The sequence below is a fragment of the Diadema setosum genome, chromosome 10 (genome assembly GCF_964275005.1).
Source record: "Diadema setosum chromosome 10, eeDiaSeto1, whole genome shotgun sequence".
Classification (NCBI taxonomy): Eukaryota; Metazoa; Echinodermata; class Echinoidea; order Diadematoida; family Diadematidae; genus Diadema; species Diadema setosum.
In genome coordinates, this window is record NC_092694.1 from 7,389,934 (window position 1) to 7,462,022 (window position 72,089).

Sequence of the window (72,089 nt, forward strand, 5' to 3'; positions counted from 1 at the left end):
CATTTTTGCCTTTATTGTGTAGTGTCGGTCTAGTGGGCTTACTTTCCGTACGGTTGTGTCGGTCTCGTGAACCTTTTGTGGGTAGTGTCGAACTCATGGGCTGTATGACTCTTGAGTCGTATAACTCATGGGCTGTATGACTCACGGACCTATTTTTTTATGTCGGTCTCGTGGGATGACCCCGTATTAACTAAGACATGAGAACGAACTTGCATATTCCGATGCACAAAAGCTACTTGAAAAAAAAAAAAAAAAAAAAAAAAAAAAAAAAGGTCTACTGTTTTGCGGAGCGAAGCAGTTTCTAGTGTTCAGTAAAATGTGTTTTTTGGTTTTTTTTTTCATTTTTATTTTGTAAAGTGAGAATACAATAGGTGACATGCGTGATGACAGAACGCTTGTGATTTGCTATGTTTTGTAGATGTGACATTTGGTCAGTTAGCTGCTGACCACCGACAAGACTGGTCGCGTCATGGGATGCGACCACCGACCGGCCCTTCTTTCTCCAGACATACAAGAAGGCTCATTGCAAGTCAAGCCCTAGTCCCGCCACAAAATTAAGTCTCATATAGTAACGGATATTTTGAGATGAACATATTCTGCTCAACAAACAAAGCCGCCAAAACCGATCGATAAATCGCTAATCCCGCGGTACAATCAAAGCGTTTCTCGCGCTTTTGTTCCTCTTACATACGGCTTGCATTCTATTTGGTGATTGACTATCAAGTGGTGTTCCCAACTAGATTTGCGTGTACATTCTAAGTTTCTGCCACTATTTTATGTGCAAAAGTCATGCCTTTACAATAATGTAGCAACTGGTAATGCAAAATTATTGGAAATATAACTGTTATACATTGCATATGGAAGCAGAGTTTGGCATTCCTCTTTAACTTTGCTCACTATAATGTCCAGCTTGATAGAATTTTGTAGAAGTTATACAAATTGGAAAAACAGAATTCTTTCTCAAAGCATGACTATACCTTCGTGACTCAGAATGACGTGGCACACAGGGGGTTTTCACCATGGCACATAAAGCGTTAACTAGTTTTAAGAAAGGAGGAAATGAGAGTATGCTCGAGTAAACTAATGAACTCATTTGAACTCTGTTGGATTTGGTTGCCTAAGTTGCAACGTGTTTCGTGGCTGCATGTTATGGCGGGAATATACTTTACTGAACCATGCTCAATCATAGTCAAGTTGGCGTGATCGTTGTGTAGATCCCAAACATGGATTTAGTGTGTTAGATGCCAGTATGGGTTCAAAGTGATACAATTGCAATTATATTGGTGAACACAGTGGTCACTGGAAAGAAGTCGCGAGACTTCAATAATGTTCTAAGTGTACTATTTACATATCGACATACATCAGTGTGGATGCGTTGTTTTGTATTGTGGGACAAATTGCAAGGAAATTTACTGAACCGCGGCTTAAAGACTTCAGTTTGTTTGTAGCTTCCGAAGCGGTATCTGATATTGGAGAATCTACACAATGATGTGCTGTTCAGGGTCGATTGCATTTCTGGATAAGAATCACATGGACAGAGGTAACGACGTTGATTATATAAGTAGTGAATATAGGGGTGGTGTCCGTTATTCCGAAGGTTCGTTAATCCGAAACACACAAATTCCCTATACCTAGAGGTTCGTTAATCCGATATTGAAAAAGGGTTCGTTAATCCGAACATTTGTGGCGTTATTCTGAAGGTTCGTCATTCCGAAGATTTGTTAATCCGAAAAAGAAATTCGGAAAAACGAACCTTTGGAATAACAAATCTTCGGAACTGTAACCGAATATAGAACTGCTGATTGTCATGATTGTATTGTGAGATGTTTGGTCCATTTAAGAATCGTTTACGACGTAACTGTATACAGAGAGATTGCAAATGCACATGTTGTTTGAATAATGAATACAGATATTTTGTTGAAATGTAAGCATTAAAAGTACTGTACAGTACTGGTTGGGGTGGGGATTCATGTTTTGAACATTCTTAAGTGAGGTAATGAGAAACCTCATATGAAATATGAAAGAGCATGTAATTTTAAGAAGGATTCAACGTTTATTTGATGAAAATTGGTTTTCAAATCGCTGAGATATCCAAAAGAGTGATGATAATAATAAAAGGCGACATGCCACAACGTTATAAGAATCTCTTTGTTTCACCTTGTTTTTGGATATCTTAGCCATTTCAAAACTGATTTCCATCAATAATAAACTTTTGATACCCCTTAGAATTGCATGCTCCTTGACATCTCCTAGGGTGGTTTCTGAATATCTCGCAAAACGTTAAAAGCTAAATCCTCATCTCGACCAGAACTGTACACATCCTTTAAGCTAGATCACTAAGAGTAAAGGAGTGATTACACGTGTTGTAGTTGTACAAAATTTGATGTTTGTGCACAAGTTTGAGGATATGCACAATAAAGCTGAGTAAGAATGATGAATGAAGCGCTCAGATTCATTTGCGTATGTAAATGAGCACGGTATAAATCATTGTATTAGTATAGGCCGATAAAACTACAAAAGGGATGGAGAGAATTTATAATACATGTATATCAATTCACTTTATAGTTATAGTAGCTCATTAATACGTGACAGCGACGCAAACCAAGTATAGTTTTATGTTGAGACACGCTATAAAAGGCAATGAGAGACAACAAGAGATGTTGAATTCTGCATGCATGACATTGTCAGGATATATATATATATATATATATATATATATATATATATATATATATATATATATACATAATGGGTCAGAATTTTGAACGATGTACAATTGAGCCAAAACAAGGCAAATTTTAAAAAGTAGGAAATTCTCCAAATCATTTATCTTACCTGAAAGAGTATAACTCAAGCTTTAATAATTATGAACCCAATTATACTAGGATTTTCCCACAGGAACAAGTTTTTATTCACCGAGGAAGTTAACCATGTCCAGAGCAGCGAACGTCCTTGGGGAATAGTACTGCACTTACATTTGAATACCATTTAACATTGTTTGCAACAATCTGATTCAGTTCAAAATTGTAACGAAATATCTTAAGGGACAGGTGGACATGTAGGCAGAATATCAAGCTTGTACTCTTAACCTGTACGTAATGGTAGACAACTGATGATTTAACCGAATTCGTCATTTCTGTTGAAATATTGCTCTTCTGCTAAACACTTTCTCCACTTTACGCGCATTTTACAGAAACTCAATATTTCCACCTCTTATTTCACTATCCCATACTTTAATCCTCACTCCCAAATAATAACATGCCCTTCTATTATGTGTCTGATCTAGGCAGTCTCTATAACCCAACAAACATAGCATAGTTTTCATCACGGAGGTTCGCATATAGCTCACGGGCGTTCGAAACAAACAAGATATTGAACAATGCAGCTCTCTTGAGTTGGAAACGCATTCTACTCACAACCAAACGCAATTCATGTCAAGAACAAACTCCTCCGCAAAATCCTGAATAGATATTACCAATTCTGAATTATAAAAGCTTGTTTATCTTCTCATACAGAGGAATCAACGAAAACAATTTTTCCATATCTCGTAAATGAAAGTTGAATCGTTCGTGTAATCTCAGTGACGTAGTCCATCCTTGAGAACGAATATATTTATCGAAATTTCGTTATCACGAAGTAAAGATTCAGGTCCTAAATTGTTATCTAAAGTCTACATTGCAAAATTCGCTTTTAACGAACATGGTCACAGCTAATTATGACATAGAATTAACATAGAAAAACAAAAGAAATGAGCTCCGTTATAGAAATACGAAGTTTAGCTGGGGAGGGCAAACGAATACGTTCGGAATAAATCCCTCTGCGTTTGCTTCTTGTGGTACACAGTATAACCGAGGAGAATTTGTGTTATTATATTTAAGAGAAATTATAATTAGGTTCGATACTGCGAAGTTTCGTCATAACAAGACACAGTAAGTCCGTGTAACTTGGATGGATGTTTGTGACTTCTATAATTATACAATACGGTTTGTTATAACAAACATTTTGTAGCGCGTCATTTCGGAGGCTCGTTATTCATACAGTTTGTCAATCCGAAAATTGATGGTATAATCATGAAGCTTTTTTTATTCGGTAAATGATAGGAATCTCCGAAGGTTAATCGAAAGGCTTATTAATTGGAACTTGAACAATCAGTTTCGCTTATCCCAATGTGGAGAAACAAGTTAACAACCAAATTCTCCAAATTTCGAAACCTCATGATAACCGTTTTCACCTAAGTGAATGTCAGGCCAATTCCACTTTTAGAAGAACGGACCTAAAAGTAATGAACCTTAATATTTAATTTTCGGACTAACAAACTTTCGGAATAAGAACATTTTTAATAAGTAACCTTCTGAATTAACTACGATTTTTTTTTTTTTTCGGAATAGCAAACCTTTGGACATTCGGATTAACTAATCTTTGGAAGAGCGAACGTATCAAAGTGCAACCTTTAACCTATTCTTAATTACTGCTCTTTTAGCATGTGTTTTTAAAGTAAGCACAAAAGCACAAACAAATTGACGATCTCCCTGTCTCTTAAATGTAAAATGAAAAAAAAAATCTTGGAAAGAATTAAAGATTAACATTGCTTTTCATTGATGAGTATAAAAAAAACACTGTGTCATGATAAGCGGAGGATTTGCGTGTTTTCATCAGATAATAATTATATACTGCATTATGTTTGTTCGCTTGTGACCGCATTTCGATGAATAAAAAAGAATAAACAAAGAAACAAAAAAACCCTTCTCCAGAGGAATTTGGTATACATGTAACGGGAGTGCACTGGCAATTCTTTTCTCTGTTTGTAGGAGCCCGATTTCTTCTCTGTTTCTTCTCATTTTCATTCAACTGCTTCCACGTCCTTTTGAAACTTTTCCGTTTCTTCTTCAACACATGCCCATTACAGACTTCATCCGTCATTATCCTGTATGTGATTGCGTAGCACTTTTCGGATTTGTTTTGCTTTGTTTGGTTTGGTTTTTGTTTTCTGCTTGGTCGCAGCATGTTCAGGCTACTCAGGGAATGAGAGAAAAATCGTCGAGAACGGAAAAATAAGAATGAATGAAGACATTGAATATCATGACAATTAAAGCGAACGTCCGTTATGGAGACCAAAACTGGATGTGTTCTGTTTTGGACGGCAGCTACCATACTCAAAAGATAAACACTTGGGGCATCTGTCACTAAAAAGTGGCACTGTTCTTCTGTCTCCTACTATGTAATCCATTGACTTATTCTACCAACGAACATCCGTGACCAAAACGTTTTCCGTTTGTTATTACAGGTAAATTGAGAGGTGAATGTTATTTACTTTTGGGTATGAGAGACTCGGTGATTTGGTAATATTTTCAAGTAACATAACTTAATGTGCAGTGATATATTTGTAATTATCAGAAATTTCCTTTCTCAAACACAAACATAATAATTATCTTGTGGCTAGATTCTAGTTAATTACGACTCAGAACAATATCGCAAATAACGTTTCATGGGCTACGATCTTTATTAGAAAATAGCGGAAGCACGTCCATGACGAAAACTGAGTATAATTTTGTATAAAAGAATGTAACGTCCCATGTACAGCCAGCAGACGTACAATTTTTGCAGGAAATGTTCATTAGGTAGAACACCAAATTTTCATATACATTACAATTGGGACAACAAAGTAGAATTTGCAGCAGCGACATAATTAAGAGCATCACGGACGTTCGTCTTTTTAGGGCTTTGATATTTCAATTGTTCTCTGTAATTCTATACGTGTTCATAAAGTTCTTACAATTTTGTGATACATACCCATGATATGTCAGATCCAGAACATGGTGAAAAATTAGATGCCACGTACCATAAAAAAGGCACATTATTAGTTTCAAAAACAAAAATTATTGTGAAAATAGCGTTTTTACCGTATTTTTACGCTTTAAGTCCTTGTCAAATGAAAAATATCAGGCAAAAGTCAACCAAACCATACATTTCCTGAAAGGAAATATACCAATCTTTGAGATGACATGAAAAATCAGTTTAGCTCATAGATAGCAGAACCAGACATTAGACTCACACATCTCGATAAATGTCGACGAACCATTAGCCAATTAGTGTCGGCATTTCTACTGAGAATTATCGAAAATTGACCAATAGCACGACCGCATGCTATTGAAATATGAGCAATTTTCGATAGCGCAAGAGAGACTTATGTGTGTGTGTGTGTGTGTGTGTGTGTGTGTGTGTGTGTGTGTGTGTGTGTGGTTTGTTTTACAATTGATACATAATGTATCACCCAAATATGTACCGAGCGTGTATTTGAAAAGGTATTCAGTTCTAGCAGTTATCATTGACTAACGATCGGAGAAAGGTGTCAAGAAGCTTCTCAGGTTTTTGTTCTTGTTTGAAGTGTACAAACCCCACTAAAAGGAAAAGGAAAGACTTACGGGGGAGCCATTTCACATCCAACGTTATCAACTGCATTGTAGTCATCTCATTCAGCGATGACAGCACCACAATTGTCAAAAATCTGAACTTCTGAGTCACTTATCCGATGTGTTTTACAAATTCACAACTATCTACATCTATATTTGGGCAGGAGGAAGTTGCTTTATATTGCTTCAAAAGCTGGCATTATAATTGTAAGCATTTTGCTACAATGCCCGCAATTCTCCTCTGTCCCATACAATTTCAACTAAACATTATTTGTTATCCTTTGTAATCATGAAATAATTGAATCTTCCTATAGCTGCAATATTGGTCAGTGAAGCCTGCACACTAATATCAACTCAACCCCAATCTCAGTCTGTCAAAGCTCGCCATCTTCAGAACTGGTAGGCCTATCTCCATGCTCAGAATATGTTGCGCACCGATAGAGCGACATATGGGAACTCAAATGAATAATAACAATTAGATCAAGGCTACAAGGATTTCTAATTTTTGAATAGTGCACTTGGCCTCTAAAAGTGGACGGTCAAGGCTCTACGGAGCCGCCAAGATGCAGCACTGAGGTTCAGTTACAGACATACGATAGGTGGTGAACCGGGGACTAATCGAAACAAATTAAGTATTCAAAACCTTGATCCACTTCTGATTCCCCTCCCATTTGAATAATCACAACAACCCCGAACATAGCGGAGAATGGTGATTGGTTGCGGCTTATGCCGACAACATGGACACCAAGACTTGATTGGCTGAAAAGCAGGCACCTATTGTTCGGTTTCTCTCATGCAAACCCATGCAGGGACAAGTTATAGTTTTATGCTGACGTGTTTTAGCAAAACGATGGTCCTGTATTTGAATAAAGTCTATCAGTTAATCGTGCTCTAAACTCCAGTGCATCAGAATAAATGAAATAATCAATGAAGAAATTAATTGTAGATGGAAAGAAAAATTGGAAGAATTGGTAGAATTCTTATTTGAGTAATGCTGACCTCCATAATCATTGTGTGATTCCTATCACAAAATGCATGATATGTGTGGAATAGATTTGAATGTCTGGACAGAAGTATGATAATTAAAAACTCTACATTTTCAGGTGCGATAGAGGGTTGCTATCATCATAAGAATCATAAGAATATAACGATTTGAACGAAATGTCACGCCCCCCCCAAAAAAAACAAACAAACAAACAAACAAACAAACAAATAACAACAACAACAACAACAACAACAACAACCCGAAACACAAATCATTATGTTGATTTTGGCAAGTGTTATTTCTACAGTCTGCACAATAATATAGAAATCAAGTCATTATATGAATGCACACTGGCTAGCTGTAATCACATTATGAAATCTCGGACAATATACTCTGTCCTTGCTAATCATAGTATGATTAGCAAGGACAGAGTATATTGTCCGAGATTTGATAATGTGATTACAGCTAGCCAGTGTGCATTCATATAATGACTTAATTTCTATTAAGAGAAATAATTGTATATCTAATGCCGGATGTTAGCCTATCCAGCTTTGCTGGTAGCGGCGCAGTACAAGTAGCGCAATTATAGACGGAGATGGGGGTTCGATGAACTTGATATGCTATGACAGAATTTGATTTAGGATTGACAGACCCTTTTTCCTTAACATTTCACATGGACGTCTTGATTTTGCAAGTGAAATATGTTTTCTTTTAAATTTTTCTTTTCTTTTTGTAATTTATGTTATATAATTTGTGCCAAATCGACTGTCCACATTGAGAGCTTTAGAAGCATGCAGGCGTCACGTGGTGCAGTATTGAAAGTCATGCTGAATACTAACTGCAGTCGTATCAGTTTGTCTTCTAGAGTTACTATATTAACCCTAATACGCCATGGTATTAGGGCATAAGGATTTTAACGAAAAAAAAAATGACACGCCCCCCCCCCCCCCCCCCTCGAAAAAAATCATTATGCTGATTTTGGGGAGTGTTATTTCTACAGTCTGCACAACTCGAAATCAAGTCATTATATGAATGCAAACTGGCCACCATTAGGCCTAATCACATAATCAAATCTCGGACAAGTAAAGTATTGCCAATCATTTTGAGAGAAATAATGTGATAGGTAATTCTGGATGTTAGCCTACTCAGCTTTACTGGTATCGGCGCAGTACACATTCGCAATTGTAGACGGAGATAGGGGTTTGATGAACTTAATATGCTATGACAGTATTTGATTTAGTATTGGCAGACCCTGCATGTTTGCTTCACATTTCACATGATTCACATTTTCACGGTTTTACCGGTGGAGTAGAATTTATTTCTTTCTTTTTGAGACTTATGTTATCTAATTTGTGGCAAATCGAATGACCACATCAAGAGCTTTAGAAGATTGCAGGCGTCACGTTGTGCAGTATCGAATGTCATGCTGAATACTACCAATTGACTACTGCCGTCGTGTCAGTTTGCTTCCTGTAGAGTAACTAGTAACCCTAATATGCCATGGTGTAAACCTACTGCGTGCTATATATTCAGAGACTGCAACGCAGGCATGCTTTGGGAAAACATTCTGTTTTTCACCTGCATGTAACTGTGTGTAGATTTTTGTTATGCTGGATATGTAATAAGCAGATTTGTAGAGAAAATTGCAAGCGATGCCTTCAAGTAAATACTTGAAGGGGCCCACATTCTACAAGCTCTACAAGGGGCCCACATTCTACAAGCTCTGTCTTTTTAGTGGGTCTCTCCATTTTTTCGCACTTTAAGCAAAGTTATACATGTACTATATTTCGATCACTTCTTTTTTTTTTTTTTTTTACTACAATGTATAATTACTATGTGGTCCTCCTCAATTGTTTTATATTCTTTTCGATACATAATGTTCTGTTTACCTTATTCTCTGTTGTCAAAAGAAGTGTAACTTATATGTTTTGTCGAAAAATGAAATAAACTTTGAATTGAATTGAATTGAATTGAATTGAACTTGGGACAAGTCTTTCCTTGTCTATAATTATATTGCCTTAAAATGAGTAAGAACCTGCACCATTGTTTAGGTATGATTTTCTGCACACAAAATAGTAACAGAAACTTTAAATTCACTCAAAATCCAATAGCGAATTAACACCACTTTTCATTCTACACAAGTGCAAAATACAGTGCCTCTGAAAGGAGTGGAATCGCGAGGAAAGCTTTTATTATAGTGCGGCATTTGGCGATATATCGATCGGTTTGGGCGGGTTCTTGCGTTTGAGCAAAACTATGCAAACTTGGCACGCCATCGACTGCAATGCGAACGTGGCGTATAATAAATGAAGAATTGAATACGAAGCTGATGAGGAATATAATATTCTTAACAAAACAATCAACGTTGTACTAACCTTTGTTTTTCAGTACATCGCTCGTAAGACCGCACATACTATGAGTTGTGATACACATTTTATCTATTAGCCCATGATTAGCCTATTACAGACGTATATATCCAATGCCTATACAAACTTTGCGATTAGATTTAATAGTAAACGTTTTATATTCAGCTTCCCCTTTCTGTTGCCTGTTGGACGCAGCAGAGCAAAATTACATTAAGTCCTGTAAAAACAACTTATTTTCTTCATGTTTTCAGTCAACAATGTTATTGGTCTTCCTTGTCTCTCACTTTCCCTTTAATAGATTTCTTTTTTCTGTGAGCTATACATTATTCAGAGACTGCAACACAGGCATGCTTTTGGGAAAACATTCTACTTTTCACCTCCATGTAATTGTGTGTAGATTTTTCCTATGCTGGACATTTACGTAATGAGCAAAGACATGAGTTGGACATTTAATGAGCAAAGTTGTAGAGCAAATCCCAAGCGTTGTTTTGAAGTAAATACTTGCGACAAGTCTGTCACTGTCTATGATTATATTATTGCCTTAAAAATAATGAGTAAGAACCTGCACCATTGTTTAGGCATGATTTTCTGCACATAAAACAGTAACAGAAACTTTAAATGTACTCAAAATCCAACAGCGAATTAACGCCGCTTGATATTCATTCAACACACAATGCAAGATACCGTAGCTCTGAGAGGAGTGCAATCGCGAGGAAAGCTTTCGTTGTACTGTGGCATTTGGCGATTTATCGATCGTTTTGGGCGGGTTTGTGCGTTTGAGCAAAATGTGCAGACTTGGAGCCCTATCGATTGCATGCGAATGTGGCATACATAAGGAGTTAAGAGTGGTAAGATAGTCGACAACACTTGTCGAGTTAAAATTCATAGAAAAACCCGTTCCTTAGTCCATGTTCATTATCGAGCGAAACATGTCACATTCCAAGGCACCTCAGAGAGCTCAACATTCTTTCCATTATTGACAATTTTTCACCAAATATACTCTCTCTAGAGAGAAACAGTTCTTTTTCAATTGAATTATTTGAAATATTGATATTATTATGATCACGGAGCATTATTGATAAATACATCTTAAATACGAGTCAAATGAAAAGTAACAAATAACGTCTAAAGGAGTGAAGAAATGAAGAAATCTATTCCACATGGACAGAAATAATTGGAAGAATTGATTAGACAAGTGATGCTGACCTCCGTAATCATTGTGTGATTCATATTACAAACTGCATGATATATGGAAGAGATTTAAATGTCTGAACAGAAGCATGATGATGAAAAAAAAAACATTTTCAGATGCGATAGAGGGTTGCTATTTTTTTATCAGAGTAAGGATTTGAACAAAAATGTCACCCCCCCTTAAAAATAAATCATTATGTTGATTTTGGCAAGTGTTATTTCTGCAGTCTGCACAACTAGAAATCAAGTCATTATAAATGCAAACTGGCCACCAGTAGGCCCAATCACATATATCTCGGACAAGTAAATACTCTGTTTTTGCCAATCATTTTGAAAGAAATAATTTGATCGGTAATTCTTGATGTTAGGCTACTCAGCTTAATTTGCTAGTATTGGCGCAGTACAAATACGGCAATTGTAGACGGAGATAGGGGTTTGATGAACTCAATATGCTATGACAGTATTTGATTAAGTATTGGCAGACCCTCCATGTTTGCTTCACATTTCACATGATTTACATGATTTTACCGGTGAAATAGAATTTCCTTCTTTCTTTTTGTAATTTATGTTATCTAATTTATGGCAAATCCAATGCCCACATCAAGAGCTTTAGAAGCATGCAGGCGTCACGTGGTGCAGTATCGAATGCCATGTTGAATGTTACTGCACTTGTGTCAGTTTACCTCCTAGAGTAACTAGTAACCCTAATATGCCATGGTGTAAACCTCCTGCGTGCTATATATTCAGAGACTGCAACGCAGGCATGCTTCGAGAAAACATTCTGCTTTTCACCTGCATGTAATTGTGTACAGATTTTTGTTATGCTGGATATGTAATGAGCAGATTTGTAGAGAAAATTGCAAGCGTTACTTTCAAGTAAAAACTTGTGACAGGTCTTTCACTGTCTATGATTATATTGCCTTAAAATGAGTAAGAACCTGCACCATTGTTTAGGCATGATTTTCTGCACTCAAAATAGTAACAGAAACTTTAAATTCACTCAAAATCGAATAGCGAATTAAGACCACTTTTCATTTTACACAAGTGCAAGATACAGTGCCTCTGAAAGGAGTGGAATCGCGAGGGCAGCTTTCATTATACTGCGGCATTTGGCGATGTATCGATCGGTTTGGGCGGGTTTGTGCGTTTGAGCAAAATATGCAGACTTGGCGCGCTATCGATTGCGTGCGAATGTGGCATATACAAAGAGTTAAGAGTCGTAAGATAGTCGACAACACTTGTCGAGTTGAAATTCATAGAAAAACCCGTTTTTACTTTATTTCCATGTTCCTTATCGAGCGAAACATGTCACATTCCAAGGCACCTCATAGAGCTCAATATTCTTTCCACTCTTGACACTTTTTCACCGAACATAATCTCTCTCTAGAGAGAAGCAGATCTTTTACAACTTAATGATTTATAATATTGATATATGATCACATATCACTATTGTTAAATACATCTCAAATACGAGTCAAATGAAAAGTAACAGATAACGTTTAAAGGAGTGAAGGAATGAAGAAATCTATTCCAGATGGACAGAAATGATTGGAAGAATTGATTAGACAAGTGATGCTGACCTCCGTAATCATTTTGTGATTCATATCACAAACTGCATGATATATGGAAGAGACATTATTCAGAGACTGCAACACAGGCATGATTTTGGGAAAACATTTTACTTTTCACCCCCATGTAATTGTGTGTAGATTTTTCTTATGCTGGACATTCTTAATGAGCAAAGTTGTAGAGCAAATCCCAAGCGTTGTTTTGAAGTAAATACTTGCGACAAGTCTGTCACTGTCTATGATTATATTATTGCCTTAAAAATAATGAGTAAGAACCTGCACCATTGTTTAGGCATGATTTTCTGCACATTAAACAGTAACAGAAACTTTAAATTTACTCAAAATCCAACAGCGAATTAACACCGCTTGATATCAAATCAACGCACAATGCAAGATGCAGTAGCTCTGGGAGGAGTGGAATCGCGAGTAAAGCTTTCATTGCACTGTGACATTTGGCGATTTATCGATCGTTTTGGGCGGGTTTGTGCGTTTGAGCGAAATACATTCTATGTTAACTTGGCACGCCATCGACTGTATGCGAACGTGGCGTATAAAGAATGAAGAATTGAATACGAAGCTGATGAGGAGTATAACATTTTTAACAAAGCAATCGACATTGTACTAACCTGTATTTTTCAGTACATCGATCTTAAAATCGCACATACTTTGAATTGTGATACATATTTTATCTATTAGCAGATGATTAGCCTATTGCAGACGTATATCCAGTGCCTAAAACGTTACGCTTAGATTTAGTAAATCTTTTATATTCAGCTTCCCCTTTCTGTTGCCTGTTGGACGCAGCAGAGCAAAATTACATTAAGTCCTGTAAAAACAACTTATTTTCTTCATGTTTTCAGTCAACAATGTTATTGGTCTTCCTTGTCTCTCACTTTCCCTTCAATAGATTTTTTTTTTTCATAATGTTATTCTCATGATGATTGTAAAGAGTGGGAGCTCTGGCATACTATCCCTTTACGTATGACTTGGCATACGTGAATTAGTCTTCTCTAGCTCTTCATGTGCCACGGTGGAAACCCCCTTTGTGCCACGTTATTCTGAGACACAAACGAAGTCATGCTTTGAGAAAGCATCCTGTTTTTCAAGTCCATGTAACTTTTTTTAGATTTCTGTTGATCTGGACAAACAGTGAGTAGAGTTGTAGAGAAAATGCCAAGCTTTGCTTTGATGTATAATGGTATGACAAAGCTATGATTGTTTTTCTTTCACATGACCAGCAGCTATATTGCTGCAGAGGCATGACTTTTGCACACATTACAGTGACAGAAACTTAGAAATTACTCTCAAATCCAGTAGAGAACACGTCTTGATAATCAATCGCTACATTAAATGCAGTGGCGTATCTAGGGGGGGGGGGGGCAAGGGGGGCACGTGCCCCGGGCGCCACTCCTTTGGGGCGCAAAAAAACGAGAAAAAAAACGAAGAAAAAGAAGGAAAAAAAGGGAAAAAACGAAGAAGAAGAAGAAAAAAAAAAGAGAAAAGAAGAAGAAGAAGAAGGGGAAAAAAACTCACCCGGAAAGGGGGGGGGGGAGAATTGTGGGGGGGGGGCAGAAAACCAAATCAAACAAGATAAAAACAAAACATGATGATGACGCGGACAAAAGGACAATGTTTATTGTGTTCACACAAAAATTCCATGTTTTGTGAGCTAAAATACTAAAATTTTCGGCTCGCTCGCTGACAAAATGACAGTGTCTATTGTGTTCATACATGTCATTTTATATTTAGCAGGCAAAATGTTACACGGAGCAGCGGCTGCAATTTCTTTCGTTCTGAAGCGATCGCCGATTGGATCAAAAGAAGGCGCCAACTGTTTCGAACATACGGGGGGGGGGGGGGTGCGCAAAAAACCGAATCAAACAAGATGATAGCAAAACGTAATGATGTCGCGGAAATATACAAATTTCGGCTCACTCGCTTGTACTAATTTAGAGTATTTTTTCAAGTCCTCAGTTTGTTGGTATAAATCGTTATCTATAAGGCCGTCACTATATCTTGATTAGAATTGTAAGATTTAATAAGCAAAAAATGACAAGAGTTTATTTTGTAAGCTGAAATAGAAACATTTTCGGCTGGCTCGCTGCGCTCGCTCGTCAAAATTTGTATAAAAAAAGAGAAGAAGATAAAAACAAAACGTGATGATGACGCGGACAAAATGATAATGTCTATTGTGTTCACTCGTGTCATTTTATATTTAGCAGGAAAAATGCTACACGGAGCAGCGACTGCAATTTCATTCGTTCTGAAGCGATCGCCGATTGGATCAAAAGACGACGCCAACGGTTTCGAACATACTGGGGATGGGGGCGCAAAAAAAATCAAAAAAGATAAGAAAAAAACGTAATGATGACGCAGAAATATACAAATTTCGGCTCACTCGCTCGTACTAGTTCAGAGTATTTTTTCAAGTCCTCACTTTGTTGGTATAAATACGCCACTGATTAAATGCAAGCTATATGTAACAGGAACGGAAGAGCGAGAAACGCTTTAATTGTACCGCGGCATTTGGCGATTTGTCGAACGGAATGGGCGGATTGGTGCGTTTGAGCAGAATATGCGAAGTTCGCACGCAATCGACTAAGTCGGACGTTCGAACGTGGCACATAAAGGGCTCACACCGGTAAATAATTCTCCATAGAGACGTGTGTTAACATTCAAATTTCAAAAAATTCTGAGAAATAACTGGGAGAAATGAGGTGTTTCATCTTCACTAACCTGGATAAGTGAGCTATACCCTGTCATCTATCAATTTGCAAGGCAGCTTCTTCGGCTCAAACTCTGTCCAAGGGTCCGCAAAGCCAGACTACGAGTTCTTGTCACTCAAAAAATCACATATTTTCCGTACACGCACCAATGAATAAATTATAGTCCCTTCAAATTCCATAAGAAAAGCTTTCATCTGCAAACCAAAATGCAGTTTGTAGAGGAATTCATACTCAACATCTGCAGGTATTCAGTTTTATGCCAAACCGCATTAATGATTTTTAATTACTTTTTTTTCTTTATTTATTTTGGTATCTTTGGTACGAATTTGTGATGGGGTCTGGGACATTCCATTAAGATTTGCAGGTGTGAGCCCTAAAGAGCTGGAAAGCCCTGTCCAGTCATGTCTTGTATGCATTCTGTGTGATTTTTACCGCTCTGCGGTAAAGCATCACATTTCAGTAGCATCAAGCTTCTTACAATTAGTCTGTTTCATTAGCTTGGTCAAAGATCTATATTTTAGTTGCAATGGAAAATGCAATGGACCGTATAAATTACACTTTTTGCATTTTCCTACAATTTACTACCCTACATTTCTTGCTATGATAGCTACCCTTCCCGGATATCCAAACTGGTGGTACTTTTATGTTCACCTTTGACCACATTTCTTTTTTTTTCCCCTACCAATAGAATGGAATCATTTTTGGTAACTCCTCTTCTTGTCAATTTAGTATCATATCTTTTTATATTTCTCATCTTCAAGAGTATATTGTACTTCGTGCTAGTTTAAGTGACTCTCTTGAAAAACTTTGGTAAAGATTTGCGTGATCCCCACATGTGAGGGCATTGCCAACAAAAATTAATACTGGTAGAAAAAATATAGCTCAAGGTAAAGTGAGGAATGGGAAACCCACTCAATTGCAGCAGCTACTGCTCAAGTGTTTATCTGCGGAAGATCCGGGATACCTAAATATTCAAAGTAGGAAAATGTAAAGTAGAATTCAAACTATTGCCACGCCTCTCCTGTGTCTTATACGGGATACTGGCAATGGTTAAATATTACTGTTTTTGCCGATTTTGATCCAGTCTTCAGTGGACAAGCACAGAGGTAAGGAGAAGAGCCGGGAGAGAAAATGCATCCCATCGACTTTTGAGACTTGCAACAACGTACTTAGCCTTGTCACCTCCCTGGTCTTGCTCGAAATTGTGCTATTATAATTTCATTCCGCGTATTGACAGTAACAGTAACAGAAGGAATGACACGATAAAGAAATGCATCAATTGCCAGTTGGTATTTGTTCAAATTATTTTTATTGATTTGCTTTACGATATTAATTCCATTATTCCTGACGAAGGGAGGTCCACCACCACCACCACCAAAAAAAAAAAAAAAAAAAAAAAAAAAAAATGAATGTAATAGATATCAATTCGCAATTAAAGCATTTCTCTATCCTGTCATTCGTTCTGTATAATACATGAATAATGACATATATTTATTATGTGTGTTTTCTCGCAATATTTAACCAAATAGGACTAGACACACTCCGAATCTTTCGAAATGCTTCCCTTCTCTTAACTCTAGGTAGGAAGCCACCATGGATGTGCTGAAAGGTTTAGGGATCCTTCTTCTTGTGACGTTTGCAAGGGGTGAGTTAAACACTTTAAAATGTGCGTAGAGACGAATGTGTGCTCGAATGCATGCTCGTGTGCATGTGTTTTATCAAAATGGGTGAGTGCCTTTTCTTCGATATAACGGCAGAAAATAGGAAGATTTCAATTCAAGTTCTTACACGGTGCTGTTTACACTTTTTTAAAAACAGTGTCAAGCTTTGTCAGAAATTATTCATGCGTCTTTTTGCCACTAAGGAATTATAACGATATAGTGCTTTGCATTATCATTATGTGACCGTGCATCACAAAATGAACAAAAAGTGGCACCCCTTGATTTTATTTGATATTACGTGAGGACTCAAAATTGAAATTGGTCAACCAAGTCAATCTTGAGTTTTCCTATTTTCTGAAAGAGCTATCCTTCTTTTACATTATTCATCAATTTGGGATCATAACATGAAAGGGAAAGTGTGTTTTCAGCAGTTTTTCTACAACCATTTTTTTTTTTTTATTTGGGGGGGGGGGAGAATAGAATGATCAGGTATGTCTTAGAGTCCCCTTTTCATTTCGTGAAATCATGTACACACTTTTCAATTTTAAGTCTAATAACTTTTGAAAGAATAAATCTACTGCTTTGAAAGTTGGAATTAATCATGGACAGAATGTGCTAATAGAACATGCTCAATTTCAGCTTAATCTGATAATCCCTTCATTGTTGTTGCTCCAGTAATTTATTTCCTGTGTTTTGTCCCTTTCATTGCACAGCTAGCACGGCTTGGTAGACATTATGCTCTTGAATAGACCCTGTACTTCAGAGCCTCTTTTCTCAGTTCACACTTTTCTAGAGTGCCAGAGTGTATGCTTTCTTTCTAGTATTTAGATAGGTTAGGGGAGTATATTTGCATTGTGTTATAGATAATTTTAAAGCTTAGAGTCTGCTCTTTTAAGATTCTGTCCTCAACTAAAAATCCATATCTGGAGACTTTTTTATTGTTTTTTGATGCAGGGATGCATATGCAAAATTCTTATCATTTTATATGGTGCAATAGAAGTTGGAAGCACGATTTGGACAGATGTAGGCCTTAGGACCTTGCGGACATAGGAGTATGATTTATGTTAAGTTTGTTAATTCTTTAATAATGATGTGTACATGTTTAACACCTAAGTCTAGATATACAGACATTTTGTCGCTCTTCGAAAAGCCACTAAGGTTGTTTTTTTTTTGTGTGTGTGTGTATGTGTTTCATTGCAGATTTTTTTTTTATTCCAAATATTCATTCGATGTGTTCATGAACCTAAGCCAATTGATAATGATAAGCATGAAGAGTCATGCCGAAGACCACTGAAACTTTAATGAAAATAAGTTTTACACAGATTGCCCGATTTTCTTCCAACTTTGCTGATGTGTTCTCCTAATTCCTGCATTTCCTCAATGCACACAATATACTTTGATTTTATGTTCACTTAATAAATTGGAAAGTGGGGGGGGGGGCTGAATATTTAATTCGTTATACTTGTTTTATGTTATTTGGACTAGGTGAAGCATTCACAGAATGCAAAAAAAAAAAAAGAAAAAGAAAAACGATTTATGCAGGTAACTTTTGTTAGCACAACGAACATAGGTCAAATAATGTCATGAATCTTTCCAGATTTTTTTGATGACTTTAAAAGGTGGTTCTTCTGTTATGCTCTGAAAAAAAAAACAAAACAAACAAACAAACAAACAGGTCAACTATTCCCCCGTCTCGGAATGGAAGACGGTCGTCTGACCGATGCCCAGATCACCGCATCAAGCTGTTGGGCCGCCAATCATTGCACGGATCGTGCACGTCTGAATCAACCCCAAGGTAAGCCATGCTGCAGTCAAAATTGTCTTGCTCCTATAACATAAGTTTAGAGAAAATCCACCTCAAGAATGAATAAACTTCAAAGAAAGAGAAAAAAAAAATCAGGGCAGAACGATACAAATGTGACGAAAAATTGGAAGAGAAATAAGAAAGATATTGTTATGACACTTTGATTTTTTTTTCAAACATTTCTTGACCAGTCCTTATGAATATGAAAATGAGCGAATTAATGATGTAACTTCACAATTTTTCATTTACGTATTATGTAATTCGGAGAAAATAGTTATTTTTAACCAATACAAGTTTCCCATAGCCAGACCTATCACAGTTAACATTTTGTTCTTTTTTATTTGGGGTGATTTTGTCATTTCTGCGTAAGAAATGAAAAAGGAATTCCGAGAGTATGACGTTGTCAACTTGCAGATTTGAATATCTATAAGTACTGGTAGAGAAATGTTTTCCGAAAAAAGAAAATATGATTTCTTTTAATCTGATTTTTTTGTCATTTGTGTATTATTTTATAGAGAATATTCTCCTCCTCTTGAAGTTTATTCATTTAGTATTATTATCATTATTATTATTTTTTTTTTTTGGTGGGGGGATGAATTTTCTCTTTAAGAGACTCGAAACCTGCGTCACTCCATTTCTGAGGTGGCTCGAGAATCAGAAAAATACAAAGGAAAATGATAATGAGTGAAATTTGCTTCGTTCATCCTTCTGTGATTTGAAATGTTTGATATGCTACTATGTGGCAGCTACATTGTACGGCATGCAGAGTGTAGAGTTCTTGTTGCTCTTTATGTTACTCCTTGTCTATCCCTTATTAGTAGTCCGGCGGGATCCTAACCATGAACACTATTTTTGATCAGTCTGCCTGTTGCCCTCTTCATGCACCTTGTTGCGACACGGATTGTCGCCCCTACACGGATTGTCGCCTCCTGCTCGGGGCGACAATCCGTGACGGGCGTTGGCGGCACGGATTGTCGCCCGCCCTCGAAGCACATTTTGCTGGGTAATATCGTTCTGGACATAATCATTGAAATACTAACACATAACTTACATGGCTACATCCATGCAAACATGCCATGTAAAAAGTCATGGTGAGGTTTCAAGGAAGTGTGTATGTGCGCGTGCACATGATAATTCAGTGTCCGTTTGTGCGTGTGTGTGTGTGTGTGTGTGTGATGGAAGAATGTGTTTATTATGCCAGTTTTTTTTTTTTTTTTGCGTATGTGTTTTTTAGCTGCGCATGGGGAGGGATACCTAGTAAGCTGTTGCTGGCATGAACGTTGATATTGATTTTATCAGCAGCTTTGAATTTGATGAGTTTGTTTGGCAGATTTGTATAATTATGAATTCGGAGTGGAGCTTGCGTGCGGGCAGATGCTGCCTTTCTGCATACGGTCCATTATGTCTTATTTATCAATATTGGGAAATCGTTTCATCAGGAAGGAATGTGGTATCGGTTCGGGTGTGCGTCGGTATGTGGGAAGGGGGTTACATTTCGTTATTGCAAAAGTGTGTTACTCTGAAGGCTCATTCGTCCGAAGGCTCATTGGTCCGAAGGCTCATTATTCCGAAGGTTCGTTATTCCGAATTTCATTTTTGGATCAACGAACCTCTAGGTATAGGGAATTGTGTGTTTCGGATATTAAAATGAAGCCTCGGAAAAAACGAAACTTCGGAATAACGGAACCTTCGTGTGTGTGTGTGTGTGTGTGTGTGTGTGTGTGTATGTATTTGGGTTGGTGAATGTGGGTGTGGGATGATTTAGGTTTTGTTTAATCAGGGGTTGGTGGGTTGGGGATTGGATTTGAAGAAGGATAGTTATAAATGGTATGACAGATGTTGGTAGGATTTAATATTTAGGATAGATGTAGGCCCTAGATTTGTTTCGGATGGGGAGGGGAGGGGGTGGTCGGGTTTTTTATGACTGATTTCATTCTAGATTCGTGTAATGTATTTGTGTGTTTTTTTATGTATATGCCCTTGTAAGTAAGAAGGTGTTACATGATCCAAACCAATGTATTCAAGGAATATAGGTTTGGTAGGGCCCTACATGTCAAAACTTTCTCGTGAAGAAATTGTAAGTAGGGTTGGTCTATAATCGAGTTATCTATGTTGAAGTGAGATTATTTGTGGTACAAATTGACAAATGGATTTGTTTCTGTTTCGAATTGCCATTTGTAACTTTTTTTCATGTTACACCCAGAATGAGTCGATTTATGAATGATTTGAATGAAATCAATGAATATCAAGGAAAAAAGTGTTGAGTTGGTTTATTTGCATTATGAGGATTTGTTTGAGTGTTTGTTGGTGTTTGTTTGTATTACGTATGTATTAGCGGTGTGCAATGGCAGTTCGTTTGTGCTAAAATCAACTAACGATTGACAAATTTTCTTACGGCGTGTGGAAATTATTCGCTCATGCATAAAGCATGCCAAACCTATTCTGGGACAAAGAATAGTGGTATGGACGTTCTAGTTTATAAGACTGATGGAAGAAAATGACTGCAGTGAAAAATGAACAAAGACAAATAACATTTGGGGAGGGTACCTCCCTCGTATGCATTTTCTCTCGGTCTCTCTCTCGCCTAGCCTGCCTCACCGCTGATATTGGTTCACACACCCATACTATTTTTAGGTCAACGCTGGTGTGAATTTTTTAAACGCGTGCTCATACACTCTGAAGGCGTTTGTATTGCCACAGTAGCGCCGCTATATTCCACATACACACGTAAGCATACAGGCACACGTATACACACAGACAAACAAACCACTACCACTTTGACCACCACACATACACAGTTTCTACATATTGTATTATTATACTCCAAACACACACAAATACACACATTTACACACACACACACACACAGACACACACACAACAAATCATACACATCACATATCATGCAGCTCACAATACACACACACACACACAAACACACACACAAACACACACCCACACACACACACACACACACATACGCATAACTTACCAGTCATACCCATCCCACCAAAGCTTAACACCGGAGGAACCACTCCGAGCCCGGGGCGACAATCTGTGACGGGGCGACAATCCGTGTCGCAACATTTTTTTTGCCAACACGGATTGTCGCCTTCGAGGTCAAAAACTGGGAACTGCACAAGCGTCACGGATTGTCGCCAGGCGACAATCCGTGTAGGGGGCGACAATCCGTGCCGCCAGCGCCCGTCACGGATTGTCGCCCCGAACAGGAGGCGACAATCCGTGTAGGGGCGACAATCTGTGTCGCAACACACCTATTGTTCCACTTGGTTATCGAAATTCTCGCGCGTGACAGCTGTCGGTTACTATGGTCACACGGAATGCTTGGTTTTAGGACCCATGCTGGAATGTTACTCCTTAGCTTTATTTCCCTAGTACACGGAATTGTTTACATTCACGACAAATCTCATCATTTTTCCACCTTCTACTTATGTATTTATGTCATACAGTTACGCCATTTTCTATACTCTGCAACACACCCCTTGAATCTCTGCAATCACAGTTGTTGTTCTACCAATGTCCTTACTAAGTAGTAGGTAATACTGCTGCAACATGTGACCTTTCTGTATTTTTTATTTAGTGCCATACATTTAATTGGATTTTTTCCCCCAGTTATAGTTGGTCTTAAAAAAAATCCGCATTTTAAACTTCCCGTAATCTGATTACCCACGGGACCTGCGGCTGTACAAGCTAATGCTTTTACGCAGGCCCCATCATATTTTTTTTTTCGCATCATGACCACAGTTTAATTCGCATGCATGCAGACCTTGCGTTTATTCCAAATCAAACTTCTGTACATTCCGATGAAGACTCATCAAAATTATGTTTTGTATAATTTTCGTATTTTATACTTTATAGTGATATATTATGTGAGAAATATGAAAATAAATTGAAATGAAAAAAAAAAATGAAATGTAACCCTCTCCTCTCAAATGTTGACGAGAAGTTGTGGCACTGCTGAAACCTTCATAAAGAAGAAATCCACCCCAAAAGTGTATCAATTTCTTAAATAGGAAAAAAAGCCTCTGCTGAACAGTAAAAAAACTGTCAAAAATAAGACAAAATATAAAAAAAAGTTAGGACATACTAACATTTTCCAACATATTCGGAATACATTTCTTGACCAGCTGTTATGAATATTCAAATCAGCAAGTTGACGATGTCACAGTTCCTGTCTATTGATTTCATAATTATGAAGATTTTTATTTTAATTGATATCTAGCTGCACAACTATCAAACGTGATCTCAACCACCCAAAAGAAAAAAATGTTAAGTCTGATATATTTGGTATGGGAATATGCCTTATCCTGTACTTTGCTAGAAATAACGATTTTCAGAATCTCATGTATAAAATACATGAAAAATTGTGAGGGCATGACACCATGTATCATCACACTCAGTTGAGCATTCATTATTACTGATCAGAAAAATGTTTTCCAAAGAAAATAATTACATGAAATGTCAAAATGTCATGTCTTAACCATGACGGAAAGAACACAGTGTCCAAAAGTGTGTTCACATTGTCGACTACATGTATGTGAAAACGCTCGAAATTAACAGTGTGAAGAATATTTCACAATGTGGTGTGGTTTTTCATGGGGTATTCACATAATAATGTTCTGTTTCACACTGTTAAAATGCTCGAATTTAACAGTGTGAAGAGATTTCATACTATGTTCCATATTCTGTTTCACAATGTCGGACATTGTGTGCTTTCCAGCAGAGTTCCTCATTTCTTATCCGATTTATATATATATATATATTTTTTAGAATGTTTGGTATAGCGACTTTCCTTTAGAGTTTATTCATTTTGGAGATGTATTTCCTCTTGAATTAGCAGTAGTGCCACCTAAAAAAACAAAACAAAAACAAAGCCGTGTCTTAATTTTCACCGACATTGTCATTGTGATTTCTATTGCAATTGCTGTTATTATTAGGCTCATATCTAATATCTAATGCGCCACTATTACCATAATTTAAATTATCTTGTCAACTCATGCGATATGTGGTGATGTCTCTGATAAGATAATTAAATTACGCGATGTCTAACCCCATTTCAAATACGACAAGGCTCGTCTGGCACACACGGGAAAGGGGTATCATATCTTTTTCTTCTTCTTTTTTTCTCCCGAAATTGTTGTCAAGGGGGAGGATACACCGGGGCCTGGAGTGCTAAGACCAATGATCAGAACCAGTTCATCCAGGTCGACCTGAGAACCTTGCATCTCGTCGGTGGGGTGCAGACTCAGGGAAGAAACGGCTACGATCAGTGGGTTACGAGTTTTGCCGTTCAGTACAGTCTCGATGGCCTAACTTGGACTTCGGCATTAAATGGCATACAGATCACGTCCCAGGTGACATTGCATTCACACATGATAACGATGATTTTAAACCATGTTAAAGGAAAAGATGTTTTGTTTCATTTTGCATGCGATAAAATAACTGAATAGTTCATTTCAATGGGTATAGTTAGAGGTGAGACAGAATACTTCACTAGGCCTACTACTGAAAAGTAACAGTCGGGTTTTTTTTTTTGTATATTATTGGAAGACTGTGGGAGGGTCATTTTAATGAGCGAATAAAGTCTCGTTATCATTAACCCTTATCATTAAGTGTTACTTCAACCAAGACATTATCTGCATAAAATATTGTATGTAATTGTGTTCAATGCAAACATTTTACTAGATGTTTTATTCCGTCATTGGGAATGTAGAAACGCAGGGAAATCGCACGTTTCAAGCAACAATGCGTCTCGTTTCTACTTGCGGGAATACACAACTTGACATTTATTACATTACAGCCCTGATGTGCTTGCGTATGTCTGTTTTATTTTGGTTCCACTTGCATGTATTTTGATATCTCGCATTAAGCCTATATACAATGATGTCCTCCAAACAAGTGTGGGATTATTTTCTTCTCCTGTTCTCCTTGATTTTATTATTTCAGACAATCTTTGATTTGTTGTTGTTGTTGTTGTTTGTGTCTACAATGCTCATGCATATCTGATTTTAGATCGGCTAAGTTATTGTAATCACAGTAATGTATTCTTGCAGACGTTCACAGGAAATTCAAACCGTGACACGGTGGTAACCAATGACTTTGCAGAGCCAGTCATTGCTAGATTTGTTCGTTTCCTACCAATGACTTGGTCTGGTCACATCAGCATGCGGTTCGAGGTCTTGGGTGAACCGTATTCGAGTAAGCACATTTGATACTTTTCATCATACTCCAATCAAGGAAAAATCATAATATATTGATTATCGGATCATTATTGTTGCTGTTGTCGACAGCGGGTTGACGAAATATTGAGTGCTACCATTCCTGGACCATTGAAGACATGAAAGGTTATCAGTATGACCTCATTTATAAAACGATCGAAAGATTATACTTGAAAGGGACATTCCAGACAACTTTCTAAAATAATATATATATATATATGAAGAGTTTGTTTGCAAAAACCGATAAGTCCATATTTGCCAAATGGAGATATTTGCGATTAAAGGTCAAGAAAAATAAAGAGAATAATAAGAAATTTTTTGTTTCTTTTGACCATAACTTCAAAAATGTTTCTTTATATGTAGTGACCAATACATCATTTTAAAGGTCTTATTTTGTACTTTATGACAGGAACCGTACTTCAAAATCTTCAAAAATGGACTTATCGGTTTTTGCAAACAAACTCTTCATATATATATATATATATATATATATATATATATATGTCACAGGGCTCGACACTAACTTTTTTGTTTGGTGGCCCGATGGGGCCACCAAAATCCTCAATTTCAAATTTTTGGTGGCCCGAGAGAAAAATTTGGTGGCCCCGAAAAAAAAAACAATAAAAAAACATTAAAAGTCCTGTTTTTTTTTTTTTTTAATGAGTCAAATATCTAAGTTTTTTCCAGTCATAGTAAGAATTGGAAGTTAGACATACATCTACTCATAAATAAACCTCAAGAAAGTAGCAACACTCACTCCCAGGCACTCATTCAGTCCTTTTCATCCATCCTTTAAACAAATATAACTGCTAATTTCCGGCGCAAAAAGTTACGAATTAATTGACGTACTTTTCAAAAAAAAAAAAAATGGTGGCCCGAGGCGGGCCACCAAATTTGCCCTTTTTCTGAAATTTGGTGGCCCGACTTTCAATTTTGGTGGCCCCGGGCCACCGGGCCACCGTTAGTGTCGAGCCCTGATAATATATATATATATATATATATATATACACATATGATATACATACTTTTCATAACATTTTATTTATAAATTTTATAACATACGTTTTATTATATCATATTATTACCCGTATCAGGCATCTAAGCTGTGGTTCTTCAAAGTTGTATTCCCCTCGTCTTACGCGCGAGGTTACGCGCCAGCAGGGAGTTGAGGAGCAAATGTTCCATATTCCCCGCTTTTTACAAACGCGTATGGGATTTGCGTTTTGAAAAGAGGGGAATATAGCATCCTGGCACTTGAGCTCCCAGTGAGGAAAATTTGCTGTTGATGGCAGTCTCTCGTGGAGTAGTTTCGCGACGAAGGGCAAATTCCCATAGGTTAACACGTAAAACTAAACGACGGTCGCTGCTACTGTCTGAGCCTTGCTGTTTTCTACGCACGCAGCATACCCAAATTTCGCGACAGCGGGCAAATTGACATAGGTTAACATGTAAAAATAAGGGACGATCCCTGCGCCTGTGTGAATTACTTATACGCGCGCCGCGTACCTGAGCTGTGTATAGGCCTATTGGGATGCAGCGCGCAGTGTGGTGTAGAGCTCGAGCTGGCGTCGAGGGGAAAATTGTTAAAATTTACATTAATGATTTATTTTGCTGCTCAAGATGCCTGAAATGAGTAAGTATGGACTGTCTGCTTTCGGGGGATACGACATTAATTGCCCTAACTAGAATTATTACTGTTTTGCCCTCGTCTTCGACTCGGGCAATACAATTTAAGTTCAGGCAATAAATTTCATATCCCCCTCAAGGTCAGTCCATATCATAATGAAATTTTACCACTTGCCCCGTGGACAGCTTCACCTGTGTAGAATTTATGCTTCTTCTTCTTTCTTTCTTGTTTGTCCTGCTTCCCTGGGCATCCAGTCATGCATTTTGATTTGAAACTGCTATGATATTGCCCTCGTTTAATATGATTCTGTAATGATTTTTACAATAATTGTTCTTATCTTTTTCCTAACTACTGTAAATTCTGAAACAGACGTCCAAGTATGGACACAAATACGGGCGTCAATAGGCGCATGTCATGCATGTCATAGACATACCTACAGTGTATTTCACGCACATTTTAGTTCATGGTTTAAATTTGAACCACTTCGTGACTATGGGCCTATTGTTTCGATATTTCGTCTGTATGCCTAAACTCCTTTGCCATTAAATTCTTGCAGAGGTCGAAGGTCCTGAGAAAGCCCTGGGTATGGCAGATGGTGAAATTCCCGACAGCGCCATCACTGCTTCGAGTGAATTCAACGCGAATCATGGACCAGCACGAGCTCGTGTGGACACTGTTGCTGGTAGCCTCACTTACGTCTTCCTTTCAATTTTTGATTATTCTCCCACTATTTATATCAGCCCTACCCATCTCCACTGACGGATCGGGGATGGGGGAATTTCATATAATTAAGGTTACCAAGAGAACCGACGTGATAATCTATGAAGACTAGAGTACTTTCAGAATGTTGATAATATTGGTGGTGATGGTGATGACTGTGGTAGCTAATTTATCATATCACGAATTGCAGTAAGGGCAACTACTGTGATTATGTCATGTAAAAAAAAAAAAAATAACGGTAATGATGATCAGTATAAATGTTGATTGTTCAAAGTATTAGCAGAGAATTAACTACTCAAAGATGACCGATGCCGCTAAAGGTATACTACAGATATCGTGTCTTGAAGGGACTGTACAGTACTGGTTTAGGAGGGGATTCATGTTTTGAACATTCCTAAGTGAAATAATGAAATGCCTCTTATGAAATATCAGAGAGCACGAAGAAGAATTCAACGTTTATTTGATGAAAATTGGTTTTCAAATGACAGAGATATCCAAAAAATCGATGATAATAAAAGACCACAGGCCACGCCTTTTTATTAGGATCTCTTTGTTTCACCTTATTTTTGGATATCTCAGCCATTTCAAATCCGATTTTCATAAGACAAACTTTTGATTCCCCTTAGAATTGCATGCTCTTTGACATCTCATAAGTGGTTTCTGAATTTCTTCCAAAATGTTAAAAGCTAAATCCTCACCTCGACCAGAACTGTACACTCCCTTTAATTATAGCAAAATGAAAAGATGGATTCCATTTGTCTCTGTTGATAAGCCGGCGTTGTTTCCTGATCTGATGTTTGAAAGTCGCTGTACTCGCAGTTCGGATTCGTGAAACCCTAATGCCCCAGTCACACAGTGCTTTACGATGGATTACGTCCGCCGCGGACAGATACGAATGAGCGGACGCAGGGGGACGCAGCGTGGACGCAGGCATCCGTACGTATGTAGACGTAACTGTCCGTAACTCATCCGTAAATAAACGCAAAATGACGTCGCAAAACCTGCGAAATTTTGAAATGTTCAAAATTTCGCAGCGGGACGCCACGGACGCAAACTTACGCAAGTAACCGTAACCAAACGTAACTATCCGTAACTGAACGTAACTACCCATGGCTTGGACGCAGACCATCCGCAAAAAAATTTACCTCCCGTCCGTTTGCGTTCGCTTACGTCCACCGTAAGTATCCGAAATTAACCGCAAGTTAACGTATCACAACAGTTTCGTCTGCTTACGGATATTTACGGACAGCTACGGATGCTGCGTACAATTACGTCCTTCGACGTTTTCCGTTTTCCACTCGCATGGGAACACAGAGACTCGTGGGAAGGCACACTACTCCTGCTGCCAAGCTGCAGCGCCATTACCTGAAGGAATGCAACAACACAGTCGGAGCGGTAGAGAGGCAGAACTGCATGGTCAAATTATGAAATTTCTCCCACAATTAATGGTCATTATAAGTGGCACCCATATACCATGTATACTCATGACATCGGTTGACTCTTGGTGCTGAACTTGTTTCTTGTACTCTTCGAATGTATATTTTTCGAAAAAAGCAATATTTTGGGTAGGGGATGGGGTGACAGCATTTTATTCACTCTTCTGGCCGGGGAAGGTGTGGGACAGGGGCAACTAGGCCTGTATAAAATCAGAACGAATTTAGTATTTCTCTATAGTCTTTATACCCATTTTACGCTCCATCGAATGTGTATTCCTTTTTTATAATAATAATAATAATAATAATAACAATAATAATAATAATGATAACAATAATAAAGGACATTTATATTGCGCAGCTACTATAACATTATACTCTACTGCACATTACAAAATGACATGCATACATGAAATTCAAACAGAAAATTAATTACTTCAAGAGATGACTTAAATTATTGTACTTGGGTGTGGGAGGGGTGTTTGAAAGTTTTGATGTCTTTTTTTTCCTGTAAATTTAATGAGCATTGCTTTATCATAGATATCTCCTTAACATAATCCAGTAAGTCATGAATATCACTGAACAACGACAGCGTAACCACAGTTTGTCTATTCCATGACTGCAAGTAATATTCGATCTATATTGTGTTTTATTTGTGGTATAGTGATGTTAAATATGTGACCCTGCACCACAAAACACACAAAAAGTCGCAACACATGAAATTTTAGTTGAGAGCATATTCTGAAAGAGCAGACTTTAGGCTTTAAAATGATGTATTACTCATATCAAATTGACTCTCCTAACCTATCTAAATATTGGAAAGAATGCACACACTTAGAAAAAGTGTAAACTGAGAAAAGAGGCTCTGAAGTACAGTGTCTATTCAAGCGCTTTTCAAGCCGTGCAGGTTGTGCGATGACTGGGACAAAAAACAGGATGGAAACCACCAGAGTAACAACAATGAGGGAATCATCAGATTAAAATGAAATTAATAATGATAACAACAATAATAATAATAATAATAATAATAATAATAATAATAATAATAATAGTAATTATAATAATAATAATGATAATAATAATAATGATGATGATAATAATAATAATAATAATGATAATGATAAGGCCTTAATTACCCAGGGTAGACAAGTCAAGATCGGCTCGGTTGACCCATTTCACCTATTTTCAGTCCTCACACAAAATCAGTGTGTGCGACTTTTTGTTCGTTTTGCGATGCACGGTCACATTATTCTTTACATTTATGACGTTTATTTATATTTGAGTTGCACAAACAAAATTCAAACTTCAAGTTCAAAATTTCATATATCTTTTATTACTGTAAAGCAAATTAAAGGATTACGATTTTTTCCACAACTTGTACGTAATTCAATTTCAGTTTTCCCCAGTGTATAATGTAAGACAGTCCAAAATGTGATAACCTTGCTGTCATAATACACTGACTTAGCAGGGATCGTAAGAGAAAACCAAATTGTCCATAATTATTCATAACAATCTGTAACTATCCGTAACTATCCGAAAATATCCGCAAATCTTCGCAAGTGTTCATGTGTTCAAGTGTTCTATTATGTGCCAATTCGTAATAATATCCGCAAGTTGACGCAAATATTCGCATCTGGTCGTATCTGTCCGTATCGCCCGCATTTTTTGGCTCGCATGTTTTGTACAAATTTCTGGTGACGGCAAAGGATCCGCGGGGGTCCGCGGAAAAAATGACTTTTTTGGACGTAACGCCAGACGCAGAGCATTATGTGACTGGGGCTTAAGATTTGTTTTCCGTGCATTTTGTGGCGATAGATTTGGGGGATATCTGCCCTGTCAGTCGTCACGGCGTGCGAATCTTGCACAGAGCGCGGAGGACGTATGCACGCTCTGAGCGGTCATGAATACATAATTAGCTGCGCAGTGTTCTTTTTAAGCTATCGTTGTGCAGCCCCAGCATAACATTTACAGCTCATTTTTACATTAAATGAAAGTAAAAAGCTCAAGATCTAATTTAATGACAATGATTTGATAATACTGGAAAGGGAATTAGGGTAAAAATACGAGTAATTTCACGCGTTGAAAATATGAAATTTAAACCCGAAAGAAGTGGGTCAAATACGTTCTTAACCACCTTCCATCTCTTTCAAACTAAATAAGTAGGATACTTGATTATCTTATTTTCAAAATATGGAAAAATCAAGTCACTCTATATTTTATACCTCATGGGATCCAGCAAAGTTACAACAGTATGTCACACCTTCGTACAATGCTGGATCGTGATTGGTCAGAAACGACGGTCGCATGACGTCATCACATCGTCTACTATACTGTGGTTTTTTTACTTCCTGTGTCGGGTCTCGAAGACTGAAACTCGGCTTAAACGTGTATTTTATAATAGGTTTATTCTGTCATGTTCTGTCAAAATTTTGTAGATAATCATTTAAGGATTCGTTATCGCCACTTTGTGTTCGTATGGACTTGTCACTTGTTTGACGCCTTGCAGATACGAGCACGTCAGCAATTTCACACGTTGTAGAAAAAAAAAAAAAACACTTGGATTTAGTCCCGTATACCAATATTTGTGTTACTATGTCTCTCATGCCTTTTCTTTTCTGAAATGTTCCATTGTGATTTTCTTTTCGTGTTTAGTTTTACATCAAGTTGTCTTGCCAGTTACGGTTTAATAAATAAAATAACCTTGTGTCTGTTTTTTTTTTTCCTTGGACATTCTCACTCCTTCAAATTCTATTTCTGGTTTTGATGATATGTCCGCTAAATTATGATTTATCCACTTATTTTTTTTTATTGTTTTTTTAACTGGAACTTGGAAGCTGCAGCTGGGGACTACTGGTGATTTGCATGAATGTTAATCTTAACAAATCTGATGAACTATTACTCATGCTACATGTTTTTATTATGATTATCATTATCATTATATTATTGTTAGTATTATTATTATTATTATTATTCATTATTATCATTATTATCATTATTATTGTTATTATTCATTATTATTCTAGAGCCCGAAGGCCTGGATTCATAAATCAAGCAGTTTCGTTTTCTTTTCAGGGTGATTATTTAAAATATTAATTTCCCCTTCTTTTTTTTCTGGGGGGGGGGGGGGGGACCTCCCGATTTCACAGAAGACTCTCTGGAAATGAACAATTATAAACCAGCATCGAATCAGAAGCATATCATTGAGCAATCTCCCTGATAATTGCATTTCAATGTTGGCAGCTCTGTATTATGAATGCAAACAAAATACATGCAAGGGCACGCCAAGCTTCGCGCCATATGTAGGAAAAAATCTCGACTTCGGCGATCGCAACTTCCCGGTGCAAGTCTCTTTTTAGTCAGTTTTTAAACGAATTTTTTAGTAACTTACAGATATTGTATCGGTACATGCTTTCTCTGCCGAATTAAAAAAAAAAAAAAATAGAGTATAAAAAGTTGTATACCAGCCAGGATCCAGCAAAATAGAGGTTTATGTTTCGAATACATCAAAACTACGATCAAAATATAAGGTAGATTTAACGAGAGATTAAACATTGAAAATATTTTTAAGTATGGACAAATTTTATATCAAAATGAAGAGTACGAAACGGGTAATTGGACTCACCCCACCATGTCGAGATCGTATCCACTAGCGCTAACTGCATTGCAACTGTATTGGAGCTTGTACAGAGTCTCGCAAAATCCCGTGAAACCTCACATTCGCGAGACGGTCATGCGCATCGAGTAAACACTGGCACACCGAACCTCATTATGCCTAATTTGCATACGGCGTGACGACTGACTGTGCCGTTTTTTATTTTTCTCCCATATGTTTTGTTTTGAATTGTTACTTTTGTATATATTTGAATTAGTGTCCTTGCTCATTTTTTTGTTTGTCTTTTTTGTTGTTGTTGTTGGTGTGTGCAACAGGGGGTGGAAAGACAGGTGCCTGGTCCGCCAGAGTCAATAATGTTAACCAATGGATCCAAGTGGACCTGAACAGGTTTTACTTGGTGACAGGCATCATCTCACAGGGTCGGCAGGATTACGATCAATGGGTAAGGACTTATACAGTTTCCTACAGCGAGGACGGAAATACTTTCACTCCTATCTTGGACTGCAATGGAGATGCAAAGGTAAGATTTTGGCCTTGTACATGTTACCTCTCTTTCCTGTCTCATTTGATAGTTGGGGGGGGGGGGGGGAATTTGATCTTAAGATGCCTTGCGACACATTTGCTATTTGGAATGAGTACTTGTAACTTGTTTGTGACTCTGCCCACCACTTCATACTCTACATGGGTGTTTTCGTGTGCTTGTTTGTGTCTGTGTCTGTGCCCGTGTGTGTGTGTGCGCGTGTGTAGGCCTACCTGAGAGAGAGAGAGAGAGACGGAAAGTATACTACCAATGTTGAACAGACTATAATAACAAACAAAGTGTCGTTACTCATTGTTTTGAATGATTTCAGTATCAAGTTATTGCAATAAATGACCGGCTTCACATTTTTCTTTTCTATTAGACATTTACAGCGAACACAGACCGCAACACGAAGGTAACAAACCGCTTTGCGAGATCGGTTCTTGCCCGATTTATCCGCATTCTCCCAGCAACTTGGAACAATCACATCAGCATGCGGTTTGAATTACTTGGCAAGGGCCCTGTCGGAGGTAATGAGTATAAGGAAAGTTCATAAAACTGTAAGAAAACCGTACATTTGTACCACAGGGGATTTAGCAAAGGATTTTATATAATTGCAAATGCATTATAAGTTAAGAGACTTCTTTCTTTCATACCAGTTTAAGCTACACATACGCACAGGTAATTTATGATCTGGTGTTCTCCCCCTTCGTCTAATACCCGTTTAATCTCGACGAGCATGGTCTGATCCCATTTCGTCTAAAACCAGTTTGTCTAGTTACAATTTGAATAGTCCTTTTGCCACTTAGCCTCATTACCAGTTTGTCTACTTCAATACCAGATCCATTGCAGGGGCGGATCCAGGAATTCCGTAAAAGGGGGGGCGCAACTAATATTTCTGGCGACACTTCCGGGTTTCATTTCATTTTTTTTTTTTGTTTCTCTTCATTTTTTTCTTCTTAACGATAAACAAAGGGGGCGTGCGCCTCTTGCGCCCCCTCTGGATCCGCCACTGCATTTAGTCTATTTCCATTCGGTCTATGAACACATTGTGTAAGCACATATTCGTCTGACCCCAGCTCATTTAATATTATCCACTTTGTTTAATTACTAATATGTCTGACTCTTCCTTTGGCTCCAACCACTCAGGTTATATCTACTTCGGCAATTTATCAGTTACTAGAACAGTAGTCTTATTGAATAACAGTAAAGTAACCAGTTGGTCACGTTGACTATCTGTTTGTTAGTCTAAATGTTTACCCGATGGATTTCAGAATTTGTGAGATTGCATTTTTCCAAACATGAGTGTCTTCAGATCGTTAACGTGCGGAGTGCAAGTCACATGAAAAATTATTATCTATAGAATTCTAAAATCTAGCAGCTGGCTGCAGCTTGTAAGATAATGCATGTATTCCCATTGCCTATTTTCCTGAACAGGATTGCTGTACAACTTTAAAAATCCGGGTTAGAACTGACCCGGAAAGATTCGTTGGGGGTCACACCCCGCTCTGGTAAAAAAAAAAAAAAAAAAAAAAAAAAAAAAAAAATTGACTTGAGATTTGGTCATGAAGACCTGGAATGGGGTCACCCTGACCCAATTCATGACTCTGAATGGGGTCATACCTGTCCCTGTACATCCAAATGTACAGTGAATCTATTCTACACTTGACACATCACATATTGGCGAGAATGATGTCTGATACTTCACGCCAACATGATTTCACAGTGGACTTCGCTCTTCAGCTAAACAGGGAGAACGTAGAAAAAAATGCACAGAGTGACAACTTCTAGTCACCATGGAATATCTATTGATTTTGTGATATCAAAATTTGATATACCGAGGATGAATGCCTTAATTTAAAATAGATCAATTTTTAATCTTAGTCGTAAACACGAAAAGTTCATTCCTTAGCATTTTTGCAGTGATGCTCTTGGAATGAAAGTACGCATAACTATGACATGAAATGGGAAATGTCGCCGTGGTCTGATCGTTATAATAATAATAATAATTATTTTTTTTTTTTTTTGGTTACCGTCGTGCTCGCAGGTCAACGCTTCGAACCCATCAAGCTCGGTATGGAAAGCGGAAGGATCACGGACGCCATGTTGTCTTCGAGTACATGCTTCAATGCGAATCACTGTGTCAACAGAGCCAGACTTAACCAAGTTGCCGGTATGTACCCTGTCCCCTAACCTCACTCGTCATCTTTGCTTTGTCTGATATCTTCAAGTGTAGACCTACTTGGATCATTAAAATTGTTTTCTGAAGATGAAAGGGATGGTGCAGTTTCGATTGAGATGGGCCTACCTGTTTCAAGCGTTTTTGATGATTTTTTGAGAAAGTGAGAAACCTCTTATAGAGTATGAAAGAGCATAACGAAATTATAATATTGTTAAAGGAAATCACATTCTTTTTTATGAAAATTGGTTTTGAAATGGCTGAGATACAATTCAATAGTAATATGTGATCGAGACCCATCTTTCATTAGGATTGCTTTGTTTTACTTTTTTTTTTTGTATATCACAGTCACTCCAAAACTAATTTTCATCATAAAAGATTTTGAAGTTCTCCTAGAATCGTATGCTAAGGAAAGTAGTTTTATGTATTTTGACAAAAAAGCAAAAGGCTAAACCCTCACCTCAGCCTAAATTGTACTATCACTTTAAGCAAGTAGGACGGACATAAATCATTTTTTTTCTTTCCATGCATGTATAGCATATTATCTTACTTAAATTGGAATGTAATAACTATTTTCTGTTTACGCACGGACAAACATAATGGTAAATTTCTGAATTTAAAACGATTCTGATGAATAATCATAATGTATCTAATCAAGCTTGTCCTTGTACAACTTGTCTGTTGTTTTGTTTTATGTTTGTTTTGTCTTGTCTTGTTATTGATTGATTGATTTTCTTTTTTTTTTGGGGGGGGGGCGGTGTTCCTCAATGAGAAAAGAAGACGAAGAAGAAGAAGAAATAATAAGACTTTATCTATTCTGATTTCACCTTGCAATCTGAATATCAGGTGGAGGGCAGACGGGAGCCTGGTCAGCGCAAATAAACGACCACGTCCAGTGGATCCAAGTCGATCTAGGTACCGACTATGAGCTCCACGGAGTTATTACCCAGGGTAGATCCGATCTTGACCAGTGGGTGATGAGCTACAAACTGCAGTACAGGCCGGACGGCGGGACAACTTTACTGGATGTTATCGGGGACAATACACAACCTCGGGTACGGCTGACTCCACTCTTTAAAGGACCTATGTAATGATACATATGTAAAATTTCATGCTCATTTCGTAGCTGGACTTGAAAACGAGGTCTGCAGAAAAAAAAAAACAACAACAACAACAACCAAAAAACAATCTATGTGAAAATGTACGGCTTGTCTTTTGACACGAGACGTTGATATACAACCAGTTTATGCCCCGCCCACAAAAATTAGCTCATCGGCATGATTGATACGGCTACGTCACCACCAGAACGCGAGACCAATTCCCCCATGGACAATGCAGTGAACAGGTTCAGAAGGGAATGTCATATTTTCATTATTTATTACATTTTGATGACCGACAAAATGCATGACTACTTCCGGTTGGATATGATTATAATCAGCCCCCTTCCCACTAAAAAAAAAAAAAAAAAAAAAAAAAAAAATGTCAGAATTTCAAAAAAGTATGTCAGAATTAAGTCTGTGACATACCATTCTCTTGATAAAGTCTTAATAGGCTTGCAAAACTTATAAAAGTCAAACAAAAACATGCAAATAGATATCACATAACTTCGAAAATTGTCGAAATGAGAGTAATATTGCGACTCCTTCCGGAACAGTCGGCTATGATATTCATGGAATCTTCAGTCGATACTAGCTGGGGTATACACAATGCAATATTTCTCTCTTCCAAGACTTTACCCGTGACTTAAAATGACAGGGTACCTACATATCTTATCCAAAAGTATCCTACGTATTAACCTTGCACTTGTGTTTGTTTGTTCCTACATTTTTTTTTTTTTTTAATTCAGATATTCCCTGGAAACACCGACAGGAATAGTCTTGTTGTCAATACACTGTCAATGCCGGTTACTGCCCGCTACGTCCGAATTTTGCCATTCACCTGGTATGGCCACATCAGCATGCGTTTCGAGTTGCTTGGTGACGGGCCAATTAACGGTGAGATAAATGCTACGTATGTGAATTAGCGAATCCATTTTCTTTTTTTTTGGGGGGGGGGGGTGGGGCGCAACTCCTGACTTTTTCTGGAAAATAAAAGCAGTGAAAAGAAAAAAAAAATGAGAGGGTGCGCGTGTGCTTCAACCTCCCATACCCCCTTTTATTCATTTATCTTTTTTTTTTTAATAGAAGCCATCTTTGTCAGCCAATATTTAGTAGCGGCACCAAAAAATTGCGCTAAAATCTTTTTATTATCATTATTATTTGTGTGTGTGTGTGTGTGTGTGTGTGTGTGTGTGTTTGTGTGTTTGTCAGCCGATGAAATCCGGTTGATTAAACCCGAAAATGGCACCACATGTATCTTTTGCGCTACCCCCTCCTCTTAAAATTCCTGGTTCAGCCACTGTGTGTGTCTGTGTGTCTGTGTGCGTGTGCGTGTTTTATCCTGAAACTTGATACAAGAGTCAGAATTAAAATTGTCGTAACAATGCAATGTGTATTATTGACATTTCACTTTGATTACCGCAGCATTCATCAAACTATGTCGTTACTGTAAGGTCTCAATTACAGTTAACTTTGTACAAATTTGCATGCATTATTTCTGTCACTGAAGAAAGTAAGATGTGTGTAATGTTAGTGTGAAAACCAAAGTAAATTTGATCTTGAGCTTAAAAAATGGTGATTATATGTGATGCAGTGATGATAGTAACAAAAATGTAGGTGCTAGCAGAAATAAAGATAATGGTAACCATTCATTCACTGCAAATGGAATTTTTATACGCTACTTGAGCAATGTATGATTATACTGCTTTGCTTTTCACAATGATTAGATTTCACACGACGTCGGGTATTGCGTGCCCTTTAAGGTGCTTTAATGCAGTTTTTGATGCCACTATATCATTAAACAAATGTCGGTTTAGTTAAACGTTCGATTTTTTTTTTCTTTAGAAACTAGGCGTTAAAGAGATGGTCTGAGATAAAGGTTCAGCTTTTAACTTTTGGCGAGATAGTTAGAAATAATAGTATTAAATGTTACAGGTCAAACAATTTTAAGTGGAATTCACAATTTATTTGATAAAAAATTGCTTTTGAAATGGCTGAGATATCCCAGAACAAAATAAAACAAAGCGAGCCTAAAAAAAAAAGCGGGTCCCATTGTTTTAATGTTTGATTATGATTCCCTTTGTTTTGGATATCTCAGCCAATTCAAAAGCAATATCCATCGATTATTTAACTTAAAATCCCTCTTGAAATTATCGGGGTTTTTTTCCTTCATATTTCGTAAGAGGTTTTTCACTATCTCACACACACACACAAAAGATCATTGGAAACCTGAGTATCACCTTCTTAACCGAAAACTACACTATGCATTGACAGCTGATGTTGAACTTGGTGGAACTGTTATAATTCTAGAACTTAAAGACCTTTGTATTTGACCTCAAGAATTATATCAAATATACGCACAGTGTATTAAACTTTGCCAGAAGTAAGAAATAAATGTGTTAGTCGAGCTGTTTTAATGACAAAGTACTGTAACATTATCGCAAGATGAAAGTAAAGGCATTGTTTACAACCAACGAAAAAAAAAAAAAAAAAAAGAATACACGTGTGTAGGTCCATTGGATATTTAATTATTTATGTGCCTATAGTGTAAACCCTCTGTGTGCCACATTATTCTGAGACAACAACATACTCATGCTTTGGGAAAATAATGATATTCTATTTTTTCAAAGCCATGCAGCTTTGATTTTTGTTAACCTGGACATGCAATGAGCAAAGTTGTAGAGAAAATACCAAGCTTTGCTTTGATGTAAATTGTTTGACTTATCTATGATTTTCTTTCCTCAAATGACCAGTATCTGCATTATTGCAGAGGCATCACTTTCGCACAGAACACTAGTGACAGAAACTTCGGAACACCCCTTGATAGTCAATCGCCAACACAAAAAGCAAGCTACATGACTCCAACAGAAATGAAATTGCGAGAATTAATGCTTTCATTGTGCCGACGCATTTGGCGATTTATCGATCAGTTCGGGCGGGTTTGTGCGTTTAAGCAGAGTATGTACACCGTCGGGTATGCCAACGTGGCACATGTAGGTATTTTCTGTGAAAAGAATTCCAATATCAAAAACAATAATGATAATAAATCGAAACATATTCTATATGTGTGATTTTCAAGGAATTCCTCCCGTTTCATTCAATTTTACAAAGATCGTAGTTTGTAAAAGTCAGCTTGATTTAGTTGGAAGTATATTTCGCCCTCAATTACCTGAAATCAATAGTGGTGCCAGTTGCGGCTAAACTCGGTATCGAAGACGGCCGGATCGCACTCACCAGCCTCTCGGCATCATCCAGCTACGGTCGCAGCAATCATGACGTAGCTGGCTCTCGGCTAAACCAACCCCAAATCTCTGGCCGAGTGGGATCATGGTCAGCTCGGGTAAGCTGGTGTGAAATGATATGGCAATTACAATAACAATGTTACATATATTTCATAACGTCGATTAATGTTAATAAATGCATACAGCAAATATATAATATACAATGTGTCGTATAAATGATGAATGCATTGGCATATGGGCATATAGACTAAATGTATATACTTTTTACGAAGACCTTGCATGGTCAAAAAAACAACAACACGTATTAGCTCCTCACGAAAACTTTTTAATTCACTTTAATGATTTATGTTTATGCACTATAATATGAGCGATTATAGTACAGTACACTCCGCGTAATCGGGTATCGCTTTTAAACGGGTACTCCGTATAAATGGGTAGTAATTTCAAAATTAGTTGCAATACACATTAAAATTACTTGATAATCGGGTTGCCTCTCGGCATAAATGGGTAAATAATTTTCTTCTTATTTAATTTTTACCAATATTTTATCGCAGATAAACACTGAAATCATGAATGTCAAATTTTCCACTACTAATCGATTTCTCTACTTAATTTGCAAACAAGGCCGATCATTTGGGGAGTGATTTATCATGCAAACACATGTGTACCGACTTGCCACACGTAAACGAACATTACACATGTGGCTGGCACTCACAACTGCATAGACAGACAAAAGTTGATCACACTTGCGCTCCTCCCTTGAAGTTTGCAACGAAAAGCAGGCCATGCACCAGCTTCATAATTCTACTATTCCCCATGCAGTCACTTCTCGAAAAGTAACCCTACGTTCTACGTGACTATAATTGCACGCAAAAAGATGTGTTCATTTCGGAAAACGCCTGCGTGTTAGCGAGGAGTCTATAGTCAAACGACGAAGTTTTCTGAAGACGTATTTGTTCATAAAAGACTGTAAATTATTGCTCGTGACTGAGCAAGTGTTATTGGAAGGTATGTATAATGTGCCGTGCAAGCACGCTTGTTAAGCATACAGTGTAGGTGTTTGGTGCAGTGTAAAATGCATGTACATACACATTGTGTGTGTCATTTGTGAATGAGACGTGTTCTTCTGTTAGTCGGGTACTCCGCTTAATCGGGTAAGAAACGCTCTGCCCGAGCCTACCCGATTATGTGGAGAGTACTGTATTCGAATAAAATTTGCCATGAGAGTTTCTGGTTAAAACTATTGGCAGAGCTGACTCCAAAAGACCTTTTAACTGAAAAGCCCCAGCTCCTCAGTGAACCGTGGTATTTCTTTTCGGAGGCACCGAGGCGTAAATGGAGGGATGCATGGAGTTATGCGAAGGGATGGAGTTATGACTCGTGATGGATGCAATGTTGTAAAAGGATTCTATATACTGACCCTAAGAATCAGCGCGCGTCACGATGTCAGAACTTCTTCGTGATGTCACAATCGTTTTGTTAGATATTATCACATCTCACAAAGTGAAACTTCGAAGCAGTGCGCGATATCAGAATTGCTTTGTCTTGTCGCAGTTGTTTTGATTGACATTGTTGCTATTCACAGTGTGACGGTGCAAATATGCGCACAATTTCAGAACTGCTTTGTGATATCATTTTGCAAATACACATGTAGCATAATATTTACGAAATGGCGTCAAAGAAGTAACTTCAGTTTGCAAAGAGTACCCTAAGGAGTGTCAAACATGCCGACATTTAAACATAGCTGATATATTTATAATCACGCGACGCCCTTTCAACTAATCACAAGAGGATACATTTTTGATACAAAATACAATTTCGATTTCATGTATTATTTGAATAATACTTTCTATCACTGAAAATGTACTGGAAAAAAATGTGTTCCTAACATTGCAGGTAAATAATGCTGATCAGTGGATCCAAGTTGACCTTTGCTCTGCCTTTGAAGTGACGGGCGTGATCACGCAAGGGAGGCATGAATCATCAACGAACTTTAACCAGTGGGTGACGTCGTATAAAATATCTTACAGCATAGACGGCAAAGACTGGACTTTTGTGACTGATTGCAACGAAGACCAGGTCTAGTAATGTTCTTGTTTCTCTTTCTTTTTCTTTTTTTTTTTTTGGGGGGGGGGGGGAATATGTCTTTATCATCAGAAATCCCCATGGTAATGATGATACCGTTTCATGAATGAATGTATAGGTATGTGTGAAGTATTCTACGAAGTTTTCTGCCTATAATTTCTTTGGCTAATAAAGATGGAGTTATGGACATTAAAGAATGAAGAGAGGACAAGTTGAAACGCAGTTTTTATGAGTGACATAAGAAATTCGGTCACTCTCATATCAGTAAGACATGGATAATACGAATAAAAGCTTAAAGGAATGCTTCACCTCATATGCAAACTAATTTCAGGAGAGGTCATAATCTTATGCAAACAACACAGTCGAAGCTTAACTGAAAAAAAAAAAGAGTTATGAAACTCGAACTTGATACGCATACAATCAATTGGCGTGTGTGTAATAAAAAATCAATTTTTTAAGACTAACCAAAGTTAATTTCAAGACAACACATCTTTGAAAATGTGAGTAAGCAAATAATATACGAATAGTAGAATACATAACAAAACAGTCCAGAAATTGAAGGGACGTTTACTTTACTTTTGGCAGGAGCACGGTATTCTATTTTCATCACTAGTATTACTCGAAATAGGTATAATAACATCATGCTTGTATGGCTTATGCTGTATATCCATAAGCCTTCTTAGGTGGGTCGCCTTATGATGGGCGTGATTTTTATATCGAGAAACAGGCTAAACTGTAAAAAACTGAAGTGAACTTCATGATTTGCAGGTCTTCCAAGGCAACTACGACAGGAACAGTCCGGTACAAAACAGCATTAGCCCGCCAGTGACGGCACGATTTTTCCGGCTGCATCCGCAATCTTGGCACAATCACATTAGCATGAGGTGGGAGCTGGTTGGCGAGGGACCGTTCACCTGTAAGAGCATTTTTTTTCTGCAGCTTTTGTTGTTTAAAGTAACATTGTTCTCGCCGTTGCTAAGAAAAAAAATGCAAAGTTGAGAAATGACTGCATACCCTATATGTATTTTTGAAATATACTTTATTCATTAAAAAATCAGTGTTCGGATTAAGAAAAAAAAAAACAAAAAATGCCATAGTTTTTTGTAATCTCTTTGCATAGACATAATAATAACCTTAAAGATACAGGTATGTATCTCAAACGTGTAAAGGCAAAACAGATAAACAGCACTTTCACGTTTTTATAGTAAGGCCGTCATCAGATAGGGAAAATATATTTCCAATTATACTGCACTCGTTACATAACAGGAAATGTTAAGATAAGAAATAATGCATTCTTAATCTCATATAAGTGTACATAATATCGATACGAATTACTTCATCTACTTTTGCATTTAATCACTCCAGCTACTCCTGTTCCCGGTTACATACATGTATAAATATCTACACTTTTATGATATAACTATCAAAAGTGTATGTTCATAGCTGATATCATGATATATTCATATATTTATTTGATAATTTCTTTATTCATATATCTATTCATTTATCTAAAGAAACACACAAGTTTTCACAACTGAAAAGATCTTCTAAAGTCGGTTGCAAGAACCCACATAAATGAATCGGTTGTGATCCCATTGTCACATGTGTGGGTACCATGTACTGGTTTTAATATCAATACTTGAGATTGCATCTTTTAACGTTAATTTGATATAGGAAGTCGCCTCCGTACACAAGGGAAGTCATCATTACGGTTTCTTTTTTCTTCTTTTCTTTTTGCGTTATCTGTTTTACATCAATTAGTGGTTGAAGCGAGTAAAAAGCTAGGCGTGGAAGATTACCGGATCCCTGATACCGCGATGTCCGCCTCTACCGTTTTTGACGGTAACCACAACGCGGCACGCGGTCGCCTGAATCTGCCACTGCAAGGGGCCAGGAAGGGAGGCTGGTCCGCACAGATCAACGACCATTCCCAATACCTGCAGGTTAACCTGCGCGGCCTCTACCGAGTGACTGGGGTCATTACGCAGGGTCGAGCTGACGCAAACCAATGGGTGACGTCCTTTAAGGTCGAACACAGCTTGAATGGCCAAGATTGGACGGTGGTAAAGGATAACGGGTTGCCTCCCCAAGACAAGGTGCCTAGTTGCATTTATCGTCACACCCATTCCCTTATTCCTATCTCTCTCTCCATCTCGCGCTCACACACACACACACACACACACACACACACAAGCAAACACTCTCTTTCTCGCTCTCTCGCTTTAGTATTATTATATCATATTTCTGTATTCATTTGCCTCTTGCTCCATCTTGTATATGGTGCCGTAGGAGAGGACATTGAATTACCAGCTGCTTATTTTTGTTGTTGTTGCAGCTCCTGCGGTGAATTCCGTACTGAGAGGATGAAATTTCGAGCAGAAATAACCCTATATACATGAAGTCCTGGAAATTGCAAACTTTGCAAAATTACATGAACTAGGTTAATACCCTGATTTTGTTTTTAAAGATATACTGCAGGTTTACCTCTCAGTTATTCTTTCAACGCGATGGATATTCGCATTGTAATTCCGGGTACGATTTTCGTCATGGGATGATCGACATTTTATCGCATCTTAGCAATTATGCACCAGAATTACTATTCATACCCACGATTCGTCATGCGCATTCGTAACGAGCGGAGACAAAGAAAAAGAGAAAGACATGGCTCAAATTTCGTCTTGTACGGTGAAAGACGAACATTTCGAATAATTTACAAAAAAAAATCCTCGACCGTTCTTTTTACAGTAGAACATTTCGTGTCTTCTTAACATTTACATTTAATCGTTTATATTCAGTTCTTTTTTATTTCGATTTTCAATAAACTGAGATAGGTGCGTCTATACATTCCTGTAGGCATATTTAAATACAAAAATAGAAAGAACTAAAACAAAAACAAATTAAACAATCCACTTCTTTTTAAACATCATGACATAACTCTTTCTAAAGGTTTTTGATGGAAACAGCGATCGCACAACCGAGGTGACCAACCTATTTTCTCCGCCACTGACCACACGTTTCGTGCGCTTCCGCCCTCACGAATGGCTAGGCCACATCAGCATGAGAGTTGAGCTTCTTGGAGCAGGTCCAGTCGCTGGTAAGGACATTTAAAATTGGGACCCCCTAGGTCAAAATCCACAGAAAGTTGCAGAATAGAATTCTCTGTCATAGACCAAAATAAGTCATTTTGTTTGACGGACTCATTTTTTTTTTTTTGTATTGTTATTGTTGCTGTTGTTTTAGTTTGCCTTTCCTGGAACCTGCCTGAAATATCTGAAAGATTAATCCTTTTACGACCTAATCTCAGAAGTTGACGTTTTCAAATAAAACCGAATAAAACCTTTTTATCCTCTTTTTTTTTCTGACATCCGCTGTTTTCACTACGAATAGAATATCATATGATTTCAAATTTATTTTTCAGGACATGTCCAAGTTATCCTGATCATTGAACCGATCAAGATGGTCCAATATTAACAAGTTATGTAGAAATCCTCTTTTTTGAGACTAGAACAAAGGACATTTTATTTTGGCCTTCTCTTCGTGGCTGTTCGAGCTGGTGAGTCACAGTTTATTTTGTAATCTTTGTTTTTTGAAATAAAGAAAAATTATTCAAAAAGTACAAGAGCATAATGCTAGAAGTAGCATGGAAGAAATCACTTGAATCGATTGTATTTTATTTTTCTCACAGATATTTTAAAGGACATAGTTCCTTTAGGCCTGGAGAGTAATGTCGTCTCCGACTCTCAGCTGTCTGCATCAAGTGAATATGACGCAGATCACGGGCCGAAAAGATGCCGACTGAACCTGGCCCGTGTGGGGAATCTGAGAGGAGCGTGGTCGGCTCGTCATAACAATGTTAACCAGTGGATACAGGTAATTGATATTTAGTTTTGTAGTATGGCTCTGTGATTATGTACACTATGATGCTCTTAAATTAAAACGAATTGCCTTGATCGTGTAACAAACGGTTTGGTAAGAAGTGTTTGCGAAATAATAGGAATGCTATCACGGCAACTTCCTTTCTTTTTTTTTTTTTTTTTTAATACGGTCATTTTTCTTGTCAGCCTGAATCAAAAAGTTTTAGTAGTTTTATTTATTTATTTATTTATTTATTTATTTGCACAATGATGCTAAAGTAAATTAATGACGATTTTATTGCAATGGCACCTGCAACAACAAAGATAAATACCTCAAATCAATACAAAAAATACAATAATGTGAAGTGAATGTAAAATTTACAGTAAAACAATGTCGTTAATTTGTTTTGCTTTTTGTTTTAAGATCATTTCCACAATATACCTAGCGTACCCTGCCCATCCTGATCAGATCACTTGTTGCTGAAATACCAACCACACTCATAAAGCGAGTTATTGGTAGACCACATGGTTAATTAAATCTCACCCGCTCAAGCTGCATTCCAACTGAGTTTATATGCGTATTTTTGTGACTGACATTCTTTCTTTTTTGCATTTACTTGGTGTCTCGCTTTCGATTTCATGTTAGTTGATAACTCATTGATTGTTATCTTCCAAATCGGTCTGTGTGTCAGTTTGTGTCATTTATGATCCTGCATCACAAAAGAAAGAGGTCACCATAATAGTTAATACGGATTTTACAAGAACATACTTTAATCCTTAAAATGGTATGTAACTCTTCCAAATAGCATAGGCTCTTCTGACTTATCTAAATATTGGAAATAAAGCACACACTCTGGAAAAGTTACTTGGGTCTATTCAAGCCCATAATCTTACCAAACGCGTGCTCAGTGCAATGAATGGGATCACAAAATACACAAAACACACACACACACACACACACACACAAACACACACACAAAAAATATTTAAAACTCCATAGCAACAACAATGGAGAGATTTAATGTCAAACTGAAAATATGCCCAATCTACTGATACATTCTGTTCACGACTAATAACAACTTTCAAAGCAGTAACAATATCCATTCAAAAGTTAATTGAGGTGAAAGTAAAAAATGAGGCAAGGTTTTTAAGAAAATAAGATATATAACGATATTCCTAATCACACTATTCTACAAAATAAAAAAAAAGAATATACAAAAGTGTTTTAACTCGATTTTCTAATTGCTTTATAATATCAAACTCCATTTTGTAAATATCATTTCTTTTTAAACAGATAAAAAAGTCGAGATTAACTACGTTGGTCCTTTTCACTTATTTTGATTTCTCCGGTAAAACCAGGATGTCGTGCATGCGACTTTTGGTTGGTCATGTGATGCACGGTCACATCTTGCGAATATGCCAAATAAAAAAAAAAAAAATGAACTATGTGAGATGGATGCATGAAAACCTCCCTCGATCATACATGACATTAGGAGTTCGACGATCACATTTGAAAAATTATTACTTTTCCCCCTCCTATCCCCCAATGCCCCACAGGTGGACTTCTTGACCCCCTACCGCGTCGTTGCCGTGGCTACTCAGGGACGCCAGGACGTCAGTCAGTGGGTACGAACCTACAAGGTGGCTTGCAGTTTGGATGGAACAACCTTTGACGTTGTTCAGGGAATCTGTACCAATCCCGGGGCAGACAGGGTGAGGATTTAAGGCATCATTTCCCATTTCCAGATAAAGCAAAAACCCAACTTCAGTGCTTCGAAATGCTCCAAGCAACCAATGTAAAAAAGATTATCAGCATGATCAGTATAATCAATCTTACGTATGTCAAATATACAAAATGTGAACAGTTATTATGATAAAATTGTTTCTAGACCAAACCATCTACATTTATTGAGAAAAATGTTGATATCTCCTCATATTTCAAGCTTTATTGCAATCTTATGGTAGTATGTTTTGTAATACAACTGCCTGCACATCATGCATCACATGTGATAAATGTGATTAACTTTTTTTTTTCTTTAAATCAACGCTCCAAATGGTAAACCTTATATACCTCTTTACAACTGCTTACTGGTAGCAAGACATTGTCAGATTTTCGGGTTCAGTGTATGCAAGAATTTTTTGAAGAACACATCAGTAAAAAAAAAACAACAACAAACAAAATAAAAAAAAACAAAAAAAATCAAGAAAATCTAACTTTGGTTGAGATAATTATCCGTCGTCGTTGGAAAATGAAGCTCCGGACGTGACAGTACAGTAAATTTAAAGAGCAATTACCCTTCATGTATACTTTTTGGTTTTTAAAAGACATAACGAGAGACCATTCGATCTGTCCCCTTAACTCTCTGCATGTCAAGATGTCGATTGAGTATTCACTCTTTATCGCAAAATGATGCTTCGTAGAATTATCTTGATAAAGCTTTCTTACAGCATCCTAATATCAAAGCATTGCTGCCTTGAAATCCAGATATTAAGGACAAATAAGTACAGTGACATAACTGCTATTGTACCAAACATATTCATAACATCTTTTTTTACGACGAAGCATAAACCATGATCCCAAATTTATCATCCATACAATTGCCTTTCTTATACTTAGTTATTCTGGTGTAACACAGTTTTGCTGCATCATATCTTGAAATAATGGCTGACTGCTTTGATGAGGGCTATGGAAATGTCCATAACATGGTGAGCTGATTTTTTCTAAATCTTTCCATTTTTCTTCTCGTGTTTACTTTGAAATTAAGATCTTCACAGGAAACTCGGATCGCAACACCATTGTGACCAACCAGCTTCCAGTACCAGTCATCTGTCAGTACGTGCGCATTTTGCCTTTGACCTGGAATGGCCACATCAGCATGCGCATGGAACTGTACGGAGAAGGTCCAGTGCACGGTTAGTACAAAGACTGGGATAGCACAATACTTTCAAGAAACATAGCAAACAAAAGTTGCCAAGAGTTTTTTGATACTAGATTTTGGCTAGGATATGTCACTATAATGTGGCTATCTATATTCTCAATCTGGTGAAAACAAAACGGTTTCTATATGTGACTGCCCAAGTCAGAAACTCACACACAAAAAAAAAAGTTGTCCGAAATGAATTAACGCATTTTTACATACTTTACAGAATGAGCTCTCGGCTTTAACTCTTAAAAAAATCGAACCATTTCGCGTTTAAAACGCATTCAACGCATTAAAACGCATGTAACCCATTCAAAACGTGACTATTTGGAATTTATTTCGAATCTTAAGTTCGACAAGAGGCAGACAAAATACTCTTCCACTTGATAGAAAAAAAAAACACAACAAACGAAAAGAAAATAAAAAGATGAAAAACATTTGAATCATTCAGCCAAAAACAAAAACGCATCTTGATTCATTACAAAGAATCAAAATTACATAATTACCTATGTTAAAAAGGAAAACACAAAATTGTAACACTGTATTTGTTTAACTGATAAGAACCCTCCGTGCATGTCTTGTATGTGGTTTCCCAAAACATTGAGGGTTCAAAGACTTCAATGATAAATATTTCGGTTAATTTAAAGGTATTTTTGAAAGATTCTTCTTCTATTTCCTTTCCATATCTTTTTAGAATAATGCGGCAGTTGTGAGTGAGCAGAAATCGACCAAACCTGGGCGCTTACCCGACAGGAAGTCGCGGTTGTCTTGGAATGAAAAGTTCTTTACCAAGAATATTTGCTATCTTCATCTTCCTCGTTTATTCTTAATCATTCATTAGTAGTTTTAGTACAAATTAACATACAAATATCAGGCAACTCCAGACTCGGTGTGTTATCTATGATCTAAGAAAATTAAGAATTAGACGTCTTATCCAACTCAAGCTATCGAGGGAACAAAATATCAAGTTACTCTACAAACGGTGACAAAAGTAGAATCTCGAGTAACTGCAAATACGAGACACGGGGTAAACACACACACACACACACACACGCACACATACATACATAAACAAAATTGAAACAAAGAAGAAAGAAACATGGCATTACTGTAAAACACTGCAAATGCCTTGTAGTACTAGCTGTCAATGGAGAGCCGGAAAGAAGGATAATAAAGAAAAAAACCTCGGAAGTCGGAAGAGCTGGACAGGTAATTAAGTGTAGTTTATGGTCTTTATATATAGATATCAAAGAATTGTGTAAAGAGAATGTGTATCATCAATCCATTAAGTAGTTGTTATCTTTAAGTAGTTGTTCTCTTATACATATTTTAAGGTGAGGGGATTGCATGTTTATACGATTAGATATTAAAATAAATCATGAAGCAAGGAATATCATAAATATTCGCCATCATTGGCACACGTTATAGAATACATCATAATCTCTTACTTCGCACCATCCTTGGTAATATGAGTGGCGGTATCTAATATTCATGATGTGGTGGCACGTGATTTCTGACAATAAATGCATTAAAGAGATGACTTGTTCGTGTTCCCTGTTCAGTGGTAATGGCGTCAAAGACTATAGTAAAACATAATTATGTAAGCAGGCTGTTTAGTGAGTGTCGGTTTTCAATTCAACACGAAACTAAGAGTTCCTCACTATTTTGATAAGCAAGTAAGCAATTTGATGCGACTTGATTTGATTTTTGTACATCTACGCAGTTGTGTAAATATTTTATTGTATACAACAGCACACTAATTTACAATCTGAACCTTTATATGAAGTTGAATTTGTAGGCCGTTATCAGGACAAAGGCAAAACACACATATTAGAAAGTATGCATATTTATCAACTTATGTATTAACATCTGCGCGTAGGTTTAAACAGACAATTAGTAAGGAGTCCTATTTGAAATGTGAGTTATAAGTATAAATGAATATAACTATGTGAAGAGTTCATTTGCAAAAGGGGCTAGATCCACTTTAAGTACATATGTACTTCAGAGAAAATCAGTTTTTTTCGTGAGAATTTGTACACAGGTGTATGGAAAATCAAAATCTAATTTTGCTATAATTTCTTTCCAAATGGTTGTCTGAAGTTGAAATTTTCACTGTAACTTACTCAAATGGAATTCTGTGCAGTGATGGTAATAACTAAATTGTCATCAAAATGGATCTAGCTGATTTTGCAAATAAGCTCTTTATATAGGCGTGTAATATGTATATATATATATGGGCGTATTTCATTGCAAAAAAAAAAAAAAAAAAGGCTAAGCGCCATTTACAAACACTTTGAAGTATATCCAAAATTATAAAGTCAGAAGAGTAAAATGAAATCTTTCTGGAGATACCTAAATTTTGTAACGGGAAAGGGAATGTGTTTGACGTTATGATTGAACATATCAAATATTTTCTTACTATTTTCATTGTTTTTGATAAACCTATATTAGCAAATATTTCAACTTATCAAGAAGGGAGTTTACCCGTTTTGAGATCAAACTCCCCCTTTCTCTTTCTTTCTTTCTCTCTCTCTCTCTCTCTCTCTTTCCCTATGTATATGTAGGCATCCACATAGTTTATATTTACATATTTGTGTATGTAAATATATGTATGATTTCTTTGTGTAATCAACTAAGACAATATATTGTACGAATAATTTACGACGTTCGACTGCATTGAGCACGAATACTAGTATTGCTCGAGGCGCGAGATAAGCTTCTGGTCTATTTAACAAGAAGCGTAGCGCCGCGTTGAATAGACCAGTGGCCAATCTCGCGCTGAGTGCGATAACAGGTGCCCCAAATGCACGAACAAATCATAAATTATTTTTATATACAACACCTTAATTGTACTTATCACACCACTCGTTTCCAATGACCGGAAACACGGTTAGGCCCCCAAATGAATGTAACATTAGTTAGAAAACTACGCCGAGAATAACCACTCAGTGCAGTAGTCATAGGCTTAACGTTTGGTAGGCGATGCTCCGACCACGATGATTGTTGTTGTATAAAACTCTATGACAGGGTAGTCTTGATCTAGTCTATGGTCTATCCGGACTATAGTATTACAAACTACCTGAGGCCGAGGCATAGGCCTGAAAAATAAAATGTCAGTAGATTTTATCTAAACTCTACCAGAAACTATTATGGACTATGGTACAAGCCTACTGTATAGAGCCAAGAATTCTAGTCTAGATCTAGAAATTCTATATCAATGATAGAGAGTAGACGTCTAGACTATGCCTATTTCCGATGATTTTGTATAAAAACACAGAAAAAAAAAAAAATACAGTTTCTCACCTTACCCTGACAAAGGCTTGGTTTGGGGGTCACTTGGCCATGGGGTCCATGTGGCAGATCCAACAAGTCGTAGTATATCGATAGTAAAAATCCAGGATCATTGTCAAAATATTGATTATGCTGAACATAGGTCTAGTCACTAGAGCTAATTGAAAATGCAAAATCTTCTCAATTCAATTGTTGAAGCATATCATGAAGTATGAACAGAGTTAAATTGAATTCCAAACTTGAAAGCAACACGAAGTCAGCATATAACTTATGTTATGTTAGAATTTGATTTCTACACTAGAGTCCAGAAACATTGATTCCTTTCAGAAATTAAGCTTTGTTGATGAAAGTGACTTGTCCGTTGAAATAAAAGTGCTGTACCGTATTGCCAACTTTAGTGGTCGACGAAGACGACGATTGAACGTTCATGTTTTACTGAATCAGTTCTTGGGATGGTATCAAGTGTCCTTCGCCGTCGGCATCAGCAGCACCTTCGATCCCCTGGTCCTCGACCTGGTCCTGGTCCTGCATTCTCGTTATCGTTCCCACACTTTGCTAAGCCCTTTGCTATATTGGCACTCATTTCTCTCTTACTGAATACACTGGTCTTTGCGTAGTGCTTTAGTGAAGATTCGGCCTTTAAATGTCCAGTGACGGTGATGATATCCCTGCTCTCGGAATCTGCGTCGTTCAGCGAAGTTACAGTTGTTGCTCTCAGGCTGTCATTAGTATTCTTAGTGATCAAACATCCATCTCCTTCTGCGATTGTGTCCATCTTAGTTCCCGTTGTATTGATATCAAGTGGAGCGTTGTCGTACCACGGACCCACTTCTGTTGGCTTAGATTTAGACCTCTGCCAAAATGCGGTACAGGATTGGTTATGTTATTCTTTGTACTTGATGAAAGTATTGACTGGCATCGAGGAGAAGCTTTGATTTCGTACGTCCGACCTCCAAACTCTTCGTTTTCACCCTCTCTCCTCGATTTTGTAAAAGTGTCACGACGCTCAAAATAGCGATTACGTAGTTTCTCTGTGTTCAAGATGTAATCATCAGGCTTCATTTCTCGGATGGGCTCTCTTCCTCTTTGTCTGAAGTAAACCGTGATGTTCCTTATCGAGCGAAACATGTCACATGCCAAGGCACCTCAGAGAGCTCAACATTCTTTCCATTATTGACAATTTTTCACCCAATATACTCTCTCTAGAGAGAAACAGTTCTTTTTCAATTGAATTATTTGAAATATTGATATTATTATGATCACAGAGCATTATTTCTAAATACATCTTATATACGAGTCAAATGAAAAGTAACAGAGAACGTCTGAAGGAGTAAAGGAATGGAGAAATCTATTCCACATGGACAGAAATAATTGGAAGAATTGATTAGACAAGTGATGCTGACCTCCGTAATCATTGTGTGATTCTTATCACAAAATGCATGATGGAAGAGATTTAAATGTCTCAACAGCAGTATGATAATGAAAAAAAAAAACAAACAAACAAATTTTCAGATGTTATAGAGGGTTGCTATTTTTATCAGAGTAAGGACTTGAGCAAAATGTCACCCCGCCCCCTTAAAATAATCATTATGTTGATTTTGGCAAGTGTTATTTCTACAGTCTACACAACTAGAACTCAAGTCATTATATGGATGCAAACTGGCCACCAGTAGGCCTAATCATAAATTATAATCAAATCTCGGACAAGTAAATACTCTGTCTTTGCCAATCATATTGAGAGAAATAATTTGATAGGTAATTCTGGATGTGAGCCTACTCAGCTTTGCTGGTATCGGTGCAGTAGGCCTACAAATACGTTAATTGTAGACGGAGATATGGGTTTGATGAAATTAATATGCTTAAAAGTATTTGATTTAGTCACTTGGCAGACCCTCCATGTTTGCTTCACATTTCACATGATTTACCTGAGCTTCAAGAGCTTTAGAAGCATGCAGACGTCATGTGGTGCAGTATCAAATGCCATGCTCAATGCTACTGCCGTCGTGTCAGTTTGCCTCCTATAGAGTAACTAGTAACCCTAATATGCCATGGTCTAAACCTCCTGCGTGCTATATATTCAGAGACTGCAACGCAGGCATGCTTTGGGAAAACATTCTGCTTTTCACCTGCATGTAATGTGTACAGATTTTTATTATGCTGGATAGGTAACGAGCAGACAAGTAAATACTTGTGACAAGTCTGTCACTGTCTATAATCAAATTGCCTTAAAATGAGTAAAAACTTGCACCATTGTTTAGGCATGACTTCTGCACACAAAACAGTAACAGAAACTTTGAATTTATTCAGAAATCCAACAGCGAATTAACACCGCTTGATATCAAATCATCGCACAATGCAAGATACAGTAGCTTTGGGAGGAGTGGAATCGCGAGTAAAGCTTTCATTGCACTGTGGCGTGTGGCGGTTTATCGATCGTTTTTGGCGGGTTCGTGCGTTTGAGCAAAATATGCACACTTGGCGCCCTATCGATTGCATGCGAATGTGGCATAAGTTGACAACACTTGTCGAGTTAAAATTCATAGAAAAACCCGTTCCTTTCTAGTCCATGTTCCTTATCGAGCGAAACATGTCACATGCCAAGGCACCTCAGAGAGCTCAACATTCTTTCCATTATTGACAATTCATTTTTTCACTGAATTATTTACTAGAGAATTATTTGAATTATTGATATTATTATGATCACACAGCATTATTGTTAAATACATCTTAACTCTTTATGTGCCATGGTGGAAACCCCCCTGTGTGCCACGTTATTCTGAGACACGAAGGTAGTCATGCTTTGAGAAAGAATTATGTTTTTCCGATTTGTATACTTCTACAAATTTCTGTTAAGATGGGCATAATAGTCGGCAATGTCAAAGAGGAATGCCAGGCTTTGTTACGATATAAATTGTATGACGATCTATTTTCAATTATTCTTCTTTTGAACGACCAGTTTCTACATTACTGTAAAGGCATGACTTTTGCACATAAATCCGTGACAGAAACTTAGAATGTACAAGCAAATCTAGTTGGGAACATCGCTTGATAGTCGACCACCACATATAATGCGAGTCGTATATGAGAGGAACAAAAGCACGAGAAACGCTTTCATTGTGCCGCGGGATTAGCAGTTAAATTAGCGGTTTATCGATCGGTCTTGGCGGCTTTGTCGAGCAGAATATGCGAAGTTGGCACGCCGTCGACTGAGCCGGACGTGCGAACGTGGCACATAAGAGTTAAATACGAGTCAAATGAAAAGTAACAGATAACGTCTAAAGAAGTGAGGGAATGAAGAAATATACAGTGTATTCCACATGGACAGAAATAATTGGAAGAATTGATTAGACGAGTGATGCTGACCTCCGTAGTCATTGTGTGATTCTCATCACAAAATGCATGATATATGGAAGAGATTTAAGTGTCTGAACAGGAGTATGATGATGAAAATACATTTTCAGATGCGATAGAGGGTTGCTATTTTTATCAGAGTAAGGATTTGAGCATAAATGTCACCCCGCCCCCTTAAGAAAAAAAAAATCATTACGTTGATTTTGGCAAGTATTATTTCTACAGTCTGCACAACTAGAACTCAAGTCATTATATGGATGCAAATTGGCCACCAGTAGGCCTAATCATAAATTATAATCAAATCTCGGACAAGTAAATACTCTGTCTTTACCAATCGTTTTGAGAGAAATAATTTGATAGGTAATTCTGGATATTAGCATACTCAGCTTTGCTGGTATCGGTGCAGTAGGCCTACAAATACGGTAATTGTAGACGGAGATATGGGTTTGATGAAATTAATATGCTTAAAAGTATTTGATTTAGTCACTTGGCAGACCCTCCATGTTTGCTTCACATTTCACATGATTTACCTGAGCTTCAAGAGCTTTAGAAGCATGCAGACGTCACGTGGTGCAGTGTCAAATGCCATGCTCAATACTACTGCCGTCGTGTCAGTTTGCCTCCTATAGAGTAACTAGTAACCCTAATATGCCATGGTCTAAACCTCCTGCGTGCTATATATTCAGAGACTGCAACGCAGGCATGCTTTGGGAAAACATTCTGCTTTTCACCTGCATGTAATTGTGTACAGATTTTTATTATGCTGGATAGGTAATGAGCAGACAAGTAAGTACTTGTGACAAGTCTGTCACTGTCTATAATTAAATTGCCTTAAAATGAGTAAGAACTTGCACCATTGTTTAGGCATGACTTCTGCACACAAAACAGTAACAGAAACTTTGAATTTATTCAGAAATCCAACAGCGAATTAGCACCGCTTGATATCAAATCATCGCACAATGCAAGATACATTAGCTCTGGGAGGAGTGAAATCGCGAGTAAAGCTTTCATTGCACTGTGGCGTGTGGCGGTTTATCAATCGTTTTGGGCGGGTTTGTGCGTTTGAGCAAAATATGCAAACTTGGCACGAAATCGACTGCATAATGCGAACGTGGCGTATAAAGAATGAAGAATTGAATACGAAGCTGGTGAGGAATATAACATTCTTAACAAAACACTCAACATTCTAACCTATATTTTTTCAGTACATCGCTCTTAAGAGCGCACATACTATGAATTGTGATACATATTTTATCTATTAGCCCATGATTATCCTATAACAGACGTATATCCAATGCCTATATAAACTTTGCGCTTAGATTAGGAAATGTTTTATATTCAGTTTTCCCTTTCTGTTGCCTGTTGGACGCAGCAGAGCAAAATTACATTAAGTCCTGTAAAAACAACTTATTTTCTTCATGTTTTCAGTCAACGATGTTATTGGTCTTCCTTCTCATTCACTTTCCCTTTAATAGGTTTATTTTTTCTGTGAGCTATACATTATTCAGAGACTTCAACACAGGCATGCTTTTGGGAAAACATTGTGCTTTTCACCTCCATGTAACTGACTGTAGATTTTTCTTATGCTGGACATGTAATCAGCAAAGTTGTTGAGCAAATCCCAAGCGTTGTTTTGAAGTAAATACTTGCGACAAGTCTGTCACTGTCTATGATTATATTATTATTGCCTTAAAATGAGTAAGAACCTGCACCATTGTTTAGGCATGATTTTCTGCACACAAAATAGTAACAGAATTTTTAAATTTACTCAAAACACAATAGCGAATTAAAACCGCTTGATATTCATTCAATACACAATGCAAGATACCGTACCTCTGAGAGGAGTGCAATCGCGAGGAAAGCTTTCCTTGTACTGTTGCATTTAGCGATTTATCGATTGTTTTGAGCGGGTTTGTGCGTTTGAGCAAAATATGCACACTTGGCGCCCTATCGATTGCATGCGAATGTAGCATAAGTCGACAACACTTGTCGAGTTAAAATTAAAAGAAAAACCCGTTCCTTAGTCCATGTTCATTATCGAGCGAAACATGTCACATGCCAAGGCACCTCAGAGAGCTCAACATTCTTTCCCTCATTGACAATTTTTCACCCAATATACTCTCTCTAGAGAGAAACAGTTCTTTTTCAATTGAATTATTTGAAATATTGATATTATTATGATCACAGGGCATTATTTTTAAATACATCTTATATACGAGTTAAATGACAAATAACAGATAACGTCTAAAGGAGTGAAGGAATGGAGAAATCTATTCCACATGGACAGAAATAATTGGAAGAATTGATTAGACAAGTGATGCTGACCTCCGTAATCATTGTGTGATTCTTATCACAAAATGCATGATGGAAGAGATTTAAATGTCGCAACAGAAGTATGATAATGAAAAAAAAAACAACAACAACAAATTTTCAGATGCGATGGAGGGTTATTATTTTTATCAGAGTAAGGACTTGAGCAAAAAAGTCACCCCGCCCCCTTGAAATAATCATTATGTTCATTTTGGCAAGTGCTATTTCTACAGTCTGCACAACTAGAAGTCAAGTCATTATATGAATGCAAACTAGCCACCAGTAGGCCTTATCATAAATTATATTCAAATCTCGGACAAGTAAATACTCTGTCTTTGCCAATCATTATTTTTGAGAGAAATAATTTGATAGGTAATTCTGGATGGTAGCCTACTCAGCTTTGCTGGTATCGGTGCAGTAGGCCTACAAATATGGTAATTATAGACGGAGATATAGGTTTGAAGAAATTAATATGCTTAAAAGTATTAACTTGGCAGACCCTCCATGTTTGCTTCACATTTCACATGATTTACCTGAGCTTCAAGAGCTTTAGAAGCATGCAGACGTCACGTGGTGCAGTATCAAATACCATGCTGAATACTACTGCCGTCGTGTCAGTTTGCCTCCTGTAGAGTAACTAGTAACCCTAATATGCCATTGTCTAAACCTCCTGCGTGCTGTATATATTCAGAGATTGCAACGTAGGCATGCTCTGGGAAAACATTCTGCTTTTCACCTGCATGTAATTGTGTACAGATTTTTATTATGCTGGATAGGTAATGAGCAGACAAGTAAATACTTGTGACAAGTCTGTCACTGTCTATAATTAAATTGCCTTCAAATGAGTAGGAACTTGCACCATTGTTTAGGCATGACTTCTGCACACAAAACAGTAACAGAAACTTTGAATTTATTCAGAAATCCAACAGCGAATTAACACCGCTTGATATCAAATCATCGCACAATGCAAGATACAGTAGCTTTGGGAGGAGTGGAATCGCGAGTAAAGCTTTCATTGTACTGTGGCGTGTGGCGGTTTTTCGATCGTTTTTGGCGGGTTTGTGCGTTTGAGCAAAATATGCAAACTTGGCACGCCATCGACTGCATAATGCGAACGTGGCGTATAAAGAATGAAGAATTGAATACGAAGCTGATGAGGAATGTAACAATCTTAACAAAACACTCAAAATTTTACTAACCTTGAAATATGGTCTGGATATTGAAAGAATATCTCTTTTTACGAAAACAAAAGATTTTGGTCTAATTGTAATCCGATCTTCTTCTGTAGACATTCAAGTGCGCATCTGCGGTGTCTGGAAATAAGCCTCTAAATGCCTTTTTTGATGTCGAGTATCAAAAATGAGTTACAACGCGTCTCTTCATCATGTAAATTTACAAATTTAATCATATTTTGCAATCAACAATCACCTGATTGAATAAAAGTTGCCTTAAAATGAGAAATCAAAGATGATCATGGTTCTTTTTGATGATGAAGTTGGTCACGACATCGAAGATGAAGATGACGTCAAAGACTAGAAATACGACATAGCAGGGATTTGTTTACAAATCTTCATTTCAATTGATTGATTTTAGCGATAAATTTACAGTAAAGGAAATCAAGATAATGACTTTTCAATTCTACTGGCATTTTATTTCTTTGAAATAAACTCAAATCCTGCTTCAGGGGAATCCAGTCTAAAAATAAGTTAGTCTGATAAAAAAGAGTAAAATTTTACGACTTCAACGGTAAGAATTTGACTGTAATCTGATGAAAAATAAGGAAGTTACTATTTTTTTTTTTTTTTGCTAATTTCTGCAAAACATTTCTTGTACAGCGAATAAGAATATGCAAATGAGTGACCTGACCATGTCATAACCTCACAATTTTCCATTGATCTTGTACAAAAAAAAAAATTAAGAAAATTCAATGTTTCTGTCATTGAAGTCTGACAAATGATGTTATTCCTGGTTGCATAACTTGGTTATAGTGATGTTAGATATATCAGGATTTGAGTCTCGAGCATAATTGCGTTTGAATGAAAAACTGGAAATGTCAAAATTTTATGTACAAACTATATGGCAAGATATGAGGGGATGACATGCTCACTTTGTCATTTGCATATTCATATTGACCGTTCAAGAACTGTTTCCTAAAGAAATAGCGAAACTTCAAAATGTCTTAACCTCCTTATTTTTCATGCGAGTTCGATCACAATTTTACCATTGAACTCGTAATATTTTACTTATTTTTTTCTTATTGGACTAACTTTTATTTGGACTGGATTTCCCCTTTAGATAAAGGCTTATAACTAGTTTCACAATTAAAACACTTATCTCAACTACGTTGCACTCAGTGGCACAATTCTAAATACTGTATCAGGCATGGATTATATTTTGACATGATTTTTCCTCTATTTTCTTCAGAAATTGCATCTTCGTTGAACTTGCATGCCACCGAAATGACACTAGACATGATGCATAATAGAGAAAATGGGCTTTTAGGGACCTAAATTACTTTACTGTTTGTTTGTTCTTTTTAACTTGGGAATGCTAACTTGTGGGTTCTCGGCGGTTCTGTGGCATAGTGGGTAAATTTTCGACTCCCGATCGGAGGACCCGAATTCGAGTCACGATTCAATGAGGATGTACATTTTCTCGATGGTAATGATTATATTAACATCATTATCTGATTTTTTACTTTTATTTTTTTTTTTTCATTTCATTTCGAAAATTTGGTAACATGGACTTGCAGGTCATTGACAATGAAGTGGGCATGCATGAGATTGACAAACTTAAAAGTTCTCAAAACATATAAATATCCATTATTTGTGGTTAAATCATTAAATGAAATTAAATCTAGTCTGGATTTTAGATAAATAACCATGTTTGATAAAAAAAAAATCAGGCATTATCTTAATTCAGGCATCTTCTGTAGACATTTAACTTAGTCAACACTTTTGTTAGATCAGCCATGGTGCCTTATAGATGTCCAGAAGCTGACGCTGATTCACCAGGTGCTCTTCACGAGTTCGACACCCTCGAATCGTACAACCCATGAGTCATAGAGCCTTTCAGGACGTCCACAAGCTGATGTGGCATCACCTCCCCTGAGGTGAAGTCAACAGAGGTCGCATCAGATCTTCATCCTTCGTCTATCCATGATCTTCATTTTGGTCCGTTGCTAGCTTCCATATTCTTAGTTTGATAATTGCTACGGAGGACATGCTGTTCAGAGACGTCTCTGAGAAGCCAGATCAAAAATTTTTGCCTTTGTGACATAAATCATTCCACCGCACTGAGACTGTATTGTCAAGAATCGCAGAGCATTCACCTCCAAATTCTTCTGTTACCGTGCAAAACATAGCAAAGTATTTTAAGTTCATCCATCACCTCAGCTGCCCCATTCCATCATGTTCCATGATTCAGCCCTTGTATGTACATCATTTCTAGGACTGCATGCATTTACTGGCTGCAATACCACTAGTGCCTTTTATAGGTATAAAGGGGAAGGTAAAAACAATGTCGAGGCTGAGGAGTCATTTCATGCTGCAATTTCAAAGTTTGGTGAATCTTGAAATGTTATAGCTGAGATGATGACGAACTGGAACGATTTTAATACCTGCGCCTAGTATGGTAACAGAAGAATTAGGAAGGTGAATGCCCTCTAAACACTTTACAGTCTAAGTGAGGTGAAATGGCTAATGTCACAACGGCAAAAAAAAAAAAAAAAAAAAAAAAAAAAAAACTTTGATCTGGCTATGATACCGCCCTGCTGAAAGGTGTTAGAGCAGCATGTCCTATGCAATTATCAAACAAGAATATGAAAGCTAGCAATAAACCCAAACGAAGAACATGGATGGACAAAGGATGAAGATCTTATGCGACCTCTGTGGACCTCAAGGGAGGTGCTGCCGCGTCAGCTTGTGGACATGCATCCTGGAAGTCACTGTGGCTGATGCATCGGAGCCGATACTGGTATGGCAACAGTGACATGACTAACGATGGTTTAATTCAACAAATACCCCACTCAGAAAATGGCCATTATGGACACTGGAATTTGATTTGAAATGAATATTGAAATGAATATCAGAGACTGACAGGAATACCGATGGGGCGATGATTCCGCATCAGCTTGGGGACATCTTGTTAGGCACCATGACTTATGAATCGGAGCCCGATACTGATAGTGACAATGAAAATAGTGAAAATGAATTCATTCAACCAATAGAATCACAGAGTTACAATGATAGTGACATTGGAATTCAATTGTAACAGTGTTCATGGGCAACCGAGTGTCAGACTTTGAAAAGAAAACTTAGAGCTGGTAGATGACTCCATCAATTTCAAACATATTGGTATTAAGCCAGGGGTAATCATTTGAAGCATTTCGATGTTAGACTCTCAATAATTTCATCGGAAGTAAATAATGCTGGAAAAAATACATAATAATTAGCAAATAATTTCTATGAAATATCATATAACCAATTTAAAAAGTTTCTTTATACTTTCAGATGGAATTAAAATTTTAAAAAGAGGTATCACAAATATAGTCGATTAGTGTTGAGTAAGTATGAATGCTAACAATATTTTCAAAGTAAAAGTTACGAAACCTGAATTAAAAAAAAAGTACTCTTGAAAAAAGGGCTGTGGGAATTTGAGTATCTAACAGCAACCAACTTTTAGCAAAGAATGAATGTATTATATGCCTCATATGATCTATGACTGAAATATAATAATAAACATGCCTTATTAATCACATGATTGATTTGTCGCGGTAAATTATGATAGAATTATGTTGTCATTATGATCATCAGAAATGGTGACACGAGAACTGTATATTTGCCTCTAATTTCTCATTTTAAGCCAAATTTCTCTTAGTTATTTTCTTTTAGATTTTCTTTAATACGCATAATAATACTTGAAGTTTCTGATCTCTGATGAAAAACTGATTGCAAGACAGCAGAAAAGAACTCACGGCGGCTTGTTTCACACACCTTGCATGCACACTAAACATCTTAAAAGACTTCAGGATTATTAAAAAACACATACTAAATTCTCTTCAAAGCATTCGAGTTTGCTGAGAAGGCAAAATGCAGATGTAATCAAAATCTTCTTTTCCTCGTAGCTAATGGTGTAAACCTTTGACGGTCGTCTTAAACTAATTGATGAATTCAGTTGAATTTGGTATTTAGACTAAACTCCAATGTGAATTTTGTCATCGACGCCGCTGTCTTTGCCGTCATCACTGAAGTCAATGTATTTCACCAGGTGTTTGATGATTAAAAACAAAATGATTAAAGTTCCGATTTTACTTGAAATATACGAGTTGAGCAACGATATACGAGCAACAACTCACTCCTCTCCATTTTCGATTCTATGTTTCAAAGAAATCAATCATTCCATGACTATCCCACTCGACGTTCCAATGAATTTCACTTACCTATCTTACGAACGATTCTTGATAAGAACACACTTATTTATACTGGCCCAACGTATTGGAATTTTCTGAATAATGACATAAGAAATTCACCTTCTATATTTTCATTTAAAAGGAGATTAAAGTTGTTTCTATTGCAATGTTATGTTCCTACAGAAGTGAATCAGCCTGATGGCTCATTTTAATTTTTTCCGAAGTATTTTGATTACCAATAATAAACTCTCACATATTTTCTTGTCCCTGTTGTCCTGAGACTCTTACTGAGTAGATTCAATTCTACTTGTAGTACCTCCGCATCTATTTCTCTCTATTTTTCCATATTTATGTATCCCTTCCTCGCATCCCAATATTTTTTCGACATAGTTCTGTCGAGGATCGCTGGATCTGTTTTTCCTTTCTGTCCGCTGTATTGTCTTCCTATTATGTCAACCTTGTCTCGTTCTGTCTTGTATTGAAGTCCCCTTTCATAAGTTTTGTCGTCTCAGTCTCGTTTAATGTTCATTCGCCTGTGTATGGGCTTGTGCCGAAAGGGTGGGTTGGGTGGTGGCGCGTCGCGTTAATGGGAACACCGCCCTTCGTCCAAAGCCCCCCCGGTTTTGCCGAAAGGGTGCGTTGGGAGCGTTGGGTCGCGTCGCGTTGACTGGAACCCCACCCTTCGTCCAAAGCTCCCCCGGTTTTGCCGAAAGGGTGCGTTGGTACTTTTTCTTATGTAATATTAAAAGACGAGTTTTGAATTTATATTTAACCTTCAAACAACCATTTCAAAGAGGCTAGGCCTATCGTCCGGATCGGTTTACACTCCATTACCACTTGGTCTACAGCCAGTTGGTCTAATAGACTGTTTAATATCAGTTGGTCTAATAACCAGATGCTCTAGTCATCATTTCGTCCAATTACTGTTTGGTCAATTCAATTCAAGTCAATTCAAAGTTTATTTCATTTTTCGACATTATTTGGTTTAATTACTGTTTGGTCTACAGTCAATTCGTCTAATAATAGCCATTTGGTCTATTTTTGGTCTAACACCAATTTATATCATCAAATACCGATTTGGTCTATTATGAGTTGGTCTAATTCCATTTCGTTTAATCATCAAATGGTCTAATATAAAACCAAATTTGTCCAATATAAATTTGGTGTACACATCATTAATTTTGGTCCATTGCCCAGTTGGTCTAGCCTCTATCATCATTTAGTCTTCACCCATTTAGTCTAATAACCATTGATCTTATTGTCATTTGGTCTAATAGCCAGCCTCCTGGTCTAATCAGGTACCATTTGGTCCAATCATCGTTTCGTCTATATGACCAACTGGGCTATTTTTTTTTTTGGGGGGGGGGGGGGGGTTGGGGACCCTTTTTCATTGATATGTACACTAAATTTATATTGGACAAATTTGGTTTTATTTTAGACCATTTGATGATTAGACGAAATGGAATTAGACCAACTCATAATAGACCAAAAATAGACCAAATGGCTATTATTAGACGAATTGACTGTAGACCAAATAGTAATTAAACCAAATAACAATTAGACCAAACAGTAATTGGACGAAATGATGACTAGATCAACTGGTTATTAGACCAACTGATATTAAACAGTCTATTAGACCAACTGGCTGTAGACCAAGTGGTAAAAGAGTGTAAACCGATCCGGACGATAGCCTCTTTGAAATAGTTGTTTGAAGGTTAAATATAAATTCAAAACTCTTTTAATATTACATGAGAAAAAGTACCAACGCACCCTTTCGGCAAAACCGGGGGAGCTTTGGACGAAGGGTGGGGTTCCAGTCAACGCGACGCGACCCAACGCTCCCAACACACCCTTTCGGCAAAACCGGGGGGGCTTTGGACGAAGGGTGGTGTTCCCATTAACGCGACGCGCCACCACCCAACCCACCCTTTCGGCACAAGCCTGTGTATGTGTGTCTGTCCGTTACTCTGTCTTCTTATTGGGCTTCCAGACCTTTTTTTTAATCTGACTTTATTCCCGATCTTTTTTCCCCTTTTTGCATCAGTTTATTTTCTGTTGACATTCTGTACCTGAGGGGCCCACATTCTACAAGCATTGCCTTTTTAGTGGGTCCCTCCATTTTTCGATATTTTGTGTAATGTTATATCGTCTATATCACTTCAGTCAATTTTCATTACAACATTATTTGTTACCCCAATGGTTTTACAATTATGTTCTCTTTTCAATTTTACTTTGTTTTGATTATGTAACCTTATTCTCTGTTACCAATGAAAGTGAAATGTTTATGTTCTTTTCGAAAAATGAAATAAAGTTTGAATTGAATTGAATTGAATTGATATATCAATTTACTAGTCACCAAAAGGGACATTTTGTTGGTTCTTATTTCGCACTCCTCCTGCCCTCTTGAACGTCTACAGAAGAGGCCAGAATTAAAATAATGGCTCATTGGTTCCTTTTTAATCAAAGATGGCTATTCATTTAAAGGACAAGTTCAACTTCACAGACATGTGAAATGTGGAATGAGTAAATACAGCAATACTAGTAGAACCCATCAGTGAGAGTTTGAGGAAAATCAGACTATCCGTTCAAAAGTTATGAATTTTTGAAGTTTCTGCTCGCTCACTGCTGGATGAGAAGACTAATACAGCTTGTGATGTCACTGTCATGTGTACAACGATATAAAGAAAATTCAACATATTTTCACTTTTCTTACAAAATAAAGAACACTTGACTTGTCTCTGTCAGAAGGCAGGAAGAATAATATCCTTAATATAAGTCACCGACATGTCGAAGAAATATGCACGTTTTGCAAAAAAATAAGATTTTGTAGAATTCTCTTTATTTATTTTCCTTACATTGTATATATCGCTCTACGCATGTGACATCACACACTATAGTAGTCTTTTCATCCAGCAGTGACAGTACAGATACTTTAAAAATTCAAAACTTTTGAATGGATTGTCCACTTTCCCCAAACTTTTACTGATGTGGAATTCTACTAATTGCCGCATTTACTTCACCTACATGTACACGAAGCTGGACTTATCCTTTAACATTCAGACTAAATTCCAATTTAAAGAGTGAATTAATCACAAAGTAATAAATATCTAAATTAGCTTAAGAACTTGTGCTGATTTAGTTTGTCGACCTCACTAATGCCCACTTCGTTGTTGATGACCTGCAAGTCCCTATTGTCAAATTCTCCAAAAAATAGTAAAAAAAAAAATGAAAACGGTTTGCGTCATACTATACAAATGATGCACAGGATAGAGTGCGTTTTTATAGTGGAGGCGTATAGTGCACTCGAGGGTATTTACAATTGTGAAACATGCACGAGGCGAAGCCGAGTGCATATTGCACTACATTGTAAATACCCGGGAGTGAGCTACGCCTCCACTAACGCCACGAAATAATCCTGTGCATCATTTGTTTTATAAAATGGGTCGAAAATTCGAAAACTAACAGCATTTTTCAGCGTTTTTCACGTACCTTTGTGGGTCAAGACGTCCGAAGATGTTCGTCCCAAACATTTACGCACAGCGCACTCGGAAATCCCGCTCATACAGTACAAGTATGATGGGGGTTGGGTTTCCGGACACTTAAGTTCCCGCATGAAAACTTACTTATTTTACATAGAATATGCACCCTTTACCTTAAAGACTTGATATAGACTCCTCATATAGGCCTACTAGACAACATAATCTGAAAACGGCGTGAGAATTAACCTGCTAAATCGTTGGATTTGCCCTTCAAAGTGACTCCATGTACGCGTCCGGTCCAACAACGCTTGGTCTATTGTACTGTACAAAGTGTACGTATATAACAGTATACGTACGCTGCACATGTTACGCTACGCTACGCTACACATGTTATGCACAAGGGAAGAGGCCGGCCGCCGGCCGGCAGCCCGAACTAGAAGTTGTTTACAGGATTGACAGCGCGTATGCATGCAATTCAAAGGAGCCGCCGCGCACACAGACGATCGGCAATAGGATTTAACACGCAGTGCAATGGGACTAGAATAAAGGAAGCACACGTGACTCATTTCAGCGCTTCCTATTGGCTACATTCTTGAACCCATTTTACAATGCGTATTAATAAAATGAATATCAATTCAGTGAAATCAACGAAATAAACAAACAATCAGATATTGACGTGAGTAATATCATTACCAACAAGGAAATGTACATATTTGACTGACCCCATTACAAACATGACTTATAATATTTTACGAAATTTTAAAAGAGACTGAAAGATATCTAAAATACTCTCTGCTATGTCGTAATTCTAGTCTTTGACGTCGTCTTTATCTTCGATGTCGTGACCAACGTCATTATCAAAAAGAACCATGGTCACCTTTGCTTTCTCATGTTAAGGCAACTTTTATTCAATCAGGTGATTGCCGATTGCAAAAATTGGTAGAAGTTGTGAATTTGCGTGGTAAAAAATTCGTTGTAACTCAATTTTGATACTGGACATAAAAAAAAGGCATTTGGGAGGCTGATTTCCAGACACCGCGAATGCGCACTTAAATGTCTACAGAAGAAGATCGGATTACCATTAGGCCAAAGTGTTTTGTTTTCGTGAAAAGGGATATCCATTCAATATCCAGACTAAATTTCAAGTCATTTAACAAAATTTTCAGAAAAAATATACAAACTTGAAATATTGCAAAAAAAAAAATTGTTAAATTTAGTTGAATTTTGTCGACATCGTTGCCCATTTCGTTGTCGTTGACGACAAACTGAGGGCTTATATTGCCGAACTTTGCTTTACATCATATATTTCATCTGGGGAATCTAGAAATACCAAAATCTTTGGTTATCATTGAAAAATAAAGGCATGGGGACCACTTTATTAGGATAATACCCGAATGCTATTCCCCCTATATTCGCGAAGAGGTCGTTCCGGAAGTGACGTCACAAAACGTCATGGGGCAGGTCTTGGGACCGAAGTTTTTTTTTTTTGTTTGTTTTTTGTTTTTGTTTTTGTTTTTTTTTTGTTAAGATCACTTTTCTGACTCTCCAGACCAAGGGCTACATGGAAACAACAATGGATGTTAGGTGCAGAGGGGTTGCACGTTGACCCCTACTAGCCCATGCCCTACTAATTTGTGGCAAATCGAATGCCCACATCAAGAGCTTCAGGAGCCTGCAGACGTCACGTGGTGGGTAGTGTTATTTCTACAGTCTGCACAACTAGAAATCAAGTAATTATATGAATGCAAACTGGCCACCATTAGGCCTAATCACATAATCAAATCTCTGACAAGTAAATATTGCCTTTGCCAATCATTTTGAGAGAAATAATTTGATAGGTAATTCTGGATGTTAGCCTACTCAGCTTTGCTGGTATCGGTGCAGTAGGCCTACAAATATGGTAATTATAGACGGAGATATGGGTTTGATGAAATTAATATGCTTAAAAGTATTTGATTTCGTCACTTGGCAGACCCTCCATGTTTGCTTCACATTTCACATGATTTACCTGAGCTTCAAAAGCTTTAGAAGCATGCAGACGTCACGTGGTGCAGTATCAAATACCATGCTGAATACTACTGCCGTCGTGTCAGTTTGCCTCCTATAGAGTAACTAGTAACCCTAATATGCCATGGTCTAAACCTACTGCGTGCTACATTATTCAGAGACTGCAACGCAGGCATGCTTTGGGAAAACATTCTGCCTTTCACCTCCATGTAACTGTGTGTAGATTTTTCTTATACTGGACATGTAATGAGCAGATTTGTAGAGAAAATTGCAAGCGTTACTTTCAAGTAAATGCTTGTGACAAGTCTTTCACTGTCTATGATTATATTGCCTTAAAATGAGTAAGAACCTGCACCATTGTTTAGGCATGATTTTCTGCACACAAAATAGTAACAGAAACTTTAAATTCACTCAAAATCCAATAGCGAATTACCACCGCTTGATATTCATTCAACACAAGTGGAAGATACAGTGCCTCTGAAAGGAGTGGAATCGCGAAGGAAGCTTTCCTTATACTGCGGCATTTGGCGATTTATCGATCGGTTTGGGCGGGTTTGTGCGTTTGAGCAAAATATGCAGACTTGGCGCGCTATCGATTGCGCGGGAATGTGGCATATACAAAGAGTTAAGAGTCGTTAGATAGTCGACAACACTTGACGAGTTAAAATTCATAGAAAACCCCGTTTTTACTTAAGTCCATGTTCCTTATCGAGCGAAACATGTCACATTCCAAGGGTCTTCATAGAGCTTAATATTCTTTCCACTCTTGACTCTTTTTCACCGAACATATACTCTCTCTAGAGAGAAGCAGTTCTTTTACAATTCACTTATTTATAATATTGATATATGATCACATATCACTATTGTTAAATACATCTTAAATGCGAGTCAAATGAAAAGTAACAGATAACGTCTAAAGGAGTGAAGGAATGAAGAAATCTATTCCACATGAACAGAAATAATTGGAAGAATTGATTAGACAAGTGATGCTGACCTCCGTAATCATTGTGTGATTCCTATCACAAACTGCATGATATACGGTAGAGATTTAAATGTCTGAACAGAAGTGTGATGATGAAAATACATTTTCAGATGCGATAGAGGGTTGCTATTTTTATCAGAGTAAGGATTTGAACAAAAATGTCACCCCTCTGAAAAAAAAAAAAATCATTATGTTGATTTTTGCAAGTGTTATTTCTGCAGTCTCCACAACTAGAAATCAAGTCATTATAAATGCAAATTGGCCACCAGTAGGGCTAATCTCATAATCAAATCTCGGACAAGTAAATACTCTGTCGTTGCCAATCATTTTGAAAGAAATAATTTGATAGGTAATTCTGGATGTTAGCCTACTCAGCTTAATTTGCTAGTATCGGCGCAATACAAATACGGCAATTGTAGACGGAGATAGGGGTTTGATGAACTTAATATGCTATGACAGTATTTAATTTAGTATTGGCAGACCCTCCATGTTTGCTTCATATTTCACATGATTTACATGATTTTACCGGTGGAATAGAATTTCCTTCTTTCTTTTTGCAATTTATGTAATCTAATGTATGGCAAATCCAATGCCCACATCAAGAGCTTTAAAAGCATGCAGGCGTCACGTGGTGCAGTATCGAATGCCATGCTGAATACTACTGCAGTCGTGTCAGTTTGCCTCCTATAGAGTAACTAGTAACCCTAATATGCCATGGTGTAAACCTCCTGCGTGCTACATTATTCAGAGACTGCAACGCAGGCATGCTTCGGGAAAACATTCTGTTTTTCACCTGCATGTAATTGTGTACAGATTTTTGTTATGCTGGATATGTAATGAGCAGACAAGTAAATACTTGTGACAAGTCTGTCACTGTCTATAATTGAGTATATGAATATAAGAACGACCCAAGTCCATGGAAGACCATTTCGAGTAAACTAAAAAAAAAAAAAACTTCATATCTTTTTTGTTTGTCCAAAAATATGTGACCCTGCACCTAAAAAAAAAAAAAAAAAAAAGTCGCCAGACATGAATTTTTAGTTAAGACCATATTCTGAAAGAGCAGACTTTAAACTTTAAAATGATGTATAACTCAAATCAAATGGACTCTCCTAACCTATCTAAATATTGGAAAGAAAGCACAAAGTCAGGAAAAGTGTGAACTGAGAAAAGAGGCTCTGAAGTACAGTGTCTATTCAAGCGCTTAATCTTAAATCTTAATGCGATAATGGGACAAAAAACATGAAGTAAACCACCAGAGTATCAACAATGAAGGGATTATCAAATTAAACTGAAATAAAACATGCCTCATTAACACATTCTGGTCATAATTAATGCCAACTTTCAAAGCAGTAGCAGTATCCTTTCAAAAGTTATTAGAGTTGAAAGTGAAGAGTGTAGACAAGATTTTTCAGAAATGAAAAAGGGATTCTAAAGACACACCATATCACACTATTCTACCAAATATGTTCGAGATAAACTGCTAAACAAATACACTTTCATGCCCGTTTTACGATACCAAATTTTAGCATAATGTAAAAGAAGATCTGCTCTTTCAGAAAATATGAAAAAGTCAAGTTCGGCTAGGTTGACCCATTTCACTTATTTTCAGTCTTCACGCAAAAGCAGTGTGTGCGACTTTATGTTCGTTTTGAGGTGCACGGTCACATATTCTATTTAACTGTGATGGGAAGGCAACATTGTATATACAAATTAGAACATATATCATTATGACAATTAACATTAACATTAATTGTGGAGACGCCATTTTGTGTGATGGACTTGGGTCGTTCTTTTATTCATATGGACTTGGGTCGTTCTTTGATTCATATACATGAAATTCTGCTATAGAGATGAGAGAAGGACGAGAGAGGGCGCTATAATATGAATGTAAGAATGACCCAAGTCCTTCATTCTTACATTCATATAAGATTTAACTCATTTATTTCAGGCACTTCCGGGGGTAATTAGGATTTATCATTTATACACAAGATGAGTCCATGCATAAGCTACAATTTCCCATGTCAAACTGAATTTGGCCAAAAATTGGACTTGGGTCATTCTTATATTCATATACTCAATTATATTGCCTTAAAATGAGTGAGAAGCTGCACCATTGTTTAGGCATGACTTCTGCACACAAAACAGTAACAGAAACTTTGAATTTACTCAGAAATCCAACAGCGAATTAACACCGCTTGATATCAAATCAACGCACAATGCAAGATACAGTAGCTTTGGGAGGAGTGGAATCGCGAGTAAAGCTTTAATTGCACTGTGGCGTGTGGCGGTTTATCGATCGTTTTGGGCGGGTTTGTGCTTTTGAGTAAAATGTTCAAACTTGGCACGACATCGACTCTATTCGAACATGACGTATAAAGAATGAAGAACGGAATACGAATCTAATGAGGGATATAACATTCTTAAGAAAAGCAAACAACATTATACTAACCTGTATTTTTCAGTGCATCGATCTTAAAATCGCACATACTATGAATTGTGATAGGCATACATATTTTTAACTTTTAGCCCATGATTAGCCTATTGCCCATAAAATCATTATAAACTTAACGACTAGATTTAGAGTAAATCTCTTATATTCGGATTTTCCGTTCTGTTGCCCTGTTGGACGCAGCAGAGCAAAATGACATTAAGTCCTGTAAAAATAACTTATTGTCTTTATAGTTTTAGTCAACTATGTTATTCGTCTTCCTTGTCTTATACTTTCCCTTTGATAAATAAGATTGTTATTTTCATAATGTTATTCTCATGGTGATTCAAAAGAGTGGGAGCTCTGGCATACTATCCCTTTACGTATGACTTGGCATACAAGAATCAGTCTTCTCTAGAAGGCCCCATCCAGTCATGTATTGTGTGTTTTCTGTGAGATTTTTACCACTCTGCGGTAAAGCATCACATTTCAATAGCATCAAGCTTATTACAATCAGTCTGTTTCATTAGCTAAGTCAAACATTGATATTTTACTATGGAAAATGCACTTTTGCATTTTCCTTCAAT

At 37.2% G+C, this 72,089-nt stretch overlaps 1 protein-coding gene across 1 annotated transcript; it reads left to right on the plus strand.

Moving 5' to 3' along the window:
• The first annotated feature begins 16,326 nt into the window (after positions 1-16,326).
• LOC140234184 (uncharacterized) lies at positions 16,327-49,090 on the plus strand. The gene is made up of 20 exons (XM_072314253.1): positions 16,327-16,352; positions 16,827-16,891; positions 18,583-18,702; positions 23,878-24,086; positions 24,786-24,930; positions 27,134-27,259; positions 32,658-32,863; positions 33,246-33,393; positions 34,911-35,036; positions 35,889-36,097; positions 36,889-37,036; positions 39,322-39,479; positions 41,278-41,460; positions 42,235-42,382; positions 43,228-43,562; positions 44,413-44,560; positions 45,152-45,336; positions 46,878-47,033; positions 48,086-48,233; positions 48,936-49,090. Exons 2-20 carry the CDS (start codon positions 16,840-16,842, stop codon positions 48,938-48,940), a joined length of 2,955 nt encoding a protein of 984 aa, XP_072170354.1. The 5' UTR covers positions 16,327-16,352; positions 16,827-16,839; the 3' UTR covers positions 48,941-49,090.
• The last annotated feature ends 22,999 nt before the right edge of the window (positions 49,091-72,089 follow it).

Coding starts and splice junctions, on each gene's coding strand:
- LOC140234184 (XM_072314253.1), top strand. CDS start 16,840: ATGGATGTGCTGAAAGGTTTAGGGATCCTTCTTCTTGTGACGTTTGCA. Junction 27,260..32,657: donor TCGTGTGGACACTGTTGCTG/GTAGCCTCACTT, acceptor TGTGTGCAACAG/GGGGTGGAAAGACAGGTGCC. Junction 32,864..33,245: donor ACTGCAATGGAGATGCAAAG/GTAAGATTTTGG, acceptor CTTTTCTATTAG/ACATTTACAGCGAACACAGA.